This window comes from Thermobia domestica, chromosome 2 (assembly GCF_964235325.1).
Source record: "Thermobia domestica chromosome 2, izTheDome1.hap1.1, whole genome shotgun sequence".
Taxonomy (NCBI): Eukaryota; Metazoa; Arthropoda; class Insecta; order Zygentoma; family Lepismatidae; genus Thermobia; species Thermobia domestica.
In genome coordinates, this window is record NC_137455.1 from 282,758,955 (window position 1) to 282,828,887 (window position 69,933).

Sequence of the window (69,933 nt, forward strand, 5' to 3'; positions counted from 1 at the left end):
ATCATTGCACATTTCTAGTGAACAACGACTCACTCACTCATCCAAAAGAGTTAGTCAGGAGAGTCGGCTCACTCGCGAGCGATACATCACTAATTTGCCTGCTAAAACAACAGAGGAAGGTCAACAGCCACATGTCTGTACGTCCATCGTTTCCAACTTCATGCAACAAATAATCAAGAAAAATCCTTGTCTCACTGTACCCCCTACATACTAAAAACACCACAGTAGTGGCCACCTAGACGGAGAAGTTGGTTAGGTTATAATTCGAGAAAACTTGTAACCGGTCGGGGTTCGATTCTTTTATATTCCTGTTCGGGATGCCATTATTCATAATCGTTGTGGTTCGGATTCTGTTCGGTGCGCTATATTACCACATTGGGATTCGAACAAAAACTGTGAACTACTTAGTGATCAGTTTCTTCAATACAGGAGCGTCATTTCAGATTTTGCTTGGGGAGGGGCAAGACCCCTTGATATAAGTAAAATTTCGCGTTTTTCACTGATTTACTACTATTCTATTGATAAAATCTATATACACCTCAAACTCAGGGGGGGGCAAATGCCCCTCCCTGCCCCCCTAAATGACGCCCCTGCTTCAATAAAGCGCGAACATACTGAAAATCACAATGTGAATGACTGTATGAAATTTCGGTACGATTTTCATTGTCATTCACATTGAAACACAAACATTACAAATTTAGCGTGCAAATAGCTTAAAACTAACTATGTAAATAAATAGGAACACTTTCATCAAACAAAATCAATTTAGTTTAACACGTATATTTTCGGGCTGTCGTAGTGACTTTTGTTTTACTGCCCTCTTTACTGTTCACAAATACTTACATGTTTTATATCTCACAAGATTATAGATTGAACTTTATAACATTAATTTCCAATTCAAACCTGTATTATATGAATCGAAGTTTTTAGCCCATAATACGATACACTAACGCAACACGCACACGGACGAATACGATAACGACGCGAAATTCGCACTGTTTATTATTGGTTCACATATTCAATAAACTTTAGTGATCACTATAAAAGTACAAACAAGTTTAGTATTAACTTAGTTTGTTATAATATTTTTTCTTTCACTACTTTTACATAACGTCTGCAGTAACTTTCGTACATTTGCTCCTCCTGTTTTGCGCGTGATATTCAGAGTGAATGTATGAGCAGGATTTGTTCGACTGTATTCCTCCGCCACTGCTAAACTGCCACATCATATATCCCTTTCCGGATCCTGGCTTTTTGGGCTATTTTTTAGACTTTCAGTCAAGCAGCTACTGTATCGTCACTATTTATCCTAGGATCATGGTTCATACCTCATTCTCTTCAGAATAGAGCTGGCTTTCAAATGGTACCACCTGCATGCTCATACCATATACCAGAAGCGGGAAAAAATGTCAAAGTGAAAGTTTCGGAGGGAATTTTTTTCTCGAACTTTGCCCCCCCTGGACCCCCCTGTGTAAACGTAGCCATCTAAAAAAAATCTGAGAAATAGTACTTGGTATACTGAATGTGTGTGCCAAATTTCAAGTTTCTATCTTGAATAGTAAGGGAGGGAGAAATTTTATCAAAACTTCCCACCATGCCCCAAATTACCACAAAACACTATGATCTCAGGGAAAAAATTCCTGAGACATCCCTAATTACCCTAGGGTCATGTGTCGCCCATATTCTCTTCTGAATAGAACTGCCTTTCAGGCGGTACCATTCACATGTCTCCATCATGTATCTAAGGCGGGAAATTGCAGAAAAAAGGGATTTTTTGTCTAAATTTCCCATTTTTCAACTTTTAGCCCCTCTGGACCCCCCCTGTTTTAACACAGAAATCTGAAAGAAAATCTGTTAAATACTACTCGGTGGACTGAATGTTTGTGCACAATTTCAATCTTTTAGGTGCAAAAATAAGCCCGCCAGAAAAAAAATTCAGAAATTTCCCCATGTTACCCTATACAGAAGTATATTTTGAAAAACATTCACTGAGACGTCCCTAATTACCCTAGAATAATAATTCGACCGTCATTCTCTTCAGAATGGAACTGCCTTTCAGACGGTATGACTCACGTGTCTCCATCATGTATGTGACGCGGGAAAATCCTGAAAAACGGGATTTTTTGGTCTAAAAATCCCTTTTTTTCAGTTTTCCCCCTCTGGACCCCCCTTGTTTTAACGCAGAGATCTGAAAAAATCTGATAAATACTACTAGGTAGGCTGAATGTTTGTGCACAATTTCAATCTTCTAGGTGCAAAAGTAAGCCCGCCAAAAAAAAATATACCCACCATGTCCCATTTTTCCCTATATAGAAGTATATTTTTCAAAAAATCCCTGAGACGTCCCTAATTACCCTAGGACAATGATTCGACCGTCATTCTCTTCAGAATGGAACTGCCTTTCAGACGGTATGACTCACGTGTCCCCATCATGTATGTGAGGCGGGAAAATGACGAGATACGGGATTTTGGGGGTAAAAATATCCCTTTTTTCACCACTTTGCCCCTCTGTTTTAGCACTGACATCGGAACAAAAAATCTGGTTACTACTCGGTGGACTGAATGTTTGTACAAAATTTCAATCTTCTACGTAGAAAAATAAGCCCGCCAAAAAATATTGAACATAGGCTTAGAAAATGAGAAAATAAATTTTTGACTTATGACGTCATCACCTCCTATGTCTGGACGCAGAACGGTCTGAAACCATACGTAATGTCTTCTACAAGGCCTCTGGACTTGGAAAAAAAAAAAAGACGAAAAAGCTCAAATAGAAGAGAAATAGAACGCAATGTACCATGAAAAACGCGTATGGTACAAAATTGTACCATAGGATCCCCAAAGGGATATTCTTTACACGTGATATAACTAATTCACTAATTAGATGTATTTCTTCAAATTCGATGAATTAATATTGAAGGGAAAGGTAACTAATTTTAAAATTTTGATATAGTCCGATGATTGGCGATATTCATAAGGACTACTTTTTATAAATCATTTTAGTCCTCCGCAAGTCTACTCACTGTTCCTTGTTGCATTTTACTCACACTAATACAAATCAGTGTTGCCACAGTACTACCTCTAGAGTGGGCTGAAAAATAGTACCAAATTGAAACAAAAAGGGCTGAATTTTTATACCAATGTAATACATGGCTCTATAACACGAAACCAAAAGAGGTGAAGTTCTAGAACACCCCCCTTCTCACAAGAGTCCAAATCAAAAAAGTGCTCTTTTTAAAAATTACTTTTAAAAACGTTTTGGTGTAGAATCTTTGCAACGACACATAAATGATAGACTTACTTGAGCACACGCTGGTCTTCTTCAGAGTATTCAACTATTGATTCAACGTGTGTGTGCTTCTTTTTTTTTAATTTCAAGCGTAATCTGTTTCTCGGTATAGTTCGAATTACGAATTTTCCTCGAAGTTTGTAGCGTTATGCGGTGCAACGTCACAATGAATGTTCAACAGCATTTTTGCGAGTCCAACACACAGTATGAGTAACATGAGATGCAGGAAAGGTCTTACTGACACTTTTGAAAATGTGAGAAATATTTGTTGAATGGTGCTGAATTGGGTAGAATTGTACCAAGTTTTTCACAAAAGGGGCTGAAAATGCCAGCGTGGTACCAATGGGCCGATGAACGACAAAAAGGGCTGAATTTGGTACAATTGTACCAAGTGTGGCAGCACTGATACAAATTCACACAAGTTTAGCCACAGATTACTCGAAACAGAATATCTTGCAGTTCACAAAAAGATGTCCCTTTTCCTTACTGGTTTGCGATTTAAAGTTTTTTTTTTTTTTTTTTTTTTTGTATATAATAGGCTTCCACACTTATAAACTCAAACACGATATGTTACAACTTTGACATATATACGTCATTTTCACACTGCCTGTCCAGCTCTAAATCATAACAAGTGTACCTCTTTGCCTAATAGTTTGTTCCACTTCCACATGCAGTGCCACTTACAACATAGGCCTACAAAATAACCAACAACAAACACCTTTGTAACTTCAACTATTCCTCTCATCTGACTTCACTCATTCTTCATCAGAAATGAATATATATACTCCAATTCAACCAATAAATTTAATTGATTCCGCGACACTCCACTTACCTCCTAATAAAAATTAAAGATTTTACCGAATGGATGTCAGTGTTCCAATTACCTTCCTTCCTTGCTTTTGTTTTATTGTTCACTCACTCACCTACTGCCAATCGAATGCATGCTGATGAAGTGCTACTTAGTGCTTTACATGTGCTTTACGACGGATAAAGTAAGTGAGTGTATATGAAAAATGGCTCTATTAGGTGCTATTTTCCACCGGCAGTATATTTCTGCAGTGTACAAAACCTGAATTTTATGTTTACCGGTATATAACCTGTATGAAACCATGAAAAATACTATTAAAACTCGTATCCTTACCAAAACCCACTTCTTTCCATTACCCTCGCTTATGCACATACCCACCATTCAGGCACGTAGCCTAGGGGTGGGTCCGGGGGGTCCGGACCCCCCCTTCGAAACCAGAAATAAAAACAAATTAAGGAAGGATGAAACAAAAAGAAACGAGAAAAAGAATAATCATTGTTAAAAATAAAAAGCCACAACAATCGTTTTGTTACTCTTTCTTATAAGGAGCTTTGTGTGGAGGAAACAGAAGGGGGGCTTCAAGTTAAAAATGGATATTATAGTAACGGAGCATTCCGAATTCCATCTAGTTCCATGCTAATTCTATGGACTACATATTACGATCGATAAATCGGTTCGATCAGAGAGACTCTCAGGTAGAACTTAAGAAATTCCCCCAATCACCAATAATATGAGCCTGACAACATAGATTCCAGCTACACTTGTTAAAGAAATTTTAAATTTTGTGGCAACACTAATCCATTTTATAGGATGTCTTTACTGCCAAAAAGATCTCGTTACTATCCTTGACGGCGTTAAATGAAGATAAGAAAAAGAAGAAAGAAGACAAAGAGAATCGAATTCAAATGACTTCGGAAGACTTTTTCAATACTTTTTAAAATATTATTTTACTCGAGAATTCTTCATATTTTGTTATTAAAATACTGGCTAACATATCTTCATTTTATGGTTCTAATAAATCAATATCGGTATGATGGCAGTAAAATGGTTTGCATTGATCGAGCCCATGGTATGTAACCACAGTATTTAATTTCAGCCACCCCCCCAATTACGAAATCCTGGCTAAACGAAGAAATATAAGTTGTCAGTAAAATAGTTTAGAATGATCGAGCCCCTGGTGTGATAACCACAGTATTTCGTCCCGGACCCCCCCCCCTCTATTATGAAATCCTGGCTACGTGCCTGCACCATTGCTGACGCGCCTGCTCCATTCCTACTTACCCCGCGCGGGCCCACCAATTTCGTCCTACTCTAAATCGATTAGCTTGGTGTTCGTGTGCAAGTTAGCAGTTAGTATTCGGCTTTTTATTGCATACCTAGCCCATGTTGGTTTGTGTTTTTTGCACTGTAATTTTTATGCTACATATCCGGAAGCCGTATTTACAGACAAATCATATAATAATTGTAATATTTCAACAATTATTTCTGGTGGCCCCCTTGAATTTTTATCTATGCCAAGTGAGATATTTTCATTTCGCCCAGTGGAAATCTTTTAAGGGACAATAGGAAGGAAATTAGTGAAAGACGTAATTTTTTAAACAAGTCTTTCTAGTTGTGCGCCAAAAGTAAACTTGTACGGCAGGCCGATAGCAACCCAAAAATGTAGGGGCGGTAGAAATTGGAGGGGGGGACGAACCAACCATATTATAGTTAATTTACAAGCCTACCGCGAAAATTTTAGAGGAGGGCAGCAAAAATTTATGGGGTGCCCCCTAGACACCCCGTGGATACGGGCCTGCTGTCCTGTAAGGTTAATAGTTGATTTATCCATCTCATTTTCTCATTCGTGATCAGCATATAAATAAATAAGCTGTTGCTCTACGTTATCTTCGTTCATTGCAAAGAATATAAGTTGCTAAATCCCCAACTTATTAAATAGAGTACAATTTATTTATGTTGCGCTAACATCGACATATCGCTTGTCTCACATGTTATCTTCTATGATCGTCCCCTGCCCTGCTTTTATATTGTTTTACTTTTCTCATGACATTTTTCAACTGTTATGTTTCTTCCCAATCATGGCTATGACGTCATACTCCATCGCACATTCGTTCATTACAGCAGTGATGCGAACTCGAGGCAAACTTCCCATATCGAGGAAAAATCAGGCCACAAATTTACTTACGTGGGGAAAATACCTTTAAATAACCGAAAAACGTGGTAATTTTTCACTATCTGCAGGTGCACACTTCTCTGGAAGAAAAACCGTATTTCATTTGCAAGACAACGATATTTTTGATTGATGATTGGGCAACGCTATCCAGAAAATTGTTACAGACTACGCTGAGTGAATAACGTTAGTGATTTCAAAGGATTTAAAATTCAATTCGTGACGTTAGTGATTTCAATGGTAACTGAACATTTTCAAATTTAGAAAGCTCGCTAAATTGGTGTTATACCTTTCACATACCACCGCGGAGGCTAAGAGAATATTTTCTGCTTTAAATAACGTTAAAACACAAAATAAATAAAATAAGCAATGACATGCTAAATGCAGTTTGTATGATTAGTACCTCATTTCAAATAGAAATTATTTAGTGTACAACATTTTGTTACAAATTGATATCTAAATATTTACAACAAACAAAATTAATACAAATTGTGCGGTAGCAAGTATTGTAAACATCAGAGAAGTTTTATTTGAAAGTGAAGTGTCTTTGCATAATGTAGAATAGCCTAAATTTAAAGTTGTAAATTCATTTGTATTATAATGAAGTAGACATGTGGTTGATATTTGCGCTTTCTGCTATATTTTTTTAATGAACGTACAGATCTATAGGCTTGTTTTTTAAGATTTTCGAAGGTGGGAATTTTTGAAGGATCGAGGGAAAATTTGGACTGCACGGAGCACAGACTAGAATATTATGGTCTGTGGCACGAAGGAAGTTCTATATATCGTGGTTGGCATCATTGCAGAACAGGATGTAGGTCGGTACGAAACAAATGACATTCAAAAGGCATCATTCGTTTTCTGCTTGATTGAAGTTAATCGTGGCATATTTTGTGAGTGAGAAATACTTTGTATCGTCTCTGATCTGTATTAGTGTTAAAAGTCCTGTATCAAGATGAGTAATGCTGTAACGGTAGAGATTGAATACTGGTAAGACAAAATACTAGAGTATTTAGTACAACTTCTGCTCTCTTTATTTATTTAAGTGAACCGCGAATTCGAGAGACTTGTTTTGCCTGGATAAATTAATCTTATAGTGGAATTTAATACAGATAGTAGTTGTGATTAGCTTGGGACAAAAACCACTATGCTTCGTTCTATGGGAAGTAAACTTGTAGGACTTTTTAGATCGCCAGGAGTAGCTGTGTATATTGAATATTGGTAAGAGAAATGAAGTTACATATTTTTTTAAAAAATATTCTGCGTAAAACAGTAATTGTTATGACCTCTTATAGTAGTATATTGTGAGTGCAGATTTAGGTTCAACTTTACACTACACGCTTCAGCTACGCATCGATAAGTAATACTGCTTTAAAAGGGGCAGTAGAATAGAATTAGGAGGGTAGGGATAAGTTGGGGGCAATACTGTACTTTATGGCGACCAGTGACTGAAACCAATTCATCTGACCTGGTTCCCGGAAGAGTTCAGGAATCAGTTCTCAAGAACGATTCGATCAGTTTCTCGAAACAGACAACCTGCTACGAGGAAGTTACTACAGACTACTCCGAAGAATCAAAACATACTTGAGAATGGGTTCCTGAACTAATCCGGAAACCATATGAGATGAATTAATGTTAACACATTCATGTCAGTTAAAATAATAAGCAGCTTCTACACTAACTAAACATAACCTAACCTAACGACACGAAATTAACAACAATATTACACAATAACATCTAATTGATCAACTAAGAAAATTAAACAGAAAACACAGAATATCCACGACAATTATTTTCAAGTCTACATGGGAGCTACCGCCCCCACCCCTCACTAAGAACGTCAGTAGAATAAATTAAGTAACTTGTAATACATTTTCTACGATTATTTTCTAATCTACATGGGGGCTATATCTCCCAAACCATCCGCTAAAAGGAGCTTCACTGGAGAAAACGGAATAATCTTAAAAAAACTTCCGAAATATTACCAAAAAAAAAAAAAAAAAAATGAAACATTACTTACCATTAATGATACAGCAACCCAGCATGCCGAACAAATAAAAGTTCTTGCTCTCCAATGGACAAACCATCACAAAATTTCCGACGCCACCAATACCATACGAAGTGTAACATTAAGTTTTCTGAACCATGAGTAGATACAAGGTTACGCTTTAAATGCGACCACAAATCTTCAACTGTTTGTGTATTTGCTCCAGTAGTCGGATCTACAAAATTCAACGACTGATTTACAGTTAAATGCTGCAATTTTTCTTTATCCAAAGAATAACAACCCTTCTAACAGTCGGTGAGTATGACGAATCCTGGATGCCCATGACGAGAAATGATTTCAAATAAACTTTCGGCAGATCTAGAATTACATCCACATTCACGTAAAAAAAATTCACCAGTTTCCCTACACACCCCAACAATCCTCCTTTGCTGACGTCTCACCCTTCCACGGTTATATTTCTCTCGACCGAACAAAGATTCGTCTATCTCCACATGACAACCAGGTTCACCTATTAAACCACTTGACGACCGCACAACAGTTCCCAAACACACCTCCCGGCAAAAGGTAAGCCAATCGGACAGTTTTTCTACTTAACGAACCCACATCAGAAGAACATTCGTGAATAAGAAATTGATAATTTGTAACAGCAGCGAAAAAAAAAAAAAAAACTTTGTCCAGTGCTTAGATTTGTATTGTTCCATTACGCAAAGAAATATGTTTTCTTAAACGACCACAATTAAAATTAAAACATACATGAGAAACTATGAATCCGCCACTCACAACATATTTTGGACATACGTTTATCCTGCAATCACAACCATTACATTTTTTTTTCTCAAACTCAAACCGCACAAAGCCGCAAAGCGAAAACAATTCATGTCCGAATTCAAAATGCAATTATTTATGAAAGAAGAGTTAACACGCTCTGCATTAAATTCATTGAACCGCTTTTGAAGTTCTAGAACTAAATGCTGAGTTACCATGCGCACACACTTTGTCTGTGCGCAGAATTACTTTGTCGCTGTCATAAAGGTAAACCGGAGGGCAGAGTGAGAAAGTAACATAATTCCATTTATACTTGGCACCGGTAAAATTGTGCGGCACATTAAATTGTTAAATCTTTTCTTGGAGTTATTTTTAAAGTGTATTGGGCTTAAGCGATATTAGGAGTATAACTATTCATATCACCGACCCCGAAAACTATGGATATCGGTGGGGGTGCGGTGGCTAAGTGGTAGAGCGTTCACCTCCGGTGCTTGAAGTCCCTTGTCAGATCCCATCTCGCGCCGTGTGGACTTTGTGGTGGACAAACACCGTGCTCGTGGGTTTTCTCGGGGTTCTCCCGTTTCCTCCCATTCATTTCTCATAATCACCGTCTCCTTTAGCCTAACCGGCATAATCGTGGGACGTAAAACTTAGATTTCATTTCATTTTTTTCACTAATATCGGTCGTTTTAGATATTTTTTACATGTCAATCCTTCCAAATCCCACTCCTTGGGATGTTTTACTCCCATATGTTTTTTTTTCTGTTTTTCTTTTTTTTTATCAGATCTTGAGACGTATGTCTACCAAGTTTGGTTGAAATTGCTCCAGACGTTCCTAAGTTACGCTGGATATACATTCATACGCATACATCCACACACACACACACGGATATATATATATATTATATCGTCGTCTAAGATTCAATACCGCGTAAGTAACATTTCACCAATTTTATAGGAGAGAAAGAACTGCTTAAATACTAGCTTTAGCCTCATTATGCACGGCTACTTGAGGGAATAACAGGGTTACTTGTTGTAATATAGGTGTACTACTTTTCCAGATTGTGCGCTATCATATACTGATTCTAATGATATCAAAAACTCAAATTCGCCAAAATTGGAGATACACGATGTTGAATCTCAGACGACGATATATATATATATATATATTCACGCGGAAAGTTTGACGCGACACAAGTGAAAGCTACAACCACAAATAAAAAGACACCGAACATAGTACAAAATAAAAGTTAGAATATTTACGGAATAGTCAGTATTTTGTTGAACCTCCTTTCCTCTTCTTGCATACTTTCAGACGTGGAACACACAAGGCGAGAGTTTGGAGGGTAACGAGTGGCGGATTGTCCCAAACCTGCCTGATGGCAGCTTCCAGCAGAGGCAATGTAGAGATGTCCCTACCCTGTAAACTCTCTTCGTGATAAGACCATAGGTTTGCTATGGGGTTTAAGTCTGGACTTTGCCCTGGCCAATCTTCAAAAGTAGGACAGAAGCATCTTTAAGCCAAGATACCACACTTTTGGCTGTATGACAAGGAGCTCCATCTTGCATAAAAAAAGACGCTCCACTTTTTGCAAATGACAATTCCAACATCGTTTAATAGCTCGAAATAGACAAACTGATTCATGGTCTGGTTTCTAGGGAGAATAACTAACTCCCCTACACCACCATAACTAAAGGAACCCCAGACCATGATGCTGGCAGGTTGTTTTACAGATGGACAGGTGTACTGAGGAAGGGTGGGATCAGCACCAGGAGGACGGTACATACGCTGGCAATCATTGACACTGACAAAAAGCGTGGCTTCATCAGTCCACAATACTTTTTTCCAGTCATTAACAGTCCAGGTACCATATATTTTACAAAACGCCAGTCTTTTTTTATGATGATTCTCTGTAAGAAGGGGTTTCCGGCGAGCTCTGTAACTTCGTACCCCTAAGTCGTCATGAATTTTCTCCTGCACCGTCCGAAGGGACGCATTACCAAGCAAGGCAGGATTGTTTTCTTTTAATTCCCTAGCTGATAAAGAAGGTTGGTTCTGGAGCTGCCTTTTCATGATCTTTAGCGTCCTTTGAGACACTCCTAGGCACATTTAAATAACATGAGAAAATTCTTCCGCTCTTTAGACCCCCTAAAAGTAAAAAATATTCACTTTTGGCAATTTTCCTGTCGGTTAGTTCCGGAAAGCTACAACAATCATGCCAAATTTAAACATTTTAGCACTACAGGAAGTGCTCAATAATTTATGTCAGCTCATGTAGTTTATATATATATATATATATATATATATATATATATATATATATATATATATATATATAAAGAAAGAAAGATGTATGAGCAACGCTTTTGGCGTTGACCGTGTAAATTCGTGATCCACCCAAAGATGCCCGTTCTTACCTAAACTTGTGATTAAATGTCATCCGGATTGTCACCTAATAGTTTAAAGCAGCGTTTCCCAACCGGTGTGCCGCGGCACACTGGTGTGCCGCGAATGGGCCGCTGGTGTGCCGCGGGGAAATGAAAACAAAATTATTAATTATATAGGAACTAATTGCAAGACAGGAAATATATGTATTTAAATTTCACATTACTATGAACCTCTACAATGAAAAAATATTGTAATTGTAATATATTATTGTACATACATTACTACTACATAGATTGTATTTCGAAAACAGAATTTTATTAATATTTAAAATTGTGACGTATACTAACCATGTTAATAAATTATAAGTTTCACACTGTGTTACTTATCTGTTCATTTTTAATGTTGAAAAAAGTATTAATTATAATTGTTATGACCATTATTGTTTCTTCATTGTTACACAGGGTGTCTACTGGTCATGAAAGTCATGAAAGTCATGAAAAAGTCATATATTTTGCTTAGTGGTCATGAAAGCCATGAAAAAGTCCTTTATTTACCCAACTGGTCATGAAAATCTGAAATCTCAGAGTATATTTTTATACTTCATACTTTTATACCTCATACTGCATGTACTGAAACAGTTGTATCAGGTCAGTAATTGTGAGAATTTCTCCCACCAGTTAGTGCTGGCTAACTGGTACTTTACTGTCTTCCTAGCTGCTCCCCATTTCATCTTCTAGTCTCTGTAATATAGTAACAACTTTTTACTATCCAACTTTCTGATCTGCTATTTCTTTACTTCTAAGAAATTTAAATTGTGTATTTTTGGGCCTTTAGACTTATGCAAATAATATTATTCGTTTGAGTTTGCAGATTTTAAATTTGATGATCTATTTTTTAAAAACGAATTTCTTTTATAATTTGTTTTGTCTTTGGGCAGTTCTCTGACTGCTTAATTTCAGACAAATTTCTGCTAGATGGATAATTATATTCAGAATTAAAATTTCAAATACAGTATAGAGTGATTCACTGGTAAGAGCAGGTCGGTATTTAGGTAAGTATGAGCACAAGGCGGCAGAATTTGATTCTTTCTTTAAGATTCACAATAAGTGATATTTAAGACTAGCAACCCGCATAGTTCCTGCAAGCACGAGAAAATATGTTAATGTTTTTAATTCGCTCCAATTACAGTAGTTACTAATTAGCTATCTTATCTGAAAAAGTCTTCCTCTCCTACCCCCACCCCAAGGGGTGACGATGAACTTGAACATCATGAAAACTGATATCGTTAAACTCAGAGACCTTGAAAACTATGAATTTAACACTAATTTCGGTCGTTTTTGATTACTTTTAAAATCTCGCCCCCCCCCCCCCTCTCCCAACCTCACTCCTAGAGAGTAAAGTATGACCTTGAAGTTGAATTGGATTAAAATGTCACTATTTATCTCAGCGACCCCTAAAATTATGAATACTTTGGAAAGAGCTTAAAAGTATATGAAAGTATCCAGACTATGTAAACTAATTTTTTACATATAAAGCTTTATGAAATGTTTTTTACTAAACTAAAAAAAATTGTTTACTGCCTTTTAAATTGCTCTTGCATTTTAAAATTAGTTGTCAGCTAATCGACATTATGTACATTAGACAAATAAGAACATAATGTGATCTTCATCTTAACCGATGCACCACTGATGGTAGGGGTTTATTATTACTAATGGTAAATTTTTATCGCCATGGTCATGAAAATTTGAACGAAAATGTCATGAAAAGTCATGAAAAAGTCATGAATTTACTTTCTGGTATTCCAGTAGACACCCTGTTACAGATTATTTCGTAACTTGAAATTTTAAAATCTCATTCTAACCTTTCGACAAAGCAAACACTCATACAAATTACCGCAATTCTCTTTTAAAAGTACAAGAGATTTGTTTGTTAGTTCGTAATTTAGTGATCTTCCTTGTGAAAGGTTGGATACATTCTTCGGAGAAGAAAGTGTATTTTTTTAAAAGACTGAGTTCTATATTTCATTGGAATTGTTTTCTATTTTTTAATTTGAATGAAAAGTAAGTATAATTTACGATGGAGGAAAACCAGTGATCGAGCTTTATTCTTTGTGAGAAGAAGGTCAGTAATGAAACAAAACAAATACGACGGTATTTTCTATTTACAAATAATAATAATAATAATTATCCTATGAGTGTGCCGCGAGAATTCAAGTTAGACCCGTAGTGTGCCGCAAGTTGAAAAAGGTTGGGAAACGCTGGTTTAAAGACTTCGAAGACTATGAATTCCACACTAATCTCGATCAGTTCGACTTCTTATTTCCACTTCTTTTTACCTCCCTATGTGCTGAACTGGAATTTGAACACTATCGAGGGTGTGACCATTAGTCTCTGCGACACCTAAAATTATAGATTCGTCATTGGTATCTGCCGTTTTCGCTTACTTCTATATTTCAACATTTCCTTCGCTCCTCAGGGATAACAGTTGGGGCTGAACTTGGGTTTAAACAGCATCGTTAGTGTCATTATTTATCTTAGTGATCCCAAAAGCTATGGATTCGACACTAATATCTGCAGTTTTCGGTAATTCTTGTCTTCCACTTTCCCTACGCGTGTAATTTTAAGAGGGTCTTACCTCTACAGTACTCCTTTCCAGATTTTAAGTAATATGTGTACCAAGCTTGGTTGAAAGTGCTCCAGCCATTTCAGAGTTATATTGCAACATACGTACGTACATACATTTTTATACATACCGGTATACAGTATAATGCCCGCATTAAAACGGGAATTTTAAAAAGCACTGGGACATGTGTTCGTGAATTTGTAATTTTTGTACCTAGTTTGATCTTTCCAAGTGTGCGGTTTCTTGAGATACTCAATTTTTCGCATAACTTATGCCCGTACTCCTAAGGATACGCATTTTTAAAATCAAATTGGTATGTCTAAATCCCAATTCAAGGTAGTGATAACTAACATTATATATCAAAATCCATTACAATGGTTTAGCCATTTTCTCGAGATTCAATCATCTACAAAGTCAATTTCATTTTTAACTTTTATATTATTTAAGTGAAATTATTAATGGTAGAATTCCATTGTTTATCTAAATTTTCCCTGTCGAGATTTAAAACTGGAGATTTGTCCTGATGAAAAACGATTCGCGTACAGGTCATTCCATAGTTTCAGAGATATCCCAGCTCGACTATCTTCAAATCTGATGAAATTTTTAATAACATTCTGTAAGCTTTTGGGTGATTATCAGGGCTTGACAAATTCAATTCGTCTGCTCGGCAGTGGCGAGTACTTTTTTAACATTCAGCGAGTAAAGTATTAAGTATTAAGAATAAATAGCAGATATCACTCTTTTTTCTTATTTGTTAAGAGACATGCCAATATATATATAAGTATTGATATGTTTATTGTGTCGCAGAGTGATTTTTGTTTATTTGTATAAACACTGTGACTGCAAAACGGTCTGGCTTTTTTGCTAGCAAATGTACTTGCAAGCAAGATTTTTCAAGCCCTGGTGATTGTGCACAAAATGTCAGTTCAATACCTTCAATGACATTGCGTTTCTATGGCCTGTAACTAACTCCTATGGCTTAGGAAGCCCGGAAGTTCAATGCTGCATTTACAAAAGCTCTCTGGTTTCTTCTGTCCTTAGCCAACTTGATCCAGTTTCTGCTTTGTATTTCTGAGAGATCCATCTCAATATTGTCGCCCCGCCTGCGTGTAGGTCTTCCTAATAGCCTTTTTCCGATTATTTTTCCCTTAAAATTTTGAAAACGTTTTTATTTCCTTCTGGTCTGTGTATTTGACCTTCCCACCTGAGCCTCGTAGACTGAAAGCTCTGACAATGTTAGGCAAACTGTGTAAATTATGATGAATTTTTCGCCATTCTCCGTTCCTGTCCCTCTTGGGTTCAAATATTCGCCTTAGGATTTTTATTTTCAAGTACTTTCAAAAGCGACCATGTCTTAAAATAAGCGACCATGTTTTGCAGTCGTACAGTACAAGAGGCATATTTATCTTTGAATATATTTTAAGCTTTAAATTCTTAAACAGGATTCCCAAATATGAAACACTTTATAATAACATGGAGTCCCTCTTTCAGTCGACATTTAATTTCTTCGTGGATATGGTTTTGGTCTGTTAGTGTTGATCGTAGATTTTTGAAAACATTCACTTCGCCGAAAATTAATTTGATGTTTAACTTATCCATAATTTGCAGTATTAGGATCACGACAAACTTCCATGTATTTAGGTTTCTCTACATTTATTTCTAAACCCATGTCCCTACAGTCGTTTAATGAAACCTCTGCATTTCTTTCTGTTGTCATCTTATCATTTCCTATTAAGTTTGCATCGTCAGCATAAGCCATAACCTGGTAAGTGGCAATCAACTCTAGGCCCTAGTTGCTATTTTTCATTTTCCTTACAGCGTATTCTAGAGAAAAAAAAATGTATAATAATGGCGATATTACATCTTTTTGTTTCAGGCCATTCTTGACGTGAAAATTTGTGGACAAATGTTTTTCTATTCGGACTTTACTGTGGGAATCATTTAAACACATCTTACAAGGGTCGTTCAAGGTTAACCGGGACTTTTATTTTTTCAGAGGAAACAGATAGCACAAGAAGCACCAAACTATGTCAGCTTTTCAAAGTATTCTCCGTGCGCGTCGAGGCACCGTTCCCATCGTTGTGGCAACGGTGCTTCCAGCTCCCAGTGATTTAGCAGCCAATCACTGGGAGCTAAATCTGGACTGTATGGGGGATGGCGCAGAACTTCCGAGCGCATTTCGGCCAGTTGTTGTTGTCACATTGGCCGTGTGAGGGCAGGCATTGTCATGGAGAAGAATGACATTTCCAGACAAAATCCCAGGACACTGATATTCACCTCGGCAGCAATATCCCACACTGTTACTCTCCGGTTCTCAAGAATCATTTGCTCAACACGTGCGATATTCACTGGTGTGACTGCAGTCGGTCGAATGTGTCCATGTGCTTCATTTGTCGCCAGCTCCCGTCCTTCGCGAAACTGTTCACACCATTGGTACTCTCTTGTCCGTGACATCGTTTGTTCCCCATACTGTGCTTGCAATCTTCTGAAAAATCTCAGCTGGTTTAACTTTCTCCTTCACAAGAAATTTGATTACACACCGCTGTTCCACAGCCACATACACACTACTTGCCGCCATGTTCGCTGAAACTGCTGCGCATGCACCAAATACGTCATCCCGGGCGCTAGTTACTCGAGAAGAAATACATTACGTCACCCGCAAGTTTCATCATGGTCCGGCTATTCATCGATTATTTATGTACGAAAATCCCGGTCAAGCTTGAAGACCCTTGTAATAGATCCAACTAGCTCTTTAGGTATTCCAAACTCGGTAAGAATGTTATACAATGTTTCCCTCCTAACAGAGTCGTGATCCTTTCTAAAATCAATAACTAATTGATGTACCTAGTATTGCGCTCCATTTTCTTTTTGAATATTTAACGAATGGTAAATATCTGGTCGATAATTGGTCGATTTTGCGAAATCCACACTAATCATTTGAAATAATTTCATTTGCGTATGGGATCAATCTTGCTAACCGTGTGTTTGAGAGGATTTTGTAGGATGCTGACGAAAGAGAGATGTCTCGATAGTTACTCAATTAGTTGTGTCGCCCTTCTTGTGAATTGGGACAGTGATTGATTGTTTCTACTTTTGTAGCTATTCTTCCGTGTTCCAGACTAGGATAATGAGGTTGTGTATCACGTTCCACAATATTTCGCCTCCAGCTAAAATTAACTTTGGCGGAATTTTGTCTACATCCGGAGATTTTGTTTCTTTAATTTCTTTATAGCAATTTCTACTTATTTTCGGTTATGTTCTGAAATATACGGTTCTGTTGTATGCATTTCTCTTTTTTCACGTATATTATTTTTTGGCTGCGTATTGAGCAAACTGTTCAGGAAATCTTTCCATCCATTTAAAATACTATTTGTATCCGTGAGAGTTGTGTCGTCCGCATTCTTTGATATATACGCGTGAGGTTGATAGGCTTTCTTATATTTGTTGTTACCTTCGTATATATATGTCCCGAATTTGTTTTTACTATTATCTTCAAGAATTTTAGCTTTCAAAAAAAAAAAAAAATCACATTTCTTTGTTCAAAGTTTTTGAAGTTACTTTCCTGATATCAACGATATTTTGTGCAGTTTGATCGTTCAAATGTTTTAGCCAAGACAGTTTTGCTTGTTTTCTCTTCTCTGCTGGATTAGTGCATTCCTGGTGGAACTATGGTTTGTTCCTATGTATTTATGTGCGCCCTATTTTTTCTTGTGCTGAAATTTTAATGTTATCCCTAATTTTAACCCAAGTATCCTAAACACTAGGGAATTCCGAACTTTCGAAAATCGAGAATTAATTCAACACTTCATTCTGGTATTTCTTTCTCCCCTCACCCTCCTCCAGATTTTCTTTTCTCGACGATAATTTCGCTTATAATCGCTAGTACCAGGTAGTAGTCAGTGTCACGGTCAGCTCCTTTAAATGACCGAACATCAATTGTGCTTGACTGTTTCCTTTTATCTACTAAAGCGTAAGTGTGTATTTTTCCATCTGGTAAGTCCAAGCACATTTATGAATGTCACAGTTTGGGAGTTTTTTACTCTTCACGATAAGGTTTTTCAGACATTGCAGAGTTCACGACTTTAACGCCGTTGTCGTTACTTTTCATGTGCAGACTTTCGTTCCCTTTAATCGGTTTGAAAGTATCGTCTCGTTCTACATTCGCATTGAAATCCCCTAATAGAATTTTCATATGGTATCGCGAGAATTGATCATATATACATTCTACTTTTTAGTAAAAACTGTTCTTTATATCATAATTCTTATTTTTATATTGTCTTTGAAAACTTATACATGTTTACTCAACGCAGCGGGTCCAAAGTGCCAACTTCGCCTAAACCTTTAGAAAGTTGTAATATACATACAAGGCTCTGTTTTCGCACACCTAGACAAGTTTTGAGATGCATCAAAGTATATTACTGATTAACCTTTCAGACATATCTCAGTAGAGATAAAAAAAAAAAAAAATCGGAGAGTCTATATTCAACCTATCATAACTCCTTGTTGAATGCTGATGCAACCAGGATTGGTAGTGTGATACCCACCTATCCTGTCCATAAATTACGTACAATAGCGATTGACTATCTCCATCAAAACATATGCACTTGTAAAGCTGATCAGAAAGTTTTTGATACAAAATTCTAAGTATATTCGGGTGGGAGGAAGGATATCTTAACTGTACCTTCTTGCTACAGCTAGAAAGAGCACACTTTAGGCTTCAGACGCTATATAATTTAAATGTAGAGCCATGTCTCGTAATGAATAAAAAAGTGTTTCAGTAGTTATTACTTACATGATACTTTGGAATAATTTTACAAATGACTGATTTTGTTCAGTGGGCATAAAATGAGGCAAAGTCAGTGCAAATTGGTTTTTTGTGACTAAAAATACACAATTACAAGTATGCATTTATCAATTACAAAGCTAAGCATAAAAATGAAAACAAGGAATCTTCAAAGTAATTTTGACAAATATGAACTACATAGTAAAAGTCAATTCCGTTTCAGGTGAAATTGAACTGTAATCCTCTCTTGGATAGCTTTCTGGTAAATTTGTTGGTTGCAGAAACACCAATCAAAGACGACTACAAGAAACGGATCAAGAGAACTGTTTACAGTTTGGAATCAAAATACTGTATGTTACAACTGTTTGAACAATGCCAACGAAAATCTGACCTTGCGTCTTATTTGACAAGAAATGATAGAATACAAGCAGTGGATTATACTAACAGGAACACGTTAGAGGTACTTCAGACATCTGTAAAAGACTTCACAGAAGAACTTCTGTTAAAAATTTCCGGTTTGACAAGCAATTTTGTGCCAAAATATTGAAGTGTATACCTTAAGCAGCTGAAATAAAATCTGTAAGATAATTCAGTTTCATTGATGGATTTTGCTGAGAACTACTCACTTGTTGTTCAAAATGCTGTTCAGGTATTCCGTTGGGAGAATAGCCAGACTACATTACATTCCTTTGTGATTTCCTTGGTAGGAAAGAACTTGTTCAGACTGAGCACATGTGATGCGCAACTGCATTTGTCATGATGCCCTTGTTGTGAATTTCTTTGTAATGACTGATTATTTGGAAATGAAGATAAGATAAATCAGGTATTTACTATTTTAGTGATGTATCGTCTACTAAATGTAAGAATTTTAAGAATTTCGTCTACTTATGTCTGTAAGAAGACTTTGGCATTAGTGCCGAATGGAACTTCCGTTGAACAAACCATTGGAAAATCTCCTTGTGATGGAATTGGAGGAACAGCAAAACGGATAGCAGTGTATGCTAATTTACAGTCCTTTGGGTAACCAAATATTAACTCAACATGATCTCTTTAAATTTTGCAATGACAATATTAAAGGCATCGAGTTTTTTTTTTTTTTTTTTTTTTTTTTTTTTTTTTTTTGTGTGTGTGTGTGTGTGTCTGTGTGTGTATGTGTGAGAAAGAGAGAGAGACCAAGGAATAATTGAGTTGTCAAGAATGAATGTACCAGGAGGTACATAATTGCTGGAACAAGACTAAATCACTAGTCTTTGCCCATTAGTATAAACAAGATCAAAGTAAGCAGAGTACCAGTGATGTTGCAGCATTCTCAATTAATGCCTTTGAAGCAGATAATAACTTTCAGCTGTTTCAAATTGCAGTGTACATCCTGGGCAGTATGTAGTATGTATGTGTTTGCGAAATGTATGTGAGGTTTCATTTGCCCTGATCAGTTTTATACATCACATTCCTTCCATTAGCCGTCTAGTAAAGATAGCTGCTGGATTCCGGAGCGGCATATATTTAAAGCCATAGAAGCATGTTATCAATATTGTCAGCAGGAAGACAATAAGAAACTTAATACATTTACCAACAATCTGTCCAAGACAATATTACAGATCTGTGTTCATCTGAATTGAGCTTTTTCAGTGTAGCTCATACGTCCCAAAATTACTGTGTGCATTTCTAATTCATCTTAATATTTACCTTACGCATGATGTCTTGAAATTCATCGTTGACTACAATATGATCTGAACTGCAAAGTTACTCAATAATGTATCCGTGTAATTTATTTTCTCAGTGATAGTAAATGTGTTGCTTGTCCGGTCTTACACACCAACAGTTATTTGATAGTGAGTCTTGAAACTATTTAATGAGTTTTTTATAAAAGAACAAAGTTCGTGTTACCAATATTTATTTCATTAAAAAGCAAAATGCCAATAATAAGCCTTCAATCCTACAAGATCTCTCTTTTAGCTGTATCCTCAATTGATTAAACACTATTTCAAACACCCCTGTGCGTGGGTTTTCTCGGGGTTGTCTTGTTTCCTTCCACTTGGTTCATTCTGCCATTTCGTTCATTGCCACCATCACTGTGTCCCTTAACCGTAAAGCATAATCGAGGAACGGTAAACTAAACTTAAAAAAAAAAAAAAAAAAAAAAAAAAAAAGTGATCATTGCAACTACTACCAGCAGCAGACATTACCGCTAGAATTGACTATTGGTGGTAGAGGGCAGAGATCGCTTTTGATGATTCAATTTAGTTTTAGTGATTTTATAGTATGCCCGTAATTAAAACTAACCGAAATAATGCTTCTTTTTCTCGTGTTATATTTGTGTGTTTCAGGCCTCCCAGCTGTCCTATTTTCCTACTTTTTCCTATATTTTGCAAATTTTAATATATTCTATATATGCAGGGTTTACGCAAGTGGGCCAAGCCCGAAATTGGACCAACCTGAAAAAAGACATTTAAAACTCACCTGGATTTTTGAGCTTTTTGTTAGTATATTATTGATACAACTAAGGTGATCACATTGAAAGTGATTTTTATCAGATTTTGGACTTTCCTTGGGCGAATTAGATGCTTTTATGTTAAAGTATACAACAACATTCAACGTTAGACCTGTATACAATTCTGAGTGCATTCAATGAGTAAAAAAGCTTACCTTAGCTTGAAATAATTATAGAGCAAATTAATGTATGGATTGTGTTTATAGCCTATTTGAAGTAAAATATACAATTTTATATTGCTACTCTTCAAATAAGCATTCTGTAGAATCAACATCAGGAATAGCATAAAAATTCTTGTCGAATTTAAACTTAAGTAGCTTAATGCTCGGAGTCCCGAAGACTATGTAACGTTACTATTTCAAGTACTGAATTTAAACTTCCGTACTAGTGCAAGAGTCGATGTACAGTAATGAAAGCTGCATTTTTGGGGAAAACCCATCGTGGAAATTCCCGCAATTGAACTCACAAAGCATCGGAACTGAATACTTCAACAATAAAACTACGTATTCATTTTAAGCTGGAAGATATTTAATTTGATTTAAGACATTTTGAAACATTTATTTTATAAAATATGAATTATCTCTTTGTTAATTGTTTTAAATTCATTTTCGGGAAAGAACCGTCTTGCTAGTGCTAGGGAAATTCCCGTAATTGAACTCGCAAAGTATCGGAAGTGAACTTCAACAATAAAACTGTTTATTTTACACTGGAAAATATTTGCCATATAAGACATTTTGAAACATTTATTTTATAATACATAAATTATACCTTTGTTTTAAATTAATATATTGGTATTCATATTTGGCGAACGTTACCAAGGCTCCTGGGATGACTTGATCTACATTTCTTCGTTTGTCTGCCTATACCACACACAAATTACAGGGTACAACTTTCGGCTTTTAAGTTTAATTTTCAGAGTACAAGCACGAGACAAACTAAATTTTCTGTATAGATTTTGGTGGTATACCAACGTAAAATTTCAAAATGGCGGCTTTTTATTTTTTAAAAAAATAACTGGTATCTACCCTACAGAATGCAATTTTTGGTCTTTTAAGTATAAATTTTTAGAGTAGAAGCACGAGACACTCTAAATTAGCCGTATCTATATTTTGGCGGTGAGCCAACATAAAATTTGAAAATGGCGGACATTTTTTTAAACTAGCGGGTATCCACGCTTCAGGGTGCAATTTAAGTTGAAATTTGGAGGGTAGAAGCAAGAGACATTCTTAATTTGCTGTATAGATTTTCTCAGCGATCCAATGTAAAATTTCAAAATGGCGACCATTTTTTCAAAACAGTAGTGAACAGAAAATTGTTGCAAGTTGCGATAATGACAGTCTTGAAATATAAATCACATTTTAACACTTTTACTTCAAAAACATTGAAATATTTCCAAAAAAAAAAAAAAAAAAAAAAAAAAACGAAAATACCCGAAAAAACCTATATGGGCTCAGGTGGGTTGGATTTTTAAAAAAAACGGGTTTTTTCCAACCCTATATATATATATATATCCTATATTTTAATCTTGTATTTTTCAGTCATTGAACCAAAAGTGCAAGCCAAGGGCAGTTTCAGTGATGATTTAAATTGCTACATATTAGTAATATGCTGAATGTGTCTTAGCATTTTTTCTAAGGACTAGTCACTAATTCTCACTTTTATATTTTTTTAATTTGCTTTTTTCTATCCTTCCTCCTCTTTTTTCTTTATTTCCTATGTGCTTGTTCTTCCCCAGCCAAGCTTAACTGAGGAACCTTGCCATGCTCCAGTTCCTTATAACGCAAGCTGTATCAGCATTTTCTTTCAGCAGTATTGGCTGGCCATTGAGGTGTGTTGGTATTCACCAACTTTCCTAGTAGCTTCCAATATTGCTGTACATAATATGCAGATTTCCCACGCGTCCTTTAAAACCTGCAAATAAAAGTGTGTTGTGAAAACGAGCGGGAAAGTCATGGAAAGCAGAAAAAGGGTGAAGATCCAGGACATTATTTATGAACTGGAAAAGGCCTGAAATTTATATTGTATAACAGCTGTTAGAAATGTATATATATTATTTGCAGAGCTATGATGAATGAAATTCTTTTACATTGTTTATTTGAGAGGGAAATATGTTGACCATTTTTCTTTAATCAGTAAATCAAGTCATTTATTTCAGGTTTTTTTTTTTTTTTTTTTTTTTTTTTTTTTTTTTTTTTTTTTTTTTTTTTTTTTTCCCAAAATGCAGCAGGTCTATTAAGTTCAAAAAGCAAAAGGTTATGTATACTCTTAGTCTGTATTAATCTAAATCTCATTTCCAGTTGCCTATTGGGATGAAGGTGGCCTTTTCTTAGAATACATTTTTTATTTTATTTTTATTTATTTATTTATTTATTTATTTGTGCTTCAGAGCATAATATTCTATTGTATAAACCAAACTGTCTTATGTTTTTTCAGTGTCGTGCTGGGAGGCTTGGTGTTTTTATTTGTCTTAGACGGAATACTTCATGATACGTACAGTTTTAAGTTCTGTTGCATTTTATGTAATGTCTCATTGACTTTTGACCAGAGTTAATGTGTACAACTTTCTATTTATGATGTACAATATGACTGAGAGAGCATAGGGGCTTGGTTAGTAAACAAGGTTCTGGCTATTCTGTTACGTAACTGCGTTATAATATAATTTCATTGCATAATAATTATTTTAATTTTCTCTTCTGATTTTTGGATGTGGGTAGGAATACACATTACAGTTTTAGCACTTTGTACAGTATTTTGTCAACAATACAAATGGTACTGATATTCTGAGCTAAAACGTTTTTTTTTTCTTTCTCTTCCTATTTACATCAGTGTTCCTGAGATCACTCGAAATTCTGCAAGATTTTAGAACAAAACGTCCTGAATTCCACCACAAAATATGGCGGTTGAAAATATCGCCATAATCCTACTATTAATTAAAAAGACGCATAATATTTCAGTTATTTACTGTCTGTGTACTTAAGAAATTATTTTTTAAAACTTAAAAGTGCATAGTAAATGCCTGTGAATTGAAACTTTTGCTTTGCGGGATAAAATAAAATAGGCGTGTTGATTTCAAATCTAGCAACTGTTTTTCCATATGACATAAGGATTTTCTTCAATGAGTAGCGGAAATATTTAATAACCTACTGATTTGTAATAAATATTCAGTATCAATGACATTATCAAATGTTTGTAACAGGACTACTAACAAAGAAAGGAAGTGGAAACAGATATAAAACATTCATAGAAGCTTAAAGGTATTGTAAACTCACCAAATTCAAATCATTTACCTTGTCGTGCAGTTCCAAATGTGCGCAATGTTGACTTGGCGTTTGTAATCTTCAGACAGGTTTTCTCGCACTAACACCATCAAACTTCCATCATAGACACGTCGTCCCATTGACCTTGATACCTCATTAGGGGCCGGGTGGTTCAGTGGTAGAGCGTTCACCTCTGGCGCTTGGGGTCCCGGGTGCGATCCCAGCCCCCGCCAAGTGAACTTTGTGGTGGACAAACACCGTGTGCGTGGGTTTTCTCGGGGTTCTCCCGTTTCCTCCCACTTTCTTCATTCCACCATTTCATTCATCACTCATCATCACCGTCTCCTTTAGCCTAACCGGCATAACCGTGGGACGTAAAACTTAAAGATTTCATTTCATTTTTTTGATACCTCATTTTCCCTCTTTAGTATCCTGGTGAAACCTGTCTTTCTCTGTCTTTGCTCAGTGCACCTAAGCTATATAAGAAGTAGCGAAGTTGGCACTGAAGGAAACGTAACTTCAAATTGACATGACATTCCAGTGTCTTTTTTTTCTTCTTCTTTTTTTTTTAATATCGTAGTTTTTACAATCTTTTCGCATCGGTCGTGTTGGACATTGCCCAAAAGTTATTGAAAGCATCGATAAACTAGTCCTCCCATGCCTGAAAATCAATGGCAATCTTATTTTTGAACGCAGAATCTTTCATAAGCTTGCGAATCTGCAGGTGATCAAAAACGTTCTCCTTAAACTTTCCATTGGACAAGATTTTTTTTTCTTTCTCTAAATTAGAGTTTGGAAACAAGTACCACATATATCCAACGCATTGACAAGTTGCTTCATCATCCCTAACTTAATTTGAAGGTAACAGACCATTCTGAGGATTTCATATTCATAAAGAAATACACTACAGGAAAAAAAAATGTTTAAGCATATAAAATACTGTTCTACAGATGCTAATGAAATCAGTATTCTAATACAACACACTACGTATGGTATGTAAATGTATTAATTGTACAAAATCTGTATGTAATAGGACGAAACAACTAATGGGTTTGCAATCAGAGCATTAGATTTGACTTTTTTGCTATAACATATTTCGTGCCACAAAATCTTCACAGGCCTGTATTGATGTTAAATCATCGTCTTGGGCTTGTTTAGTGGAGTAAGTATCTGTTACCAGTGTATCATTACTTCGTGATATAGAAATAAACAATCACAACAGCATTATCCTAATCATCTGGACCTGACACTCAGTCTTTGAAATTTGAATAACTTAACCAATCTTTTTATATTTCTGTGAATATCCTGCTTCCCAGTTTAATCACAAATGTATGTAGAGAACACCATAGCACGAAACAAATTTACATATATATAAAAGGTAAGGAAGAAATACCAACCGATACAAAAGCAGTTAAAGAAGGAAATGACATTTGATTAACATTTACATGTTATAAGTTACAATTTCTCTTGTACACAGTTGCGAGCGTCTGCAATATGCCTGTCCTAGCAATAAAGAAAAAGAGAACAGAAACTCCTATTGAAATATCACTTTCGAAACCTGTAGCATTTTTTGATTTCTCTCGTCACTAGTCACGATTCTAAAAGCGTCAGATTTAACTGAAAACAGCTAACGTTAACAACATTGATCCACATACACGGATTCACATTTTCTCTGTATTATCATCATTTTTTTAATTAATTTTTACAATCTCTCCTTTCATATTTCATTAATTTGTACAACGTATGAAGAGAACGAAAAGATGTAGAAACAAATCGAGTTTAGATGCGTGATTACTAATCGCGGTTGTTAATATGATTAGTGATTGAATGTCTTAATCCCTGGTTGGCTACATATTTTGCTCCATTATCAATTCATAAACACTGGCAATTCTGTCACGAACAAATAATTCTAGAGGAACATTTTACATATATGTGAATTTTGTGGTTGGTGTGTTTCCTTCCACTTTAGCATTGAACTAATTGGTTCGTTATAAAGCTGCCGTATTCAGAGTCATTTTCGTGTGTGATTAGTGTCATACTAAGGGCCTGACTACTGCATGAAACATGTTAGTCGAACTCTTTAGTATGGCTCTAGTCAAACGTCAGAACGACTCTGAATACGACCGAATGTGTTCTGTATTTATTACTAATTTCTTCCAGCCTTAAGGCCTACCTGCAAACCAGTTGCATTTTTCTGTTTTTGCTTTGTTTAATCTAGTCTTTCTTACCCTTTAAAAACAGCTGTGAAACATTTGTTTGAGACATATGAGACTAAAAATAGGTAGAACTTTAATTGCAAATTTAATAAATTATAACAGTCTCTACAGTTTTATAAACTTCGTAAATGTAAACTTAAATAAAACAATTGATATGAATATAATGGTAACGTAAAACATTTTATATTTTGTACGATTAGAATAAAAAATTTCTTTGCGATTATGTATGGAAATTGTATGTAGTAGAAGCTCCGAGAAACTTTAGACTATGATTGTAACAAGTCAGTAACTCCTTTTCAAATTTCAGAACTGTTAGTTGTGAGCTATAATGTAATATTTATTCTATTTGTGCATTGTTTTCAGTGGATCCTGAGGTTACCGGGCCCGCTATGAGGAACTGGCGGAGGAAATTCAGTCCCGTGTTCCCGCAGCGGTTGTCTCTGGCAAGGAGGGCAGGAAGAGTAAGTGTCCATTTCTAAATTAAACGAACGGAATACAATCATAATCTTTTTAACTTAGCTAACCTGTAAATTGTAGTTTCATTTTTGTGTATTGCGCAGTTTTCGTCATGGTAATGTAAATAACACCAGTGTGAAGAAGGGTTTAGATTTGTGAAAATATTTTTAGGTTCCTTAACTTCTCCCTATTTAATGTATAAAATATTTCATTTTAACGAATTTCGAACTTTCAGTGTAACAAATTAAAATTTAAATTAACGTGATTGAAAAAAAATATATAAGTGAAATTCATTCCATTCTATAAAATAATTGTTTTTCTTATGACAAAAAGAAATCACTGATTATGAAATTGTGGCAAGCATTTTGAGTTATAGAAATCCTTGTGATGATTAGATGGAAAAGCCAAGTGTCTCAAAGTGGTCGGTAGAGTTTGAATTTTGTGCAGGCAACAAACATGGAACATAGTCTTCGAAATTTTCTTCTATAACTGAGTGATGTGTGTCGGAAGCTGTGTTAAATTCATTTATGGTGGTTAAATTCATTTATCCCGAGCATCTACCCTTCTGTTGATACATTAGTGCTCTTGGTTGTTTAGAAACGGTTGAGTTCATGTGGCAAGTATTGATGATGGCTCTGTGGAAAATTATAAAGAATTCACTTCTCATCACTCCTAAGCACTAGCCCAAAACAGCCCTTTTTCCCTAACAAAAACAGCAAACAAATAAGTCATTTGTTCGTATCTCTTTCTCAACAGCAGTCAGCTCATAAACACAGAACAAGCAGTTCCTGTAAATCCTGAAAAAGAAATATGGATTGATGTGCCATGGTTCCCAGAATGTCATGGAAGTTAATACACATTTGTCAAAAGTACAATGTATTTAAAATCGTCTTCGAAGTAACCAGTGAACATTGGGAAAGTGTTACGAACAAGCTGTTATAATTACTTCACAGAGAAGGAAATGTTAATCAGAAGTTTATCAAGTTATTTGCGAATATAAAGAAATATGTGTAGGGATGACGAAATAGAATATCAGCAACAGACTGAAAGAACAAGTTAGATACATTGCCAACACTATAGGTTCTGAAGCCGGTGGGTGTATTGACATTGTTTTCTGCAGTGCAGTGGAATGTTTTTTCAAAAGCGCCAAATACTTTGCCATCTTTAGTGCCTCGTTGTCTGCCTTCTATATGTCCAATACTATAGGAATTCACCGCCATTTTAAAATATTTTAAATTAGCACGGTACTATTCGTTCATAAAACACTTGCTGAATTTCTGGCATAATTTTCTTCCCATTTCGTCGTTTGTACTCAGTTCAAACTTCCAAGTATACAAACTCATAGAATGTTGTTTGAAGTTCCCATCTGTTCGAAAGGGATGTATTGTCATCACGCAGAAATGCGGTATAATTTTTGGGTACCTAATATATTTTACACAATATAAAGTGTAAAATTAGCTTAAGAACAATATAAAGTTATTTCAAATGTGTAGAGAAATAAACTACGTCGTTTTCGGAAAACAAGTATGAAACGAATGATTGCCGATGGGAACTTCTCTCTCTCATTCTGGCATCTGCAAACGTTGTATAACTCAGATAAATGAATTAAAATATACGAAATTTTATGTATTTGTAGATGACCTACCCGGCCTAACTGGTTCAGTGGGTTAGCACCTGTTAGATAAAAATAATAGAATAGATTCATTAACAAAATATACAGCAAGAAGAAAAGTTTTCGAATTACTTTCACCATTTGTAGGAAAAACAGTAAGTTCGTGACTAAAAATGTGCTGGAAAACCACGCTAAAAAACCAATGCATGAATAAGCTGCTGCTATTATTATTGTTATTATTATTATTTCACTAGGGCAAGTAGATAGCAACGTAAGAAGGCAGCAAAATTCTTATGGAATTTTATATATATCCTAAATATTGCCAGGCTTGTATATACAACAAGTAAATTTAATAATTTTACAGAAATAGGAAATACAAAATAATGATATGACTAACACGAAACCAGCAATTCCCACAAACCCTGAAAGAGAAACATGAATTGATCTACCATAGTTCTCAGAAGTATCATGGAAGTTAAAACTAGGGATAGGCAAAACCGGTTTTATAAAAACCGGAAACCGGTTTCTAGAAAAACCGAAACTCGAAAAACCGACATTTCGATTTTCTCCAAAACCGGTTTCGGTGAAAATTTTTGGAAAACATACAAAACTATTTCTGTGGAAACGGAATCTGTTTCCGGAGAACAACGAAACACTATTCTGATCAGAAATAGAACAAATTTTGGGAAAAACAGGAACCGGTTTTGAAGAAAACCGAAACCGGTTTCGGTGAAAAACCGAACCGGTTTTAGGAGAAAACCGAAATACCAATTTTTGTGCCCACCACTAGTTAAAACATACTTCTCTAAAGTAGAATGTGAAATCAGCTTTGAAATAATCAGTAAACGTTGGAAAAGTTTACGAAAAGTGAATGAAAATACTTTACAAATAAGGAAATGTTAGTCAAAAGTTTGTCACTTGCGAATGTAGAGGAACGTGTGGAGGGATAACAGAATATCAGCACCAGAGTGAAAGAACATGTAAGCGTATGGCTATATCAACATTTTCTATTACAAATACTTGTTTTAAATGAAATTTGCTGACCAAGCTTCATATCCCCCTTTTCAAGAACATGCTTAGTTTTCCCAGTGGACGATAAAGTTGATAGCATCCTGATTGACTACTCATACACAGCACTTCTGCTTGCTCAGTTACGTTTAAAACAAACTTGCAGGTGTTCTTTCTAATGCAAATATGCTGTTCCTATCTGAGCTGCAGTAAACTCTGAACCCTGATCTGCCTCTGAATGAGGAAAATTAATAGCTAAACTCGGCATAAAAATGCTGTTCTATGAAGGATAAAGGGCAATTCGAGATAGAAAAATTAAAAAGCAAGGAAGAAATAGGAAACTTCCGCTTTACCCGTACCTTAAAGGGTCAAGAAATATTGAGGGAACTATTCTAGCTTTTTCAGATCTTTAGGTTAAGCTATACACACGTATGAGATTGTATACACATTTTGCACAATGGAATAGTTAGTGTTGTACTGCATAGTACAAACTGTCACTCTCTTAACATAAATAAAGACTTACAACATGCGATGACATTACACAGACATAAGTAAAAGTTTCAATAAATAATTTTCAAGTTTGATCAACAGTTTATTATTACAAATTACAATGTTTTTTACACTCACAAATCTTTACAGACGACGACAAAGAAAGAAGGAAGAAAAGCATATTATTTATATTCAGGTTTATGGTAACAAATTTGGCATCCTTACCAGCTTCTGTGATGTTACTAGAGATTGTGCTCGATATGTAAACTCTGTCGGTTAGCTGCCACCTTGCATCTTAGTTTCCCCTAAAAGTGACTGCATTGAAGCACAGTTTGAGCAAATTTATTCCATTCCTCTTGACAAACCTTTCGTAGATCTTCAATCGTGCGCTCTTTGAACAACGGAACTAACAAAAATCCATGGGGGATCAGGGTGCCTACTGATACTGGAAATACTGGAAATTTGTATCGGTACTAAAAATACTGAAAACGTGCTGGAAATTATTTTGTAATACTGGAGAAATGTTAAAATTCTCTCTGAGAATTTAAACATGGCAGCCACATCATCTGGGTGTAGGTGGTGACAGGGCTACTGACCAACTAGCTAGTAAAAAAAAAAAAAAAAAAAAAAAAAAAGTAGTGTTCATAATATGAAAACACTATTTATAGTATAATGCAAACAGAAATGCATGGCATGAGTCACTCAAATCGTAACCTGAAAATGTTATCTGATTTTATATGCAGTGTCTATTCACTTAATATTTGTGAAGTGTCAAGACAGTAGCACATCTAAATGTGTAAGCATGAACATTGAACATGGTACCCTTTGGTATTTGTAATTAATTGGTGTTCTAGTTAAGTGTTTTCTGTACCACATGTAAAACGAATGTGAAAAAAGTCTGAATATATGTGGGCTAATACGGTGAACCAGGTGAGGAAATGATTGGGTGTGAGGGGTAAGTAGAGGCCAAGCCCCCCCCCCCACACACACACAAACAAATAAAGTGAATTATGACAGGCATTCTGGGGGAAATAACGTTCCTAAAACACTTTGTTCGATTTTAACTCTTTAGTTTCTGTTCATTAATTTTATTAATATTTTGAAGAAAATTTTGGTTCAACATATTTTACAGGCTGTTAAATATCACAGCATATAGTCGTACGTAGCTTTTTCCCACCGTAGTATACTGGAAATATCCAAGTCAACTCTAGTAATACCCTAGTGATGCATCAGGGGATTCATAGGAATGTCTGTTAAGGGGATCCATGAATTTCCGTCTTACGTTCCATCCGTTTTTTGTACGTCACGTTGACTTCGCCGTATGACTGGACGTCTTGTCCTATACAGATAGAATATCATAGCGGTATAGTGGCTCTAAAATGTTATTCTGCTGGGGTAGGCTGCACTGATTTCAGTCTTTTTGTCACTGTGTAGCGTAAGTTTGCCATTATAATAGTAACCGCCAACAACCATAAAGCCACGTGAAAAACTTTCCGCACATTCACGTATCAAGTCAGAATGACCTCTGGAATCACGAGGACGATAGAACATGGCTCTTTTGTTTGCTATATTCCGAGAAATACACCCATGCCTTGTCCAGAGTCATTGCAGTCTTCCACCTCTCCCTGCAAGATGGCGTTCGCGTAGTTTTTGACTTTGTCTTCATCTTCATATATGATATGAGCATACGAACTCGAACCTTATGCTTCTTTACCACATGTAAATCTTCAGCAGTATGCGATTTAGAGTCGCGGCGGAATCCTGTACTGTCCTTGTTATTCTTTGAGATAATGATTTCTTCTCACGTCGCATCAAGGAACGGACTTTTTGCAGTACATAGAAGATACACCCGAGCCTCCGATGTCCAGTATTGCAGGGGCCAACAACATAAGCGGTTCTCGTTTTGTTGCGATTCAACACAACGCTGATCCTTTTTTGATACACGGAAACTTTTTGTAATACAATGTTTCTTTATTAGAATGTAACTATAACGAATGTCGGAAAGGACATAAATGTAGATTTCTCAGAAGCTCTTAATTTTTTACCCATATGACTACTCATAGAACGGGCATCCTTCTCAAATCAACATACAGCACTTTCGAACTACCCGCAGTAACTTCTCGGGCATATTCACGCGTACTGCTAGCTAATGATCAAATTTGTTACCACAAATCTGAAATAACTTTCTATATACAGTTTGTGTGAAAAATGCTATTTTCTCGTGTCAGTGATTGTTCTATACATGTGCATTTAGTTGATTTTAATTTTAAATTAACAATTATCTAGGTGTTAAAATTTAAGTATTAGTGCTGTCTATATTTTTAGCGTAAACCTATCCGAGAGAATTCTCCCCTGTCCTATCTAGATAGTTTGAAAGAAGTTGACTGACCGACTACCGAAAATTAAGGAACATTAGCAAGGAGCCACTGGAACGAGAAAGCTTGACGTAAGGTCATGTACATACTTCGAGTGTGCTTCTGTTACTAAATAATACAAAAATTGTAGTATACATGTTACGTAATTTAACTGCCTGATACTTATCTTATTTCAAGTGTATTACGTAGATTTGCGTTTAATAACTTATTACTGTTTCTTTTAAGCTTCGTTTGAAGTACTGGTGAATGGAAAGACAATTCATTCCAAACTACGAACGATGGCCTTCCCTGATTTTGACGAGGTGGTTGATGTGGTTGAAGATGTCGCTAAAGGCCAGGAGATACGAGAAGTTACAAAGCACCAGTCATCGTCATGCAGTATTATGTAAACACACACAAAGCTTTAAATCTGATGACTAACAATACTTTCATCATTGTTGTAATGGAATCTTTATTAACGATTTAGTATATTGGTTATATCTTTTGTATGGTTATTTAATTTAGGGTTCAACTTCTTTCATAAATAGCAGAATTCGAAATAATGGTTACTGTGGAAAAGAAGACATTGTTGAAATAATCTCATTTGGATTTTTCATGTTAGGCGAAATAAGTAGTCAATAAGATTGAGCACAGTTTGATTTTTTATGAAAAAAAAAGTTTAAAATGTATGGAATGAAGTAAGATTACATGAGGTGTAATTTTGAATTTGAATACTTATCTTCTAACAGAAATATTGAATGTACAGTAATATTTAAATTGGGTTTTGTATGTATGTAATATATGTAAACCATGATCGGCTAAATCACCGTACTACTGATAAAATAATTGTCAAATGCGAAGACTGATTTAACAGGTTAAAAATTGTGGATTGACTAAGAAAGTAGCTTTATGATCTTCATTCATTTCCATTGTAAAATCAACTATAACGATGACATTATTCCACATGAAATTGTAAAATATTTATCAAACTCAAAAGACTAAATAATGCTTTCCTTTAATCGATCATATTGTTTTCTAAATGTAAAATACCGTGACAAATTCTTCTGCTTCACTATGAATATTATGAAAGCATGAACTTGCAGTTATAATTTAATTCTGATTTGTTTCTATATCGATTTTTTAAAAGATGTTATATTACTTAAAGACAATAGTGCAAAAAGATTCTTTAAAACGGCATTACATAACTCATACCTCCTGATATTTATGTACTTTTAAAAAGTTTTGATGTTTGTACAACGATCGAATTTATATTGAATTTTATATATGTAAAGAGTAGTTTTATGCTGAATATGCTGTACACTCAAATGAGGTATGACAGCAGTCTTTAGAAAAGGGGTAGAACCTCACAAAGGCTGCTTGATGTTTCTCTTCGAATGTATAGTGTGTTCACGCATGCAGCTACTTTTTATTGTTGTTACAGCACTTTGTTGAATAAAGGTATGTTTATATGAAACGGTTATTGTTATTTAAGAGAACTGATGTGATCTGATGATGAATTTCGTGTTTTCTGTGTAGAACAGATGGTTTGAAGGAAGTGCCCAAGATATAATAACTGCATTGCTTCGCGTTGATTTCTTTATCTGAAAACGAATAGCAGTTCCTAACTGATTTTTTCTAAATTATTTTTTCTTCCATCACGTAAACTATACTAAGCATACCCAACCTACAAAGTATAATTTTGTTAAAGTTTAGTTTGGTATTAAGATCGTTTAACTTTGAATTTTTCTAAAGCCAAGATGGTATGTAGATGAAATATGGGGTTAGACTCTTTCCTCTTTCTTAGAATATCGTTGCGTACGTTTCTACCTTATTATTATTATTATTATTATTATTATTATTATTATTATTATTATTATTATTATTATTATTATTATTATTATTATTATTATTACTACTACAAAGATTACCCTAATAAAAAAGTCTTGGTTTATTACTGTAATAGTTTATTAGATGGAATATGTGAGCATACAATAAATTACACTGGTTTTGGTACAGAAAAAAATGTAAGCTGAATTAAACACTAGACTATAAGGTGAAGTCAGATGAGAAATTAGAAAGTGTCCGTCACGTCAGGAATAAAAGCTATGAACCTCAATAATATAATACTTGCGCGATTTGCTGTAAATTGAAAGATAAAAAGAGAACGAGTATTTGACATACCAATAATCAGGCCTCGGCAGAGAAACCACGTTGACGATTGCTACATCTGTTTGGGCAATGCTACCGGTTTTTCGAACAAGAATATTGAGATTTTTAATCTTGTCATTATACCCCTTAGAGAGCACTTCCCAATACGGACTGCTCTATCCATGTAGGAATACATTTCGATTAGTTTGCTGGTTTATAGAAGTTTAGCCTTCCTTTTCAGAACCGAGGTACTGACATGGATTTACAATTTAAAGTGGTGTCCGAACCACCGTAATAGGTTTAAATTTCTGACACTCCTACTTTGATTGAAACATGAACATATTATGGTGGTCCGGATTGCACCTTAAACTGTAGGTCCATGTCTTATGTAGCCTCAGGGCTGAAAAGGGATGCTAAACTTTCAACACATGTTTCCGAAACAGTTTCCACTTTAATAACACAAGTAAAGTTAAATGATCTACTGATCTATACTAGTAGAGTTTGTGATTTATACTTTTGAAAGGAACAAGCAGAAATTTTAACCTTTATATGTGATTAACATGGAAAATGGTTCCATCAAGACATTGTCGATCGAAAGTTGATTTAAAGGTAGGTGGAACTCTGATGTTAAGTGGCTCTTGTTTGTAGTTTTAAACGGAAAGATTTACATGGTATACGAGAATCATCGTCAAAGAGACCACTGCACCATCATCTAGTGAATGAATGATATGTGTACCATTGTATAAATTAACGCTAGACCACAGTAGTTAAACACATTTATCGCATGAAGTAAGTTGAATTGTAAGCGCTGAGTGTAGGAATGTATATACTCCACTATGTTTGTTGTTTTCAGATATGTCTGCCCTAGAAGCGCTGTAAATTAGAAGTGGAGGGGGATTTCATTATCATTTAATTACTCATTACATTTTCGCAACCAAGAGGCCTGAATTAGTAAAAGCCATCATGTTTTAATTCTATACCTGATGATTTTTTGTTTGTTTCTTGACTATATAAGGGATATATTGTGCATATCATCTACACAAAGTCTCCGTATCAGGTGAAGCAAGTGCTCAGTACATTGTAGATACCCTGAGCAAAGAACCCCATGGTTAACTGTGGAATCAATCTTCAACAGCGTCACAGACTTCAACACTGCGAGGCACTTCAAGAACTTTCTTTAGTGGTCTAAAGACGTGATAGCCACAGAGCGTCAGGTCAGGGTTGTACAGTCGATGGTCGATGACTTTGCAGCGGAAGTGCCGCAGCACATCTTCACACACACAATGGAATACGTGGTGATGCTTGTTGAGCAACACAATAAGTCCATTTGATAACATTGCAGACAGCTTATCTTGATAGGAATTTTGAGCCTGTAAAATAGTGCAGTAACTACTTGCAGTGATTGTACCTGCAACCAACAAATACAAACCCATGATGGATCATTCTCGTTGAAGAAACTAGGTGCGTTATAAAGGAATGAAAAATGTTTATGCGTGGAATAAGGGTGCCGCCTTTTCATACTTACCATTGTGGATGGCCTTTGAAGTTGTACCAAATTTCATCAGCAGTAAAGATCGTGGAAAAAACTGGTCCTCTTCTTTCTAATAACGAAACAGGTGCTACATGAAAGCACTTGTTCCCCGCGGCTTCTTGCCCTCCCAGAGATGCTTAGAGTCCCATTGTGCACAAACCTTGCTATATCCCAATCAACAATATCAACAATGGAGTATGATGTTAACTGTTACCTGCGGTCAGTTTGTCTCAAGTAGTGATTCGGAGCTTTTGCTTTTAGGTTGTTCACGGCAACAATCGAGTCCAGGGTAATGGCCAAGTGTGCTTAAAGGCGGCTTACGGCATATACTGAGTGCTTACATGTTATCAGTCATTACAAAATCTGAACAGTGCACTTGACAAATATAATACTTTCTTTAAAATTCTTCATTCGACGATAAATGTTAGCGCTACTAATACCTGCCATCAAAAGTGAAACAACTGGCATTTGGCAGGTGTATACGAATCTGTTGTAGTATTTAGTTATGTTGCTTTACAACGTGTTATCATACTTAAAACTGCAGCTACCAACTGCTTTTTGATACAGAAGAGCAACTAGCTATTTATTGAACACAAAATTCTATTTGTTGAAACAATGATTCTGATATAAAAGTGTCACTTTCATACTGTAATTACCGTATTGGCCATAGATTTAGTAGAGGGGTCTTTAAACTTTTTAGCCTAAGGGCCACACTGACTACTAAGTTCCATGGATCAAAACCTATCTAGTTGTTTATAATACTCGTACCAACATACTGTAACGCCGGTAACATCTTGGGAGCGGCTGAATTCCTCAAAATGGCAGTTATGCTTGTTAGTCGAAGTATACAGCGCTAGCTTGTAGCGAGTAGCAAAACTAGAGCATATTCTGGAAAAGTTTTGTGATCGCTTGTCAGGTAGATTCGACTACTTTCGAGTGTTTTTGAATATGTTCTACGCATCGATAACGCGTGGTATAAATACGGGAGACAACCGAAAGTTGGACAGTTCCAAATTTTGAGTTCGGAGCAACAAGTGGATCTGAAAAGCGACATAACTACCTCATCTGATTCTTCTGAAGGAATATCTTGCATAATCAGAGGTTTCGTCTGGAGGAAGTTTCTTTCGATGAGATAGTGCGACTAGTATGTTTTGTGACTATAGTTTCTTAGTAAAAAAAAAAAAAAAAAAAAAAAAAAAAAAAAAAAAAAAACAGTGTGTTTGTGAGTAGATAAAACCATTGCATTGTATTTATTCAGAACCCGGTTTGTAATGGTATTAATTAGCATTATTGTGATTTAAAGTTACGTACACCTTGTCTCAAAAAGGTTGAGCGCATTCTTTATTGCTGTTTCGAGGCAAAAATTTTCTAAGTCCAACTTCGGGTATCTTCGGGAAAAAGTAAACCAGGTTCGAACCTCGAAGCCAACCTTTGCAATCGGGAAAAATCTTGCAGATGTGTTTTTCTTCTTTTAAATATAATAAGACTTGTTACCAATTATATATAAAAAAGCAACATTGATTGAAATACTTAATGATACAATATTTCGAAACTGTATTAATGCCAGCACATGCTTGTTTGTCATTTTGCTCTCCATACTTAATGGAATATTTAGATACGTAAACGAATCTTTCCATATGTAAAAGAATGGTGAAAGTTAAGACATAGAACATTATTCTCTCCTGAGTACTAAAATAAAAGTCAAAGTAGAACAAAAACAGCGTTTGCAGTGGATATGAATGTAATTATTATCTTAAATACAGCTATATATCGCTAGAAGTAATATTCGAGGAGCGCTTATGTTAGCTCAGTGGTACGCCGTTGGATTTCAAATCGTAAGGTCGAGGGTTCGATTCCTATCTGAGTCAATGTTTCTTTTATGAAATTTTATTTTCCGCAATGCATGAAAAATTATATAAAATAATTACATTAAAATACGTCAGTTGTATATATATAACATATAATCATTGCAGAACATAGTGATTATTATGTTTAAAATATAACAGGTGTTCACAGTACGTTGGTATTCTATGATATATGTGAATGTTAAATACAAATTAAGAAAATAATATCATCGCAATGAATAAATTATGTAGTGTATTTATTTGCAGCTATTTGTCATATAGGGGTTACTTCTGAACATTCGTATTACAGCATGTCATTGATTTTCTTGAAAAATTATCCGAGGCATAAAAAGAGGGTATAAACAGAGAATCCAAAGTCGGGACGCTCGCAAGAAATTCATGAACCCCAAAGGTCACGTCAGCAGACTGGAATTGTCCTTATGAAGCATGCCACAGCAGAAAGTCTTTACATAGATTTTCAATTCAATACCTGATATATGCTTTTGCAATGTGCTCTCTCTCACTTTCTTGCTCGCTCACTCTGTATTTATATATATGAAAGTGGATGTATGTGTGTGTTTCGACATAATTCTGATATGTCTAGAGCAATTTTAACTATATTTCTTACAGTCTGGAAAAAGAGTACTGTCGGGATATACAGTATATCAAAAATGCTAGAAAAGGATCGATATTAGTATCGAATCCATAGTTTCATGGTCGCTTAGGTAAACAGTTCTACTTTCAATTCAAGTCCAATTAAGCTCCCATTAGCATCCAGGGTGGTTACGTAGCGACAAAAAAATATCGAAATCAACCAATATTAGAGTCGAAGCGTAAGTTTTCAGTGCTTCATTTCCCATTAGTCCAACTAGGCCCGTGCCTAGAGGGCAACATATTTGAAGAGCGCAAAGTTTAAATTTTTATTTTTTTCGTATGAAAAAGTTTAAGAAAATCGAGAGCAAATATACTATTTCATGAGCAGTCCTCTTTTATTATTCTAATATATTTAATGATAGCGTAAGAAATCTGAAAATAATTCAGAACATGTTTCCCATTTATTTTTTGTTACGTAATTGTAGCTGTAGCATCTAGTGAGTGGTATTTAACTGCAATAAATTCACTAATTAAGCATATTCGAATTAAGTTTTATTTGTAAGTTAGGGATCAAGGGACGGAGAAATGTGTAGTTATTGGGGGCGCCGAGAGCAAAAATGCGTAGGAACGCCGAGCTTCTAAATGCAGCACTGCTCGCTAAATTAATTGGTAGAAATTTTAATGCCATTTAAGACCAAATTTAGTCCTAGCAGTGGCAGTATCCGTTTGCTGTCCTAGGAGGAATGAAAGGGACTGACATCAAAATTATATATAAAAAAAAAGACCTACATTAGTGTCGACTCTATAATTTTGGGGGTCTCTTAGGTAAAGATTGGAACTTCAGATGCTATGTAAGTTAAGCCCTCATTAACACAATGAAGGAGTTTGTGAAATTTGTGACATGTAGAAATAATTGAAAATAACCAATGTTAGTATACAACCCATATCTTTCGTGGTCGCCAAGTTCATTGGGAGCAGTTCTGATGACCTTTAAGTTTAAGTTCAACTTCCAGTAAGAGTAAGATCCCCCAGCACATCTAATAAGGAGAGCGTAGTTCTGGAATGTCTAGGACAACCTTTATCAAACTTGGGGGACATATTACTTTCAATCTAAGAAGAAAATATTGTAGTAGTATGAAGTTATGGAAGTTGGGAGGTGTGACATGTAAAAATAATGTAAAACGACTGATCTTAGTGTTTTATCCATAATTTTCTCGGTCGTTGAGATGGATAGTGATGCTACCAATGGAGGTTACATCCAAATTCATCCCCATCTTCACAGGATGATGGCCTGGGAGAGCTAAAAATAAAATCTCAAAAATTGCTTAAATATTTGTCGAATTCATAGTTTTCGGGGTGAAAAAGCGTTTCTAATAACTTTGGAAGGTAATTTGTACCCACGTCAAGATGGGCTTTTTAATCATATCAATTTCTCACCTTAAGAAGAAATTACCATTACAATTATGATATTAAGCCAACCTTCGCAATCGACGAAAAAATTATGTGGATGTATGTTTCGTCTTTTAAATGAAACAAGACATGTTAAAATCAAAGATGGAGTGGGTCAGTGGGTCGGTTGGTAAGTGGGTGAAATGGGTCAAGATTTGTGAGTGGACCAGTGGATCGTGGGTCAAAAGGACGTGACCTACTGCGAAACACCACTCACCGTGACTCACACTGGCCCACCCGGTGGCCACCCTTTTAGTCCAAAGATATTTCGTCCAAAGAACATTTCGTCCAGAGACATTTAATCCAAAGACATTTGATCCAAAGGACAATTCGTCCAAATGACATTCGTCCAAAATACAATTGGTCCAAAGGACATTTCGTCCAAAGGAGAATTGGTCCAAAGGACATTTCGTCCAGGGATGTTTAGTTCAAAGCACATTTCGTCCAAAGAACATTTGGTCCGGTATCTATTGGGGGTCAAGGGTTTGTTTCTATTAGAAGAGTAAAAGTGATTCATATAACATTATGACTCAGTAGCTTCTTATTTCTAAAGGAAATTTGAAATAGAGATTTATTCCACAATTTACATTTTGATAGAACAAATAATACTGAGATATTCAGAAAAACGTAAACGCCTGAAAACAACATGGCCGAACAACAGGAGTGAGGGAAAGGTTGTAGTGTGAAGTATGTTGCTGTAATAACTGCTAACATGACATCTAAAATTTTCATGTTGTGAATGAAATAGTTCTAAAATAAGTACCGGTAACTAAAATTAATGGAGTTTAAATTTGAGTAAGTTAAAAATTAGGTATTCAAACCCTTGTGTTAGAAAAGTGAAAAATTATGTGTCAAGTATCTTTGAAGAAATACTGAGAATAGAAAAATACACATGTGTGAAATATATTCTTAGTGTCCAAAGATAATACTCTTAAACAGTCACATTTTTGGCTGCAACATTGTGAAAAGTAATTGACAAATATAAGATGAAAGTTGGAACATTTCGTGTAGAATATACGTATCTTTTCAGGTTAACCACAAGTCTGGTTTCCATTTGTAGACTATTGATAGTGTGTAACTTCTGACATACTGTTATTAGTACTTTTGATATTTCGTGATCAAAGGTTTGGAGGGGTCTGTGCCCCACGTAACCATTTTTTCCAGGAAAATACGAAACACGTATTCCCTCATTTTACGTCTGCAATATCTGTGCACAATTCCGTTCACTTCGGTCCACCTCTTCTTGCCTTTCGGGCCTCAACTTTCAAAATTTTGAGTAGGGGCTTTTTCCCCCCTTAAAATCACTTTTCCGCAGAAAAACACGTATTCGTTTATTTTGTGTGTAGTATCTACCTGCCTTTTTTTTTTTTTTTTTTTTTTGCAAAATCGGAGTGTTACACTTGGGAGGTATTACTTGTGAGTCATAATGTTATATGCATCACTTTTACTCTTCTAATAGAAGCAAACCCTTGACCCCTAAGTGTTACCGGACCAAATGTTCTTTGGACGAAATGTGCTTTGAACTAAACATCCCTGGACGAAATGTCCCTTGGACCAATTGTCTTTTGGACGAAATGCCATTTGGACCAAATATCTTTTGGACCAATTGTGTTTTGGACGAAATGTCCTTTGGAACAATTGTCTTTTGCACCAATTGTGTTTTGGACGAAATGTTCTTTGGACGAATTGTCCCTGGACCAAATGTGTTTGGACTAAATGTCTCTGAACGAAAATCCTTTGGACGAAATGTTCTTTGGACCAATTGGCTTTTGGACGAAATGTCCTTTGGACCAATTGGCTTTTGGACGAAATGTCCTTTGGACGAAATGTTCTTTAAACCAATTGTGTTTTGGACGAAATGTCCTTTGGGCCAAATGTCTTTTGGACGAAATGTCCTTTGGACCAATTGTCTTTTGGACAAAATTTTCTTTGGAGAAATTGCCCTTTGGACCAAATGTCCCTGGACCAAATGCGTTTGGGCTAAATGTCTCTGGACGAAAATCCTTTGGACGAAACGACCCCCAACTACCCACCGTCCCATTCTGTTCTGCGCATTGTAGACAGCATCTTCTGAACACTGGTGAGCTTGTCTACGTTTTACTTTCAATATCTCCATTTTTCTTCTTCTGAATCTCCATTTCTAATGAAAAAAGCTCAGGCATTTTTGGATTTTGATATTTGCAATTGTAAGAGTGGCAATAGCAATAGGAGTTCAATTTTGAGATACAGCTTGTGAGCTTTTAGAGGAGCTAACTGCTGGAAAAAAATTTTTGAATCACCTGTAATATATGAATTATTATACCTAGTATAAAAAACTGAAAGTAACTGCGTGATTATCACGGTCAAATTGCAAAGTCAAATGAAATGACATTTGGTATATAATAAGGCCCCAATCCCAACTGGGAAGTTATCATACTCATATCACTTTCATTATAACACATATCCTAAGTGGGGAGTAGGTTTCCGAGTTTTTGCGAAAAACTGAGTATCTTACAAGCCGTTCAACTTAGAGAGCTTAAATTCAGTATATAACTCTTTACTAAAAATAAACAGAAAGTGTCCTGGCATTTTTAAAAATGTGTTTTATGAGCGGGGGGGGGGGGATTTTCTATATATTGAAAATTGGTAGTGGGTTGATTTGTAAAAATTATCGAAAACGATTGATATTAGTTGAGAAACTAATTGAGGATGAAAACTACAGTCCTTTGCATTTTATACCCACTGCTTCCTAATATAATAATTGGTGAAGCTGGTGTATAATATATGGAGCGTTCACAGCATAAGGCAATCAAACCACAAAGTTGTGAGAAAAATAGACATAACATTTGTATTCCAAGCTTAATTTCATGGACATTTTAAATTAGTACGGCATGCTTAATTATATGGAAAACTAGTTTTTCTTTCTTTTCTTCTTACGTTGGTCTACTTTATCTTGATTTGATACTTTCAAATTTCATCCTGTTTTCTACTGAAATGTATATGTAAGCCAAGAAAGAAATAATTATATATGATAAATTTAAATTCATCTTAATTTGGAAGATGAGAAACACTTTACCATTGTATATCGCAAAGGTCAGATCCACCGGTATTGTAACAGAGCGGTGCTTGAGCGATTGACGGTAGGAATTCAAACTCCGATAAGTGAAAATTTCACAGTCTTGTTTTATTTCAAGTGTAACCTCTAGTCAATGGAGAGAAGGACGTGGATCATGGGTCAGAGTTGATTACGTTGGTGGGTCGGAGTTGGTCACAATGGTTCAGAGTGGTTCATAGTTGGTTGTGGGTCAATTCTGTATTCTACCATTAATTTCATAATTCGCAATCACCCTGTCCTTTAGCTTAAAGACATAATTGTGGAACGTAGAATTTAATATTAGTGATGTAATAAACCCATAATGGGTCGCTTCTTGTTTTACCTTGGTGCATTATACTATTGCAATGGTAAGACAAGTGTTTACCTCTTCTGGGTAGTTTCACAGTTTCAAATTTGTAGAGGTGGTCAAGGAGTTTTCAATGAAGGGTTTATTACCATCTTGAACGCTCGCTATTTTGCACAAGTTAGCATAAAGACTCGGGACTCTTACCATTCTTTTAAAAATTGTAGTAATACTTTTAAATGACATACTACTTGATTCCCCTTACCATTTTCAAATTTTGAGTTGCACCTCTCTTGAGACCCACCGGGGAACCTTGGGGCAAATCTTTTTCCTCGACACGGGGTACCTTTGAAATTATAAAATACATGTTTTCCGGTGTTGACATCTGTTTCATCGTTTCAGACTTTTATTAGTAGTCGAGTCAAAATACGGTTTGACCTAGGCAAAATTGCAACCTTTAGTTTTACACCTGTATTTGGTTTAGGTACCTCACCTAATGAAAATATCCAAAATCCGAGAAAATCGGACCACGGGAACACTCCCAAAAACGGTGTCAAAATGGCGGACCATAGTTTTTCGAAAAAATCGTAGACCTTTACGTTGGAGGCTCTAGTAGCCCCCTTAATTGACATAGAGACATGAATGATACCTCGTTGGAACGCTCATGGATCACAAATTGCAACGAAGTGACTTTTGTACCCATCATGCCCAACCCGTAGAAAAAGAAGAAGAAGAGGAAAGTCGATTTTTGTTTTTTTAATTAATATTTCTTGGACCCTGGCAACACTGTACGTCCTTATACTCCGGCAGAAAAATTCCTACGCGTAAACCAGACATTGGTAACAATAATAGTAAAAAATGAAGGACGTATGTTCATCAGTGAGGGAGATAAAATTTCGGAACCGCGGACAAAGGAGGGTCACTCTGTATATTTTTTACTGTGGTCTAACTTCTGTTTCTTAGATCTAGTATCCTCCCTAATTGTCACAGAGACATGAAGCATACCGCGTTGGAAAGCTTATGGAACCCCCTTGCCAATGACGTATCGTTTGTGCCTCCTGTACCCAACCTGTAGAAAAAAAGAAGAAGAAACCTTGAAAAAATTGGGAAAATCTACACTTTTACCTTTCTTGGGCTCTGGCAACCCTGATAATCGTTCTATGCATGAAAAAATCTTGTTTCTTTCTTTAAATCAAAGGTCGCTTTAATATAAGTACTATACATAAAACAAAAATATTCTTAAGTAAAAGAATGGGAATAACGAAAGACTTTGGGAGGCAAATTACTCATCTACATCGTCATTGCCTACGCTAACACTGTCCCCATCATATTCATTTAAAAAGTTAAAACATTCAGTTTCCTGGCATACACCACAAGCAATAGCAAATAGAAGGTCATACCATAATACAGTGTACAAGACAATTCGTTTTATAGAAACATAACACCTATATATAAAGCAAAAATATTCTAAAGCAAAAGAATGGGAAGACGAAATATTTTGGGAGGCAAATTACACATCTACATCGTCATCGCCTACGCTAACACTGTCCTCGCCATATTCATTTAAAAGTTAAAACATTCAGTTTCTTGGCACACACCACAAGCAATAGTACATGGAAGGGCATGTTTTCTGCAAGTATAATACGTTCTTGCACACCCGATAGCACAGTTGCAATGAACAATGGTGAGCAAATTCCATACCCATTAAACACGATGGTTGATGTGCCATATTTACGAACCGTATACTCAGCAAATGATGCAGCGATGTTGTCGTACGAACTGCCTTTACACCATGGAAGTCTATGTAACAGAGATCTTCCGTCTAAGACATACAGAATATTGTCTGGCTCCGTTTTCTCAAACTGTGCGGTCTGCTGCTTGCTGAACTCTAGTATCGCATGGGCAAGTGGGGCTTTGTCTGCCTTACGCATCATGCTGGGTGACTCAAATAAAGCTGGTGGGTAGGCACATAATTCATGCACTAAGGCCTCCTCTAAAGATGTGCTGCCTGCATTAGCGACAACTAACAGTCTTTGAAACAAAAGATTCGAATCGACGGACATATCGCTGCTGATTTTAACACTACTCGGGGATGCTAGAGTTTTGACTTTATCTGCACGTTTCCACTTCACAGTGAACAGGTCTTTGCCAAATAGTTTCTTCGCAAGCTCTTCTCCAACTGAAAATAAATTACGGACGCTGACCGAGGAATCTGCTGTGACGCCAGTGGCAATGTTTCTCAATGATTTGTCTCCGTCAAATGGTGAAATGGGCTGCAGTCCTGCAAGAATGCGACCGTGTGTCACTGATATTACGTCACATTCTTGACGTTTCGGCTTCTTTATGTTGTTCGCTAGTGACATATGCTGTGTGAGTAAGAGTTTGCATCGCCAGATTGTACTCGGAGCATGCTGGCATTGAGAGCACCCACAAAGATCGTTGCAACTCCGACATTCCACTCCCATGGGTTAGACCTCCAGTGGATTTTAGCGATCTCATCAGAATCTGCTCTATGACTAGATCAGAGGACAACTCAGCCCAATAATGGTTGCTTCTTCTAATAACTCTGAACCCATTTTGAAAGCTTTCGTGAACTGTTGGATTAACCGATGGCAGCGTTAACATTGTTTGCAGGTACAAGCACGTCGACTTCAAATAATTAAAGTGTCCTGCTGCAGCGAATATGGGAATGCACTCTGCTATAGCATCAAGGTGATCCTCCCAGCTTCCTGTTCGGTCTGCTGCCACAAATTTCCTTGCTGTAGTCAACATGCGCTGGTATGCAAGCCACAACTAACTTGTTTTTGATCTGTTAATAAGTTCTGACTTTCGTGCTTCTATTTTTTCTCGGGCTTCTTGAAGAAGAGGTGAAGAACTAGCTCCAGTTACAGTAATCTCACCCGACATCAGACTCTGGTAGAGAGAGTAAGCATCGTTAATAGTTCTGTGTGTTCCGTTATCGGTCTGCAAAAAAACATTTTCCACAAGCAATGCACTTAATGCGAGGTCACCCATCATGTGCGCACGGAAGGCTCTTGCTACGGACTTGCTACTTAACATATGTACAACCGAATTTTCTCCATAAAGCTCATGCAAGATTTCACGTAAGCCTGAACCATCCATCAGGGAACCAATTGCTCCTAGAAGGTTCATCAGAGTATGAAATGAGCCCAACAAGAGAACCGTGTCCTTAATACTGGTGTTATGTGCTCTGTCATGCAGGATACGTGAAGCTTTCCAAAACAGTGGTTAGTCTAAGGTGATTATTGGTGTGACTTTATATTTTCTCGCAAGATTATTCAGGTACACTGAAGTGGAATAGATGCATGACATATCAGATGGATGGAGGTCAATAATCGGTAAGCAGAGAACAGTGGATTTCCCTGAATGATGAAGAGATGGATCTGCGTGAATGGCCTGCATCATTCGTGCCCAGTTTGGTGTGCGTGACGGAAAGTGCCAGGAAAGTTTCCACAAAATATCCAGGGAGCTTTTGTTCGGTGACGGTGCTGTTACCAGTTCACAGTTGACCTTTTCAAGAATAGCCCTGGCTTCAGTGTATGCGTGAATGGGAACACTGGCAAGGGACTTCACATCAGCATCAGAGACGGGCTTCCGAAGAATGGTTAGACTGGTAGTAGTGGATGGAGTAATGGCCGCTAACATTTCCATACTATGGAATGTACCTAAACCACTCAGCGTTTGGAGATTATGGTCTACATTATCCGCTGCAAAGAGGAGAGTCTGGTCTGCTGGCATTTCGATCACACGATTACCAAATGTATTTGCAGCACAGCGTTCAAGCCGCTGCACTTCCGTGTATGAAGAACAAAATCCCACGTGATGCAGCGCGTCAATCAGGTGTTTCAATCGATAGTGGTGCTGCAGCTGCACACCAACACCTAACTGCAGAGGAGCTAACATATTTCTTGGTCTGGCTGCTTGCATCAACCACTGGCCAATCGATGCTATTTTGGTTTCATTGTCCTTTCCGGCAAAAAGTATGGCATAGAATAGTTTAAGGCTAGGTGGAATGTACTGAAGGAATTCCTGAATGGTCAAGTCGCTGGGTGAAGGATATGTATCACTTCCAGTTTGTAGTTTGGATTTTATGTCGCTTTTGATCAGTCGAGCTACGGTTTCTATTATTCTATTTTTTCCTTTTCTTCATCATACTCTCGTGGTAAATCACGACATGCCCGTAGAATGTGATTGGCAGTTTCTCAAAGTGTAATGAAGTCATTTTTTCCACTGTCACTAGAAATTATAATCTTTTCACCGAAGTACTCCATTAGTTGACGCTTCATGCGCCGTCTGTCATATGCAATGTGATCAGTCCCTACAAGAAATGTGCCCATTTTTGTAACAAGTTCTCCCACAGTTAGTTACTCACCGTCGTGCTCTTCCAAATAACTACAGATGCGCTGAAATGCTCGGATTCTCTCATCATTTGTAGGTCGGCCAGCCCGGAATTTTTTGACGCTGACTGATTGTCTGTGCAGTATTGTTGAGGAATTGCTTTACCTGTTCGAAAGTTGAAACTACATGATCTGTGATAGACACAGTCTCCTGCATGAAGATCAAACGAGAAGTACTCAATTCGACCTCGGACAGTTTGTGACCCGGTATCGTCTCGTTCATTTCAACACTAAAATGCTGTGTGGCAATGCTTGTGTTTTCACTCGCACATTTTCTGATTTCAACACGTGACGGTCGTCAAATAAGACAGGAGTTCCGCAAAACAGGCAGTCGCTGTTGCTGTTGAAGGACCCATCCGACGAGCGAGTAACTCGTTTTTGAATCGGCGATGACGTTTTTTCTTTCTAGGGCAATAGCAATATTTTTTTTATCAATGTAACGTTTGCGAAAAGAGACATGAACCACCATACTTGTAGCGGCGAGAATGTTACTACCGCGAGCCTCACTGGCATTGTTCACTCCTTCAGCTCCCTTTTCTTGAAGTGTGATGAGGTTATCATCAGGATCTAGGCTTCTGCAGATGATACACAAACGTGTAAGGGAATCAGCCATGGTTCTTCAGTTCCTAGGTTCATGCAAGACTATGATATGTAGAAAAGCTTATGGAACCCCATTTCCAACGACGTATCGTTTGTGATCCCTATACCCAACGATTATCAGGGTTACCAGAGCCCAAGAAAGGTAAAAGTACAGATTTTCCCAATTTGTTCAAGGTTTCTTCTTCTTTTTCTACAGGTTGGGCACAGGGGGCACAAACGATACGTCGTTGGCAAGGGGGTTCCATAAGCTTTCCAACGCGGTATGCTTCATGTCTCTGTGACAATTATGGAGCATACTAGATCTAAGAAACAGAAGTTAGACCACAGTAAAAATATACGGAGTGACCCTCCTTTGTCCACGGTTCCGAATTTTTATCTCCCTTACTGTTGAACCTACGTCCCTCATTTTTTAATATTATTGTTACCAATATCTGGTCTACGCGTAGGAATTTTTCTGCCGGAGTATGAGGACGTACAGTGCTGCCAGGGTCCAAGAAATATTAATTAAAAAAACAAATATCGAATTTCTTCTTCTTCTTTTTCTACGGGTTGGACATGATGGGTACAAAAGTCACTTCGTTGCAATTTGTGGTCTATGGGCGTTCCAACGAGGTATCATTCATGTCTCTGTGTCAATTAAGAGGGCTACTAGAGCCTCCAACGTAAAGGTCTATGATTTTTTCGAAAAACTATGGTTCGCCATTTTGAAACCGTTTTTGGGAGTGTTCCCGTGGTCCGATTTTGTCGGAATTTGAATATGTTATTCAGTAGTAATTCCTGAATCGAAAACTGTTTAAAAAGCTTGTGTTGCAATTTTGCCCAGGTTGAGGGTAAAATTCCTCTAGATTTCCTGGACTATAGTGTCAACGGGCTTCATGGATACCACGCTTCTTTATTCTCTTAGTTTTTAGATACAAACCCCCATGTCGTAAGCGTCAGTGGACCACGGATAGGCAACTGGCGACATTTCGCCAAAAGTTGGTGATCCCACAGCTACGATCCGTGGTGGCCCCACTTCGGTTTTGAAAATTATACCACCAGAGGCAGAGACTCAACGAAACGCCAACGAACCACAAAATTTCTCCCCCAAAATATGTTAAATCGCCCATATGCTTGATTTGTTTATATTCAGGTGAATGTAAAAAACACTAGGGGAAAAAAGCAAGTATCCCAAGGTGGGCGCGAACCTTCAACCTTAAGTTTACTTGCCGCATATTCTTCTGACTTCGCCACGGAAACGATGAAGAAAATCTCGCTTGTAGAAGGATAAATTATTGAGGTCTTAATTTAGCCAATCAAACAAATCCCTCTATCTCGAGTTCTGTGAGATGGTACTGTGAACCGTTTCAAGATTTATTGCTTTCTGGTGGGGTACTATCTATGTGCAAAATTTGAGAAAATTGCCGATGCGCACCTTTGGAAACTCACCTCTTTAGTGCAATGTTGACAAGAGATGGTGTGGGTCAATGAAACCTTGATCCACAAAATACTGACCCACTACACATTGTGACCCACAATGACTCAACACCCATCGTGACCCATTCACCCACAATGACCCACTCTGACCCACCACCAACTATAAACAACTCTGATTCATTGTGACCAACTCCGACCCACTAAAATACATCGTCATTAAGTTTGATCCATTATCCACGCCATCCTCTCTACTGACTTAAGAGGTTATATTTGTAATAAACCATTTTTTTCCAGTAGTTAGCTCCTCTAAAAACTCATAGCCTACATCTCAAAAGTCAAGCAGTAAGTCCTATTGCCATTGTTACAACTGGAAATATCAAAATCCAAAAGAGCCTGAACTTCTTTCTTCATTACAACCAAATGAAAAAAAGAAGAAAAATGGAGGTCTTGAAAGTAAAACGTAGACAAAGTTGCCAGTGTGCAGAAAATGCTATCTAGAAGGCACTGAGCAGAATGGGTTGGTGGGGCAATGGGTCAATGTGAGTCACAGTGATGGTGTTTCGCAGTGGGTCACGCCTTGCTGACCTACGATCCACTGACTCACTCATAAATCATGACCCATTTGACCCACCGACCAACTCAATCTCTGATTTTACATTTAGTATACCGGTATCATTTAAAAGACGAAACATACATCTACAGAATTTTTTCTCGATTGCGAAGGCTAGCTTGATACATATACTAGTTGAGATGGTAATTTCTTCTTAAGGTGAGAAATTGATATGATTAAAGAGCCCATCTTGAAGTGGTTACAAACTACACTCCAAAGTTATTAGAAACGCTTTCGCGACCCCAGAAAACTATTACTTCGACAACTATTTAAGTAAGTTTTTACATTTTATTAATCATATCTCCAAGCCCTTCATCCTGTAAAGATGGGGATGAATTTGGATATAACGCCATTGAGTGCCTCACTACTCATCTCAACGACCGAGAAAACAATGGATAACACTCTACAATCAGTCATTTTACACTCTTTTTACATGCCACTCTTCCCAACTTCAATCCCTTGAGGTATCTGAATTCCACAATATTTTTTTCCTTAGATTGAAAGTAATATGACTCCCATGTTAGGTAAAAGTTGCTCCAGACATTCCGGAGCAGGGATAAATTCAGGGGGTAGCCCGGGGGAATCTCCCCCCGAAGAAAATTCATTCTCCCCCGGAGAGACTTCCAAAATTTCAGTCACAAAATGTAGAAATTACTTCACCCAATTATTTGCTTTTCTTTCCGTGCACGTGCAGACGAAATCCGATCTCTCAATATGCATATAAATGACGCAGACCCATTGTATATAAATATTAAACAATTAACATCTAAGATAGAATACCAAAATAGTCAATAAAACCTATATTTCTTAACGCTATGACCGAGTTTGGCAGAACATGAAATTTTCAACTGTTGAAGAAAGGTTTGTATTTTAGTAAGTACTATACTCTCGCCCTATATTATATATTAGTACTGTAGGTAGCGTTAGCACAGATTGAGATAGGAAAGGAAAGATAGGGCTTTGATCATTCCATATGATCTCTGATGTCAGCAGACTTCATTCAGTTCTTGAAAATGTACGGTTCTTGCATTATTTGAAATAGAGCGCCTAAATTCCATGTGTTTGACGATTGTTAAACACACCTTTCTTTAACTTGTCTCAAAAAGGTTGAGCGCATTCTTTATTGGTGTTTTGAGGCAAAAATTTTCTAAGTCTAGCTTCGGGTATCTTCGGGAAAAAGTAAGCCAGGTTCGAACCTCCAAGCCAGCCTTTGCAATCGGGAAAAAGTTTGCAGATGTGTTTTTCTTCTTTTAAATATAATAAGACTTGTTAGCCTACCAAGTGTTTAAAAAAGCAACATTGATTGAAATACTTAATGATACAATATTTCGAAACCTTTTATTAATCTGAGCACATGCTTGTTTGTCATTTAGCTCTCTATACGTAATGGAGCATTTAAATACGTTAAAGAATCTTTCCATATGTAAAAGAATGCTCAAAGTTAAGAAATAGAACATAATTATCGCCTGAGTACTAAAATAAAAGTCAAAGTAGAACAGAAACAGCGTTTGTAATGAATATGAATGTCATAATTATCTTGAGATCCGTTATACATCGCTAGAAGCTTAGTCGTAGAAGTCCTTGTGTTAGCTCATTGGTAAGCTGTCGGATTTCAAATCATAAGATTGTGAGTTCGAATACCATCTGGGTCAATACTTTTTTTAAAATTATATTTTCCGCATTGCATGAAAAATTATATAAAATAATTACATTAAAATACATAAGTTGTTTATATATAACATAATAATTGCAGAACATAGTAATTATTATGTTTAAAATATAACATCTGAGATAATTTTCACAGTAGGTCGTTATTATATATGAGAATGTTAAATACAAGTTAGGAAAATCGTTTAATAGCAATAAATAAGTTATGTAGTGTATTTATTTGCAGCTATTTGTCATACAGATTTAACTTCTCAATATTCTCATTACAGTATGTTATTTATATTCGTTAAATACAGTATATTCCTACGGATATAGAAAGTGTATAAACAGAGTATCCAAAGTCGTATCCTGCTTCAAGACACATAACTTTTCCCGATCCCCTTAACGTCACGGGAAGAAACACAAATTCTCTTTAGAACGGAATGTCGTTACTTAGAGTCTCATTCGAATACGTTGAATATGCTTTTGTGTATTCATCTCTCTCTCGCTTTGTTTATGTGTGTGTGTGTGTTGCGGAATATCCCAAGTTGAATACAACATTTGCAAAGTATATGTGCAACATTGTCATCGAATACCAGAAATTGAAAGTCGTGTTTCTTCAGGTTAGGTTTGCGTGTTCATGTTAGCTCACTGGTAGAGTACGGACTTGCCACTGAAGAGGTCTTGAGTTCAAAGCCTACAGCTAATTATCATTCTTTTGTTAGTAGGATTGCACAGAAATCGGATACAAGGAGTGGTTTTCTTCTAGAAATATTTTCAGAAGCGTTTAGGTAGCCCTGAAAAGGGCTGTAGTTAAGGCGGGGACATTAATATTGTGTTCAAGACCCTTCTGAATTTATTACACGCTCCATTCTTCTGGGTATGGAATCTATTACATGGGTGACAAATCTATCTCCTTCCCCTACCTCCAGCCATGCTTCGGAAACAAGATGCCACAGGTCATCCTGAGTTCTTGGTGGATCTGCCTCAGGCCAACTTTCCCTTAGAGTACGCTTCACTTCTGCCCACATATTTTCCATGAGATTGAGGTCTGCTCCACGAGGCGGCCAGTCGAGTAAATCAATCTCAGGGTGCCCTGCGAACCATTCCTGAACCACACGGGAATTATGTATTGGTGACTGGTATTGCTGGAACTGAATTACACCATCAGGCTGAAATACTCGTACAGATGGCACCATGATATTACTGATAATGTCTAAGTACTGAGCATTGTCCAGATGTCCTTCAATTCTATGAAGCTGTCCTGCTCCGCGACTGGAAATCCAACCCCAACATAAAATAGATACATGGCCACTGCGATTGCAAGCAGCCACATATCCATGGTCATATCGGGTGCCTCTCGGACGATACACAAAACGGCGTCCCTCCTTTGATGTTGTGAATATGGATTCATCTGAGAAAACTACGTTTTCCCAATTGAGACCCACATTCGCCTGTGCAAACGCGAGACGGTAAATTTTGTGGTCGTCTGAGAGTTTTTCCTTCACGGCAGCAACACGGCCACGTAACCCAGCATGACGAAGCCTTCGCAGAGCTGTATGCTTACTACCAGGAAAGAGAGAAACTTCCCTTAGCTGTCTAGACGTCCTTAGTGGGTCTAACCGGGCTTCGTTTACTAATCTCGCATCTTGGGCTTCGGTTGACACATGCGGACGACCAGGAGATCGTAAATTACCAGTCTGACCTGTAGCACCATATTTCCGAATCCATTGGCTTCCTGTAGAGGCCGGGACACCTACTCGCCTGCTAGCTGCAGTTGCAGAATAACCTTCCAACTCCCATAAAGTAATTACTGCTGTACGTCTATCCATAGTTACCAATGTTCTGAGCTGTGAGAAGAAAGCAATAGGTAAAAGCTAGTACCTGACGTGTGATTGGTTACTTGCACGACACGCCTATTGTGGGGAACAGCGTTGCCAGATCTAGCATAATGATGCTAGATCTAGCATAATTTGCATGTCTCTAGCACCTAGCATCTTGCTTTTAGCATCCTGCCCAAATCTAGCACAATTTCAGCAAGTTATCAAAAAGCCGCGAAACCTTGAGATGAGAAAGAAGTTGTAAGAAAAAGAACGGCAGAAATGTATCCTCTTCCATTGATTCATACACTCGGTAAACCATACAGGCAGTCTTATTTTCCGAAGTAAGTTCGGAACGGCTTTGGGCTTTTTTTTTTTTTTTTTTTTGTGGCTCCACCCAGGGTTTTCTAATCCTTTAACTCCGAGGCATGGGCGGAGCAATGGGGGCCATTCTCCCCCCAACTTTTTGACAACTTCACCATCTTTACTTCTGACTTCATGATCATATTTATTCCTGAAATGACAGCTCCGAGACCGACCAAAAATCTGCCCCCTCCCCCAGCAGACGATTCCAAACTCCGCTTATGCTGCGAAGTAATTTTCTTTCAAAATATGTAAACAAAAACTTTGCATTCATTTATACGATATATACGCCATTGAGTTTGGCAGCGACTGCAGTAATTTTGTTGAGTTAAAATTTTGGTGTGTGAAGTATTGAGTTCTATCCATGCATTCTTGCTCTCTGTGTATTTTAAGTTACGTTATCGTATCTCAACTTTGTTTTTTTTTTTTCACTCCTGAATTAGTAATTATGAGGATCTAGCATAATTTGACCGAATCTAGCATAAGTTCGATCAGGTTTTGGAATAATTCCGAGCTGTGAGTCTGGCAACGCTGGTGGCGAACGACTTGGTCAACGACTCGCGAAAGAATTCTGAAAATGGTGCGCCGTAATAATAATAATAAAAACAGTTTTTATAAAGGAATATTAATACATACGAAAAGCTGTTTAAAGAATGAATTGTTATACTGACTTTACACGTATAAAAACATATACCATATACCAAACAGATTGAGCGATATGATTATAGCTGTTTTGAGACGAACACTTTCGAAGTCCAACTTCGGGTGTCTTCGGAAAACAGTAAACTAAAGCTGCTGGTTCGAACCTCCAAAGCCAACCTTAGTAATCGGGAAAAGATGTACAGATATGTTTTTCCTTCTGTTAAATATAATAAGACATGTTGAAATGGTATTAAGTGTAGAAAAAAGTAACATTGATTGAAATACTTAATGATACAATATTTCGAGACTATGTATTCACACTCTCGTTTCGTCATTGTGATTTCCATACGGAAAAGAGCATTTACGTATGAGCTCAGTTATATTTCAGAAGCAGCTTCCGAAAAGCGGTCATGTTAGCTCCGTGGTACACCACCGAGCGTTTAAATCGTGAGTTCGATACCCGTTCAGGTGAGATTCCTTTATGATATTCTACTTTCCTCAATGCATGAAAATTATGTAAAATAGTTACATTACAATTCATCAGTTGTATATATATTTTCATATCATCAGTTGTATATATGAGTTGAATATATATATTCATATCATCAGTTGTATATATCAGTTGAATATATATATTCATATCATTTCACGACATAAGTAATTCTTATCTTTAAAATATAACATCTGAGGTATTCACAGAACGTCGGTGTGTTATGTGTGAATATTGAATACAAATTTAAAAAATCGTGTAATAGCAATAAATAAGTTATGTAATATATTTATTTGCAGCTACTTTCATCGCAGATAACTTCTCAATATTCGCATTACAGCATTTAGGTAGAGCATATCGAAAATCGGATCGTGGTTCAAGACAAAAAAAACTAGCTAGCCCCAAACTGTCACGTAAGAAATTCACGAATCGCAAAAGTAAAGTGAAGAGATTGAGAGCGGTAATTCCTTAATCGCTCTCTCTCAACTCTCTCTTATCTGCATTTATACATATAAAAGTGTATGTATGTATGTTCCATCATAACTCATGTATGCCTAGAGCAGGGTTTCTCAACCTGGGAGTCGCGGCCCCTAGGGGATCGCGAAGATAGGCGGAAGAGATAAATATAGTTAAAATCTAATACCAGAAATTATTTTTAAATATTATTTTTAATTTTGTTCTGATAGGCATACTTTTATTTTTTATACACACTGTAAAGAACAATAAAAAATAAGTCTACTGAACATTTTCAAAGGGTGTAGAATTCGTGTTACTATTCGGTTCAAAGTCTCTTGTCGTCGCGAATTCTGTCGAGAAATTTGAAGCTTAAAATATACAAAACGATAATCATGCCTGTTGTTCTGTATGGTTGCGAAACATGGTCGCTTACTCTGAGGGAAGAACATAGACTGAAAGTATTTGAGAACAAGATCCTTAGACGAATATTCGGACCCAAGAGGAACGGGAATGGGGAATGGCGGAAACTTCATAACGAGGAACTACATAATTTATACGGTTACCCAACATTGTCAGGGTCGTCAAGTCTAGGAGGCTTAGGTGGGCAGGTCAGGTAGCTAGAATGGAAGAAAGTAGAAACGCTTTGAAAGTCTTGACTGGAAGACCAAACGGAAAACGACCATTAGGAAGACCTAGGGGCAGATGGGAGGACAATATTAAGATGGATCTCGCTGAGATAAGAATACAAAGTAGAAACTGGATCCAATTGGCTAAGGATAGAAGTCAGTGTAGAGCTTTTGTGAACGCGGCATTGAACCTCCGGGTTCCATAGGCCATAGAGTTAGTTAGTTAGTAGAGTTGTTTAAAAATGAATTTAAATCAAAGAGGTATGATATAAAACTAATGAGAACTGTATATAGAAATACTAGAAAAATACACATGAAACAAAACCTGCACATTGAAATACAATTAAAATTAAAACCTAATGAGATACCTAAGCATGGTGTAATTTCACTAGTGCAGCAATGCCCGGTTCAATCTTCATGACGAATATTATCAAGCCATTTTCAACTGATAAGCGATTTCTTATCTTTGTTTTAATGTTTACCATAAAAAAAACACTTTCGCACAAGTACGATATAGCAAATTGAATTATTACTTTTAAAATAGCAGATACCAGACCAGAATATTCTTCTCTCCTCATCAGGCAGAACTTGTCCAAGTCTTCGTTACAGAAAACTAGTTGCAAAGACTTGTCGCATGATCATTCTATTATTTGGTCAAGAAGTTGTGGGCTTAGATCGGATACGTTAATGGCCTCTTCAATGAAGGGGTTTAACATCCATCTTGAACCAGCACCTTCGTCGTTGGGAATATAGATATTACAGTTACTGTATCCACTGTCAGTGCCGGGCGCCGAAAAGAGGGGCCACACATTTCGGAGGAAGTGTGTTACTCAAGTTAGGAAAGTGCATTTGCACATGTGTAAAATAGAAGGAAAAACGTAATAAAATGTGCTCAAAATTAAGGAAAGGTAGGGTTTATTTTGAAAATGTTATTGAGCTTCGTGCCAACCATGGTGGCGCTTCGTAGCTAGTCTGTCGACGTCACTCATATATACGGTGACATCGTACTATACTCTCGCCCCGGGCAATGATTTTCCATGGCACTGTTCACTATAAACAAAAAAAAAAAAAAAAAATGGATTCTACTAAATAGGTATCCTTAAGGTATGTTAAAAATCCCACACAAGCTTATTATAAAACAAATTATAAAAGGGTCGCTGGCAAGAGCGTGTGATAAAAGGGGATCGTGATAGGAATTAGATTGAGAACCACTGGCCTAGAGTAATTTTAACCACATTTCTTATAGTTTCAAAAAGAGGACTGTCGGGTTACCTATGGTGAATGGGAGGGGATACATATAAAAGATTGCTAGAAAATGATCGATATTAGATTCATAGTTTTCGGGGTCGCTTAGATAAATAGTGAGACTTTCAATTTCGCTTAACTCCGATTAAGCTCTCATTAGTAGGGATGGGCACGAACGACTTTTCTTTGAAACTCGACTCGACTCGAAACAGACATCTTTGAGGTCTACTCTTGGACTCGGCGCAAAAATATCTTCCAACTCGACTCGGATTAGAGTCAAGTCGAACCAAAACGAGCCAAATCCTGTGTGTAGTCCTACCTAGACAATACATAGACAATAATTATTCTATCATCAATTATACTACTGTTACTACAAATAACAATAATAATAATAATAATAATAATAATAATAATAATAATAATAATAATAATAATAATAATAATAATAATAATTATTATTATTATTATTATTATTATTATTATTATTATTATTATTATTATTATGACAACACCGTGTACAAACATGAACGATAGATGGTTAGTAAAGAAATACTAAAAGCTAGTTGACTGCCGACGTCGGTAGTCATGAAGTCTACAAGGCAAGGACATCGTTCATTACCCTAAGCTGTAAGCGTCGGTGGACTACAGATGGTCAACTATTAACCTCTCGCCAGAAATTGGTGGCCCCGCAGCGACGATCCGTGATGGCCCAAGTTCCATTTTGAAAACTTTACTACCAGCGGCAGAGACGCGATGAAACGCCAACGAACCACAAAATTACTCTCCCAAAATATGTTAAAATGCCTATATGTGTGATTTGTTTATATTTAGGTGAAACAAAAAAAACACAAAACAAATACCCCGGTGTGGATGCGAACTATCAATATTACGATTACTAGGTACGTGTTCTTCTGACTTCCCCACGGAAACGATCATAAAAAGCTTGGTTGTTGAAGGATAAATCATTGACGTCTTAATTTAGCCAATCAGACAAACCCCTACATCTCGAGTTCTAGGAGGTCATACCGTGAACCGTTTCAGATTTATTGCTTTCTGGTGGAGTACTATCCATGCGCAAAATTTGAGCATAATAGCCGACATGCATCTTCGGTGCCTCTTATCTTTAGTACAATTTTAACAAGAGATGGTGTGGGTCAATGAAAATTTGATCCACGACCCACCATGACCCACTATGACCCACCACCCAAATGACCCATTGGCCCACTCTGACCCATCAACCATCGTGATCCACTCTGACCCACCACCAACTATGAACCACTCTGAACCATTGCGACCAACTCCGACCCACCAAAACCCATCGACATCAACTCTGACCGATGACCCACGTCCTCCTCTCCATTGACTAAAGAGATTACACTTGTAATAAAACAAGACTGTGAAATTATCACTTATCGGAGTTTGAATTTCTACCGTCATTGGCTCAAGCACCTCTTTGTTACAATACTGGTGGGTCTGACCTTTACGATATATAATGGCAAAGTGTTTCTCATCTTCCGAATTAAAATGAATTTAAATTTATCATATGTAATTATTTCTTTGTTGCCTTACAGACACATTTCAGTAGAAAATAGGGTGAAATTTAAAAGTTTCGAATCAAGGAAAAGTAGACCAACGTAAAAAAACAAAAAGAGAGAGATAGAGAGAGAGAGAGAGAAACTAATTTTTTTATATAATTAAGCATGCCGTACTAATTGAAAATGCCCATGTAATTAAGTTTAGAATACAAATTTTATGGCCATTTTTCTCTAACTTTATGGCTTGATTGCCTTATGCTCGGAACACTCCATATATTAAACACCAGCTTCAGCAATTATAAATAGAAAGCAGTGGGTATAAAATTCAAAAAGAACTTTAGTTTGCATTACTCAATTTTTTTCTCAACTAATATCAATCGTTTTCGATTATTTTTACAAATCAACCCTCTACCAATTTCCAATATATAGAAAATGCACCCCCCGCTCATAAAAGACAATTTAAAAAAATGCCAGGGCATATTCTCTTTATTTTTAATAAAGAGTTATATGCTGAATTTCAGCTCTCAGTTGAACGGCTTGTGAGATACTAAATTTTTTGCAAAAATTCGGACTTCTACTCCCCCTAAGGATATGTATTATAATGAAAGTGACACGCGTATGATAACTTCCCAGTTGGGATTGGAGCCTGATTATATACCAAACGTCAATTCATTTGACTTTGCAATTTGACCGTGATGATTACGCAGACATAGTTACTTTCAATTTTTTATGATACATATCCTTATGTCATATGTTACAGATGATTCAAAAATATTTTTTCAAGCAGTTAGCTCCTCCAGAATCTCACAGGCTGCATCCCAAAATCCAACTCCTACTATTCTATGACAATCCAAAAGTGACTGAACTTTTTTTATTAGGAACAAATGACAAAAGAAAAATGGAGATCTTGAAAGTAAAATGTAGAAAAGCTCGGTGCCCCCAATAACTCCATATTTCTCCGCCCCTTCATTCCGAACTTAAAAATAAAACTTAATTCGAATATGGTTAATTAGTGAATTTATTACAGTTAAATTCCACTCACTACATGCTACAGCTACAACTATGTAAGAAAAAATAACAACTGTGAAACATGTTCTGAATTACTATTACATTTCTTACGCTATTATTAAACATATTAGAATTAGTAAAAGAGGATTGTTCGTGAAATAGTATATTTGCTCATGATTTTTAACTTTTTCATACGGAAAAAATTAAAATATTATTCAAGTTTTAAAATTTGCACTCTGCAAATATGTTGCCCTCTAGGCAATGGGACTAATGTGGACTAATTGGAAATGCTGCACTGTTAGCGGCGCTGAAAACTTACGATTCGATTCTAATATCGGGGGCGCGGTGGCTCAGTGGTCAATTGGTTACAGACGGTTGAACGGAGCGGACGTGTGGAAGTACAGCTCCGAATACCTGTGTTACTAAGTTTGTTTAAGCAAGTGAATTTGTTTTACTTACAATTAGTGTGTGCACTCTAATTCAGTGATTTTTGTTTTGTGTTTGAGAAGTACTGTAATCAAGTTCGATATCAGCAATGCAAGAACATAGGAAAAACTCAGTCAAATTTGTTTTTGACAAAACCACGCGCAGTAAACGACCTTCGCCAGCCGATTTATATACCTGGTTATGTATACATTTCGAGAATATATTCCAGGATCTTCAAGCTTTACAATTGCACAATGAGGACTACAGCATGTACATTCAATTCAAAACTAGTGCCTTACATAAACAATTTCTCGACCACGCACCGGAAAAACTGTCTTTTACCCATTTCGATCAGACCACCAGTGATGTTTACATTCTGGATGCACAAGTACATGTTACCCGTGTAAAGATCATGGACCTCCCTTTCGATTATCCCGATGAGAAAGTGTCTCAAGTGTTAAGTGACTATGGTGACATACTCAAAATCGAGCATGAAGTATGGAATACTATTTTTCCTACACGTATCTATAATGGCAATCGAGTGTTTTCTATGACCTTGAAAAAACACATTCCTACCAGACTCATTATTGATACTGTGAAATGCTCTGTATCTTACGGAGGTCAACTTCAAACTTGCCATTTTTGTGGTTCCTTGCAACATCTTATCTCTTTCTGCCCAAAGCGCCGGCTTCCAGCTCGTCTAATGAACCCAGACATCGAACCAGCAGTGATGACGGATCTTCGAAAAGTGTCCACGTTACATGAAACAAATTCGGGATCTGCCCGAAATCCCATTTCCCTAGTTCCCAGTGTGGATGATACGCGGGACTCCGTCCCAGAACCTCCCGCTCTTACGGCCACAGAATTTCCACCGCTAATGTTGACATCGCAAACTATGGTTAGTGTACTAAAACCTCGAACCATACTCAAGGAAGTTAACGACGAAAAGAACCAGAATATGCAAAATACCAACAACGACGATCGCATCCACGACCTTCGTGATAGAAGCCTATCTCCTACTCCTAACGTGCTTCCAGAACAGACGACCGTGGCACTAACGGATGAGCATGACGTTAACACGGATATGTCGGCTCGTTCTCTCTCCCCTCCACCTTCTAGTGACGCGAGTAGTGCCGTACATAGTGTTTCTCCAATATTATCCGTAAAACATGTTAAAAAACGAAAAACAAAAGAACGTGAGTTTCAAGGTGACCTTCAGGATGTTAACTGTGAGTCTATGGTGTACGGAAGTTGTGTCTAGATAAGCGCTCTACACAACAAGAAGGAATCCAAGGTGTTTGTGATAACGTGCTTCTGTTTCTTGTCACACTGTGGCAGTGTTTTTATTCTTATTATTATTGGGGTTAGTGTTATGATTGTTCCATGGTCCACAGCCTGTACTCCCGAGCAATATTTCTTGCCTTGTTCACACACATAAACAGGTGAGTTACGATTGTGTTCTGTTTACTATTAATCGCCTCCAGTTACGGCGGTTGGACGTTTTGGTGCTATGTCTATACAAGGGTCACTGCTTTGGATAGGCGTTTTAAAACATGTTTTTGTTTATATCTTATGTGTTCATAAGATGATAGCCAGTGTTAACGGACGTTCATATATGACTTTGAACATTAATTCTCTTAGTAGCATGGCCAATAAACAGGTTTTAGCCCAGTTTTTACTCGAGCAAGATTGTGACATATATTGCCTTCAAGAACTGACCTTTAGTGATCTATCATTTGTTTACAATTATACAGCAATAACGAATGTGGCTCCCAACGTGTTAGGTACAGCAATTTTATTAAAACGAGGACTAGTAGCTTCACACATACAACTCTCCTCGTCTTGTAGAGCAATTAGTTGTGTCGTAGATAAGTTGTGTATCCTCTGTGTTTACGGGCCTTCTGGAACAGCTCAACGTGTGGCCCGCGAGCGCTTTTATGCGGAAGAGGTTGTATCACTGTTACCCACCACACGTTACCCACTCCTTCTTCTCGGGGACACAAACTGTATTATGTCCCCCCAGGACACAACTGGTATTTTTAATCCATGTTTAGCTTTCCAAAAGTTCGTCACTCAACTAGGTCTCGCTGATATTTGGTTACATACTCATCATAATCACCAAGCCACATATAAGTCGGCGCGAGTTCAGTCTCGCTTAGATATGTGTTTTATTTCAAAAGAATATCTTTCTAGCGTGTTTGACATTCAAAATTTACCTTTGAGCTTTTCGGATCACTCATCATTAAAGCTCATATTGCGATTTCCTCAGAACATTCCCCGGTTGTATGGTCGTCCTTTTTGGAAATTAAATAGTCAGCTCTTAACTGATGACGTAATACAACAACTCTTTGCTGATAGATGGGAACAGTGGACACGTACCCAGACAGTTTATCCGAATATAAATATGTGGTGGTGTCATTTTGTCAAACCCCAAATTCGTTTGTTTTTTCAAGGAATTGGCAAACAAAAACGTCAGAGCTATAGAGAAACTTTTGAATTCTTATACGCCACTTTATGCGATCTCTGGAAACAACCAAGCAGTATTTCAAATATGGCCGCCATCATGCGAGTGAAACATCACTTAAAACAGCTACAGTTGGAACATTCTCTCAGTGTCTGCGTTCACGAAGGGACACCAGGCAGAATGGTTGCGGAACCTATCTCCTTATACCATTACATACATAGGTTACGACGCCAAAATTTACAATGTATCACAGAGGTGACGTCCACGACTGGCACAACCTTTACGACAGCTGATGGACTCTATGCCCATTTTCAGGAATTTTATACCCAACTGTACTCACTTCAGCAATGCGATACCTCGTTGTCAGATCCCTTTGTTGCCAGCATTCCACACAGCCTTTCCGATGAAGAACGACACTAACTTATCACACCTGTCACGGTTCAAGAAATACAGGACGTTCTCCGCACGGTCAAGCGACGCACGGCGCCTGGAAGAGATGGATTGATCTACCAGCTTTATGTGTCATTTTTTCCTTTACTAGGTCCGACCTTATGCAATATATATAACTTTTTGTTGCAAGGTGGTCCAATGTATCAGCACGAAGGAATCATTATTTTAATACCCAAAGGAGGAAACCAAACTGGAGTTGCTGACTATCGACCCATCACTCTGCTCAATACAGACTATAAAATCTTCACTGCTATCATGACTCAACGTATCAAGAAGATTGTCCAACCTTACATCAGTTCAGCTCAAACGGCGCTTCATTCTGAACGGAACATCCATACAGCTCTTGCAACCATTCGAGATATTCTAGCCTATTTCAAATTTAAACGACTCCCAGTAGGTTTATTAGCTTGCGATTTCCACAAAGCTTTCGACACCGTGTCACACGACTATTTATACAGGGTCTTGCAAGGATACAACTTTCCTGCCCAAATAATATCTGTAATACGTCACCTATACGCAGGAGCGACCTCGCAGCTACAAATAAATGGGCATCTTCTTCCACCGTTTGAACTCCTTCGAGGAGTTCGTCAAGGATGTTCGCTTTCAGGTCTTCTGTTTTGTCTTGCCCTTGAGCCTTTACTCCATCGATTGTCGACGCTTAATGCGGGCGACACTCATCCCTTTCGGCAATTAACAGCCATTGCCTTCATGGATGATCTAACTATTTCTTGCTCAACCTCTCAACAACTCATGTGTGCGTCACAGCAAGTGGAGCTGTTCTCGCGCGCAAGCGGCCTTCATCTCAATATGCGGAAAACAACCATCCTTTCTGTAAACAACTTTCATACTTTGTTACCAGAACATTTGTTACAAGCATTTGATCACACAACTAATAAGACTATTTTAGGCGTTCCTTTCACAGCTGACCTGACTCCTTCCTATGATCACGTATGGAGCCCATTAATTCGAACTTTGCGTATGCATCTGGCAGACACTCGCCTGCGCTCTCTCACGCTTGCTCAGAAAATTCAATATTTAAATGTGTATGTCAGCTCAAAGTTATGGTTCACTGCCCGACTTTTTCCATTGCCAGAAAAATATGCGCGCCAAATTGATTCACTCTATGGATGGTTCATTTGGAAAACTTACATGTTTCGTGTGAAAAGGCAGGTGCTCTATCTTCAACGTAATCAAGGAGGTTTTGATCTTTTTAGTGTCCGACACAAATGCCTAGCATTATATATGGCCACAGCCAAGATGCATATGGACAATGAACTATTGGCACCACAGACAGCGCAGTGGCTTCATTGTTGGGTGCCTCATCTCTGGCCTAACAACAATCCCGCATATGTTCGCTTTCCAAATGTGTGTCCTTCGTATATTTTACAGTTAGCACTCGCATGGTCCACAGTGCCTTTTGAGGATATGCCGGAACATTGGACCCCAAAACTCCTCTATACTGTGTTACTTGCGCCGACTATTCAAAGTGTCATACCCCTATGCCAGCAACGAACACCAGAGCGTAATTGGATGACTATTTGGAACACAATTCATGCACCATACCTCATGGGACGAGCCACGGACGTTTGGTATGGCATTGTGAATAATCTCGTAGTTACCAACGTACGACTTGCTAAAATAGGCCGCAGTACATCCGAACTTTGTGACTTGTGTTCGCACATAGATACTCTGGAGCATCGCTATACTTCTTGTGTTGACACTCAACCTGTGTGGCAGAGGCTATGCGGCTTTCTCGGACTAATTTGCCGCTGTCCAGCGTCCGCCTTTACATCTACTATTCTCTTCTTCCCTGACTTTCAGTGGTATCCTCCTATGAAACGACGGGCAGTAGTTTGGTTAATTGGTACTACTATTCTTTTTATAGACCAATACAGACCTTATTGTGATCCTCGCCTATATGTAGAGTATCTCAACAGGGTAAGAAAAAAGACTTTCACTCAATCTCAAGAACAACAACTCTTCGCTCGCTTTTTACAGGTAATATTTGACAATTGATTTTCTCTTTGTTATTGTACCATTGAATTTCTTTGTAAATTACCATTGTTCAGTGACAATATCACGTCTACCAAGCATCAATGTGATATGCTAAATAGCTTGGTCATGTAACATGTTTTCCGGAAATAAAAAAAAAAGTGGTAGAGCGTTCACCTCCGGTGCTTGGGGTCCCTGGTTCGATCCCAGCTCGCGCCGTGTGGACTTTGTGGTGGACAAACACCGTGCTCGTGGGTTTTCTCGGGGTTCTCCCGTTTCCTCCCACTTTCTTCATTCCACCATTTCACTCATCTCTCATTATCACCGTCTCCTTTAGCCTAACCGGCATAACCGTGGGACGTAAAACTAAAAGACTTCGATTCTAATATCGGTTGATTTCGATATCTTTATGTCGCTACGTAACCACCCTGGGTGCTAATGGGAGCTTAATTGGACTTGAATTGAAATAGAGCTATTCACCTAAGCGACCACGAAACTATGGATTCAATAATAATATCGACCCGTTTCTAGCATTTTTGATATGTATCCCGACAGTACTCTTTTTCCAAACTGTAAGAAATATAGTTAAAATTGCTCTAGATATATCAGAATTATGTTGAAACACACATAAATCCACTTTTATATTCTGTATAAATAGAGAGAGAGTGAGCGAGCGAGCGAGCGAGAGAGGGCGACTCAAGGCATCACGACTTCCACATTGCAAAAGCATATATCAGGAATTGAATTGAAAATCTATGTAAAGACGTTCTGCTGTAGCATGCTTCATAAGGACAATTCCAGTCTGCTCACGTGACCTTTGGGGTTCATGAATTTTTTTGCGACCGTTCCGACTTTGGATTCTCTGTTTATACCCTCTGTTTATGCGTCGAATAACTTTTCAAGAACATAAATGACATTCTATATTATGAATGTTGAGAATTACTCTCTATATGACAAATAGCTGCAAATAAATACACTACATGATTTATTTATTGCTATTGAACGAGTTTCTTAACTTGTATTTACATCCTCATATATAATACCGACCTACTGTGAAAATTATCTCAGATGTTATATTTTAAACATAAGAATTACTATGTTCTGCAATTATTATGTTATATATAAACAACTTATGTATTTTAATGTAATTATTTTATATAATTTTTCATGCAATGCGGAAAATATAATTTTAAAAAAAGTATTGACCCAGATGGTATTCGAACTCACAACCTTATGAATTGAAATCCGACAGCTTACCAATGAGCTAACACAAGGACTTCTACGACTAAGCTTCTAGCGATGTATAACGGATCTCAAGATAATTATGACATTCATATCCATTACAAACGCTGTTTCTGTTCTACTTTGACTTTTATTTTAGTACTCAGGCGATAATTATGTTCTATGTCTTAACTTTGAGCATTCTTTTACATATGGAAAGATTCTTTAACGTATTTAAATGTTCCATTACGTATAGAAAGCTAAATGACAAACAAGCATGTGCTCAGATTAATAAAAGGTTTCGAAATATTGTATCATTAAGTATTTCAATCAATGTTGCTTTTTTAAACACTTGGTAGGCTAACAAGTCTTATTATATTTAAAAGAAGAAAAACACATCTGCAAACTTTTTCCCGATTGCAAAGGCTGGCTTGGAGGTTCGAACCTGGCTTACTTTTTCCCGAAGATACCCGAAGCTGGACTTAGAAAATTTTTGCCTCAAAACACCAATAAAGAATGCGCTCAACCTTTTTGAGACAAGGTGTACCTTTTGTGTGGATTTGTATAAGTATGGAAAAGAAACGAAAAATAAATAGTGAGTGCAGATCATTTAAATAACAATGGGAATATCAATATTTCGTGATTGAGTCAAGTAATAAGAATAAGGCAATGTATATAATTTGCAATGAAACAATATCAGTCCCCCAAAAATACAATATAAAACGTCATTATGAGGCTAAACGGTGTCAGAATACTTCAAATTTACAGGAATCCTGCAGATAAATGTGAATCTTTAAAAAGTGGTGAAATCGTAGCAATTGTTGAAGAAAGTAAATGCTAAACAAAAAGCAGCAACTCGTGCTAGTTTTCGCGTGGCTAATTCAATAACGAAACATGGAAAGTGATTTACTGATGAGGAATTAATCGAAGATTGCATGATTGCAGCAAATGAAGAAATGTGTCCAGAAAAAGTTAATTTATTTAAAAACAATTTGTCAGCAAACACTGTGGCTCTAGGAATAGATGGTATGGCAGGAAATATATTAACTCAACTGACAAAAATCAACACTTAGAGTGGCTCTCTTTGGTCCTGGATGAGTCAAGACATGTTTAGATACTGTTCAGGTGTTACTTTTTATTCGACGCATCGATAAAAATTTTGACGTGTATGAAGAGCTTCTTGACATTCATAGCATGCACGACACGACCACGGAGAACACTAAAAAGAACATCAAGTTTAAAATGCTATTCAGAAAAACAATCTTCAATGGAAAAAAAGTGTTACTACCGATGGTGGCTAAAACATACGTGGAAAAATTAAATGTATCGCTACCCTGTATCAAAGGTTGTAGAAAATGACGGTGGCTCAAAACCTTTAATTGTACATTGCATCATCCATCAAAAGGCTGTGCGGAAAATGCGTGGATATGTCGTTTTAAAGCCAGTCATGGCAGTTATTAATTATGTCAGATCACGTGTACTCAATCATCGTCGAGTTGGTGAGTTTATTCAAGAAAATCTTTCAGTTTAACGTTCCACGATTATGCCCTTTAGGTAAGGGAGACGGATGATTAAGGCAAATGAGTGGTGATGGAAAAATGGGTGGAATGAGAATGGGGAGCAAAGAAAAGTGGCCGAGAAAACCCACGGACATGATGATGCCCACCACAATCTTACTTGGCCGGAATCGAACCATGGACCTCATGCACCAGAGCAAGCGCTCTACCACTGAGCCACCATGCCCCTCAGTTTATTAGAGAGATTTGAGATGTTTGACCATATTATACTGCAGTGTGTTGGTTTAGCTGCGGAAAAGTTCTAACGCGATTTTTAAAGCTCCGAACAATGATCGAAATTTCTGACATGACTGTTCACCCTCGTCTGAATCTATTTGTTCAGATAATTCACCACCATCTGATTCTACTGAAGAAGCATCTTGCATAATCTGAGGTTTCGTCTGGAGGAAGTTTCTTTTTATGAAATACTGTCTTGAATCAAATTATATTCAATAAAAATCGCCTTGATAATGTCAAATAAATCTTGTATTGTTGACAGAACAGTGAGACTAAACAAGAGCACATAATGAAACAAAAGACGTAAAAATGATATAATACAAGGAAACCTTCAACAGTTGCAGTAGTACAAACTACCTCATAACAAAACTTGATTGAAGAATACACATGACAGAAGCTCAGCTTCCCTTAATTTAAGCCAGATGTCAATTTGACACCTTCGATCGTTTTTTACAAAACATATCATACAGTCGTACATGAATACATTAATTGGGCAATTGTTCTTTTACATGATCAACCACTTCGGAAAAAGTCAAGACGTTTGAAACCTCTAGCTTAAGAACTAAATATTTTATGCATGGTTTAAGGCGCGAAGTGTCGAAAAAATTACACCGTATGGGCGTGGGTGTTCTAGTGTTAATGATCAGTTATGGTTTATAACTATTCAGAAAAATAATGAAACTTATGCTTGACGTGACATCTGGTGGAAATGTAAGTTACGCCTAGCTAATTCCTGCTTTATTTGTGTCATTCATTGTTTTAGGAGTTTGGTTTACCAAAACTCTTTTATATATTTACCCTGTCTGTCCGAGAGACAAAAAATCAAGAACTATTTGACCAATCATAACCAAATTTGATGGAAGGGTAGAGGGTCAAAAGCTAGGAACCGAGCTCTTTTTTTTTCGGAGCCGATATTCAAACAGGAAGTGAAAGTAACCATTTCCGGTTTCAATATTGATTGCTATAAAGCAGAGCCGGTAATAGAGAGGTGCGGTTTTCTACAATCGATAAAGCGTCCCCAAAATGCATTACATCTCCATTCTTAACTCTACTG

The 69,933-nt window shown here is 37.0% G+C and overlaps 1 long non-coding RNA gene across 1 annotated transcript; it reads left to right on the forward strand.

The window, feature by feature from the left end:
* Positions 1–7,018: 7,018 nt before the first annotated feature.
* Positions 7,019–34,188, forward strand: LOC145679442 (uncharacterized). The gene is made up of 3 exons (XR_014130490.1): positions 7,019–7,157; positions 27,159–27,256; positions 32,961–34,188. It is a non-coding gene; the product is annotated as an uncharacterized LOC145679442 (long non-coding RNA).
* The last annotated feature ends 35,745 nt before the right edge of the window (positions 34,189–69,933 follow it).